This window comes from Mytilus galloprovincialis, chromosome 6, assembly GCF_965363235.1.
Source record: "Mytilus galloprovincialis chromosome 6, xbMytGall1.hap1.1, whole genome shotgun sequence".
NCBI lineage: Eukaryota > Metazoa > Mollusca > Bivalvia > Mytilida > Mytilidae > Mytilus > Mytilus galloprovincialis.
In genome coordinates, this window is record NC_134843.1 from 53,076,646 (window position 1) to 53,148,734 (window position 72,089).

Sequence of the window (72,089 nt, forward strand, 5' to 3'; positions counted from 1 at the left end):
AACCAAATTGTATCTTGAATTGCCAGAACAGGAAAAGGAAACGAAAGATGTATTCTTGCACCATTATACATTTTGAACATGAATTAATGTCAAAATGAGTGGATGTTTGTTTGTTTTGTTTTCACCACTGCCTGATAGGCAGACTTGCACTTTAAATGTATTATCCGTTTTGTTTATGGCTTTAATAAAACAAGATGTGAGGTATAAAAAAATGAAACAAAAGCCTAGAACCACAAAACAAACGATATCATACAATTTTTAACAATATAAAAGTCTTTTTTGTACAATTAGTTTGCTTACATCCACTTCATTTGAACTTAGAGGGATAGTTGTCTCATTAAATATCATATAAAAATGAAGATGAGGTATGACCACAAACATATGGTCTTTAGTAACATGAATTTGCACTTCGAATTTGCGGTTGAATCTCCAGAATTTATTTGGAATGTTGTTTAATAGTAAGTAATGTCTGTTATCAAACCTTTATCAATGCAGTGCCTGTACAAACAGGTCAAGCATGCAAATTCTCTATTTTTATTTGCAACCTTAAAATGCTTTCAAAATTATAAAAAACTGAAACATTTTCATCAACAAGATGGAGTATTAAATCTAGTCTAAAATATATCGTAAAAATGTGCAATGGCGTACCATTATAGGGAAAACGGTACTATTTATTCTGCCATAGGCGACAATATTAACATTTTCTAAATTTACCAGTTTTTATAATAAAAACCTGGACAAAACAGTTATGTGTGGTGTTACAACTTTATTATTGTATTCTAAAAATTAAAGCCAAATAGTATCATGACCAATTTCCAACGGAGCTAGTTTATGTTATCCATGCCCACCGTCATTTTGCACCAAATTTTTGAAATTTTGTAAGCCTTTTCGAATAATTCTCTAGAAAATATTTCAATAGGTTTTAAAATTTATTTTATAAATTTACACACTGCAGTTATTCATAGATAAATAAAAAAATATATTGTACCCTACATCCAATCACAGCGCTCCTAATTTGACTTCCTTCACCTGTCTTGGGTACACAAAAGGACAACCTAATGCTGGGAAAATTAAATACTACCGTTTTCCCTATAACAAACTTTTAAAATTAAAATCGTTTAATATCTTTTTGTGTTCCGTGATTGCATGATAGTGGCATTTAAAGTTCAAAAGGAAATAAAGATGAAAAAACACTTAACAAACGGAAAGTTGACAGCTTAGTATATCAAGTACTTTCGTACTGACTAATTTCTCATCGTCAGCTTATTTCCGGAAATCGATATTTTCTTTCGATAAAATCTACTTCCTTCTTTCACATGACAACATGAACTGTATTACAACTAGTAACAGTACGGATCGGTTAACAGATATTTGAATTTTAATATACTGAATAATGTAAAAAAAAAAGAAGACTGTATTTACTAATTTGATCAATGAAAAAAACAAAAACTAAAATGTTCGTACAAATGAACAAAGATCGGTTGAAAAAAACTTAATATAGTGACTTTTATTATAAAGTAATGATAAAAAAAATTTAATGTATTAAAATTTTCTTTAAGTTTCTTTAAGCATGATTATATACATTTTTAAATTGCGCCACAAATGCAAAGAAGTTTGTAACCGTTACGCCACTAAACCAACGCGTTTCTCCCACGATCTGAATGGCTGATAACAATAAAACAAGTGGAATGCGTTACATAAATGCCTTAATCGCTAATAAAATTCAAATGAGGACTTACTATGCACCACTTATTGCGGACCTGCTTTTGTGTTGTTATGAATTATAGTTTATGTCTAAAATCAGCAAAGACCCATCGAAACAACATTTGACACAATAAATTTAACAATACTTTTAGATATTTGGATGATATTTTGGCTCTAAATAATGACGACTTCAGTATGTATACTAAATATATCTTATTGCACTTGCTTTAAATAAAACTAATACTAACAATGACCACTGCCCTTTCCACGATTTTGATATCTATATATCATTAACGGGAAGCTTACTACAAAAAAATATGATAAAAGAGATGATTGTTCATTTCCTATCGTTGTCCATTTTTAGATGATGACGTTTCCTTGTCACCATCTTATGGTCAACATTTATATATATCAACTTTTTTTGCGATTTGCTCGTGTATTTAACAACGTACTAGATTTTAGCGAGAGAAATTCATGTATAATTACTGAAAAATTATTACAACAGGGTTTTCGATATCACGAACTAGTCAAAACATTTACTAAATTTTATCATCGGTATAAGGAAATACTTCGTAAATATAACTGAACATGCAGACATCTTATACGTTCAGGTATTTCACAACCACTCTTTTATGGTAATTTTCTTTACAAAGCACAAACATGTCAGTATTCATCTCAAAAGCAAAGCTAACAAAATCTTTCCACAGACTTATTAAAAAGGGATATAGTTACGATACTGTTGTAAGGTCATTTATAATTGCATTTTTTGGCTTTAATATTGATTCCCTTATAGGGTCTTTACATCGGAGTTAAACACATTTATTCTAAAACCAGTTGTTGACATGCCACGGGTTATGTTCTTCTCACATATTTCATGATGGTATAATACTTAACCCCTAAAAGAAGGGATTGTGCCTGATATTCATATGATGAAGACATAATCTTTCAATCGGTAAATTGAGGTCTTGAGCTGACATGTCGGTAACTGCTAGTAGTCTGTTGTTATTTAACTATTAGTGTCATTTTGGTTTTTTCTTTTGTTTCATATTCGACATCGGACTCGGACTTCTCTTGAACTTCGTTTTACTGTGCGTATTGTTGTGCGTTTGCTTTTTCTGCATTGACTAGAGGTATGGGAGAGGGTTGAGATCTAAAAAAAAAAATGTTAATCCTGCCGCAATTTTGCGCCTGTCCCATGTCAGGAGCATCTGACCTTTGTAAGTCTTGTATGATTTTTTATTTAAGTTTCTTGTGTGTAATTCGGAGTTAAGTATGAGGTCCATTAACACCGAACTAGTATAAACATTTGCTTAGGGGCCAGCTGAAAGACGCATCCGGGTACGGGAGTTTTTCGCTACATTCAAGACACATTGGTGGCCTTCGACTGTTGTCTGCTCTATGTTCGGGTTGTTGTGGCTTTGACACATTCCCCATTTCAATTCTCATTTTTTTTTACGATAATGCTAAGCTTCAAAGTATATTCTTTGAATTTCCTCTACACTAGACATAGATCAACCTGTTTAAGTTAAGTTTTCTATCTATCAGATACCAATGAAGTTCAACGGAGATGATTTATGTACAAAGGGCTTGCATTAGATGTCTGCAGCCGGTAAAAATAGAAAAGTTAAATCCAATGCCGTTTGTAGAGAGTGCCATGCTGTTTGCATGTTAAAAGCCATAGCAACAACTGCTTGAGGGGCCGGGACATGTAGGTTGCCAGTTACAAGGCCAAATATCTGTCCTTTACAAGTAAACCTTCATTTTCTAGTAACATTTGAAATTTCTCGCAACCGTATTCCAGGACGACCTCTACTACAGGAACTATAATGTCCTTGTCTTGTATATGTTCCTATTCAATTTATTGCTTATGTATTCTTGTTTAGAATATATACCTATTATATTTATTATTATTGTGCTCTCGTCTTGAATACATATCGATTATATATATATATGTATGGCTAATGTGTTTTCTTCCAGAAAATAAAGTAAATATTTGACCTGGACGTACTTTAAGCAATTAACAATGAATTAATCGATCAGAGTACTCTTCATGCTCACTTAAACAGTTATCATGCGTTCTACGGTTTGATAGAAATCCATTTTAGTCAACGAAGTTTTAGTGATTATTTGTTGACGACGACGACGACAATGACGATGGAATGTAGGACCGCTATCATGTCTGTCTTTTGTGACAAAAGTCGCAGGTTCACCAGAAAGTAAAATAACAAAAATATAAAACTCCGAAGAAAATTCGAAACCAAATTCCTTAATAACTCACTCGGTAACAATATATTAAAAAGCGTACGACATTTTTATACTCCGCGTTAGAGGGGATAATAGAGAATTTTATGTTTAAATTTAAACGAAACTTACGTACGTTAACGCAAGAAACTTTGGCTTACAATTATACGGACTTATAAGACATAATATCAATTCTGGTTGTCTCCCTTTGCCGGTTTCTGTACTTTCAGATTTCAGTCGGATAGTTATAATATTGTTTCAATTCTAAATTAACATTCATGTAACAGGCACGGACCATTCGATTTTCGAGGGGGGTTGCTGGGAATTTAAAATGAAGATATTTCTGCCCATTATATAATTATAAAACAAAATTTCAATGTCAGAGTCTCCTCTCCCCCCCCCCCACCCCCCACCCAAAAAAAAGGTGAATGAGCGATGACTTCATTAAAAATTAAATACAGAATAACCGTAAATTGTCTCGAAATATCAATGTTATTTGTACAAGGTTTAGAAACAGGTAGAAAGCGAGACTGTTTCTAAGCATTGATATTTCGAGACAATATATTGTTATTCTATATTTATACGTTAAACATAAGCATTTTCATTACAATCATACATATCTAGGAGAGGCCTAGATCAAATTTGAAATAAATAGGCAGGACCCTCAGGAAGAGTATTTACAAAATCGAAAGGCCGAACCATAAAATGGCCGCAAAACAAGATTATTGGAGTTAAGAAAAATGTTGGCAAGCTTGGACAAAATAGGCTCAAAAGTTTCTCCATGCACCCCCTCTCCTAAAAATAAATTGGTTGCATTCTTATAAAAAACAATGGACATTTATTAAGCTGAACGAAAGAAAAATGTGTACAAAAAATAGAGAAAAAAAAACACTTTTACAGAAAAATAATTTACCACAAACGTTTTTGGTATTTGAATGTCAATATTTTCCTTTCCTTTTTATCCGTCTTCAATCTTCTTGGAACTGAGAGAATTATCAACCTCACTATACCAGAATACAAATAGGTGTGCATGGTCGGCATTCTATCGAACTGACAGAAAGGAGTTCACCTATCTGACTATACCTCATTAGAGTAACAGAGTAACAGATCGAAAGGTTTACACTAGAAAGGTTGACAAGTTGACCTTAGAAAGGTCTTCAAGGTTGACAAGTGTTAAGGTTAGATGGTTGACAGGTCGATATGTTTTAAAAAGTCGATAAATGAAGAAAAAATGTGGCGCAAAATGGCGCATTTTTTGGCGCAAACGGATCTCCCCTATAAATGCATAGGTCGACAGGTTGACAAGTGTAAAGGTTAAAGGTAAACAGATTGACAGGTCGATATGTAGAAAAGTCGATAAATGCATAGGTTGGCGGGTTGACAAGTGTAAAGGTTAATTCTCGTGTAATGTTGAATTATGTGTTGAACTTGAAAAGAGAAGGGCTGAATTTATAAATGATATTGATGAAAAACAAAATATTCCTATGGTTGCAGAATAAGTCCATGCACGATTTGTTTTTATTTCGTTCTTACAAGATAAAATTGTCAATATTACAAACCTTTTTGGACAATTTTTTAAATTACAGTCGTTGAGGTAAATTAAGAAAGGACGTTCCTTTTCATTTATTCAAAATGACTCGTGCGTGGTGAGAGGTGAGTGAGATTTAACAGACTAAACTGATATACATTACAGCACGGACGTTTGTCTCGTGATTATATGACTCGAAACACAATAACTGTTAGATACATCGAGGAAACGAGTTATTCTGAACAATAATTATATATTATTTATACATTTTTTTTTTTTAAATTATGAATCAGAAAAGAAATTCAACTTAAAAAACAACTAAAAAATGCAAAGGTCAGGGTCATCAATTTTGGAATCCTGCGCATCAATTTCGGTAGTTTGCCTGCAGACCATGCAAGCTTACTATGTACAACGGACAAAAAGTTACAAATAGTTTACTCAGTGGCTGTACTAGGGGTGGGGTCTGTGATTGAATTCTACCTTTTTTCGAAAATTAAAAAAATACGTGCGGTAAAGGAGACACCAATTGTTTTTTTCTTTCTTTCTGGAACCCTCTTTTTGAAATTTCTGGATCCGCCCCAATTACTAATCTACCACTTTAGAACCACGGTTTTACTATATATCCAAGATTGTTGTAGTCTGGATAATCTACAATACCCTTCCCTTATCACGAATTTGACCTACTGAATTAGACTTTTTACCGGATTTCTAATAACATAAGCAACACGACGGGTGCCACATGTGGAGCAGGATCTACATGCCCTTCCGGAGCACTTGAGATCACCACCAGTGTTTGGTGGGGTCCGTGTTGCGTAATCTTTAGTTTTCTATGTTGTGTCTTCTGTATTATTTTTTTTCTTTTTATTTAAGACCATGGCGTCGTCAGTTTATTTTCAATCTATGAAGTGACAGTCTCTGGTATCTTTCTTCCTTATTTTATCAAGAAGCAGATAAAGTCTGATAGCTACCCAAATTGGAACGACAAAAATTTTAAACGAATCAAATATGCTGCTTCATTCAGCTTTGATTGTCGCTTAGGCCTCTAATTTGGCTCAAATATTTAAGGCAATGCAATAGGGGAAAATATTAAGATTACTATTTCCGAAAACCCTACTCGGCATGGTTCACCTGCTATGGTAATGTATTGTTTTGATTGACAGCTAAGCCAACACCAAATTGTCTGTGACAGTCAATTTATTAAGTGTATACACTGATTGTCGTCAAAGGGTCCAATAATCTTAGCATCAAGTCACGCTTGGTTGAGATATTATAAGACCGTATCTCGCCTTTCATAACATACATGTCGCTTAGTATTTTTTATTTCGAAACGACGACCTTTTCTTTTCCCGCGACAGCTTTCTTTTTTCAGAGTAATTACCTTTCATCAGGGATGATTCGAATGTTAATAGTGACACAATGCTACCTTCAATCGCACTGTCGGTCGGTATGTCCGTCCGTTTGTAACACCACTGTTGACACTCATGAATCTGCATCCTTCAAGGGATTCTAAACATGGCTTTATCACACCGCGATAAGGTTTTTTTTTTCACTTGCCCATAATGAATTTTCCAGGTAAAAGTTTTTTTGATAGATTTTGGCACACACGACACAGATCATTCATTGAAAAGTGAATAAAAGCTGAGTTATCAATAAGACAAAAAAAAAGATGTTTGGTATTCCTACAAATATTAACAAAAGCCCTTACTCATGTTAATGGCAATCAAATAAAATAACACCCAAAACGATCAAATAATCCAGGTATTTTAATATGCCTAAATTTTATAAAGACACTACAACCAACATGTATATATTTACCTAAATTACTGAACTTGTACAAGGTCCTTAATCTTTGATCAACTTTATCCTTTTAAGAATAAATATGTTAAAAAAACTAATTTTCTCGTATACTCTCTGGCACGCCATATTCAGAAATCAGTTGAAAAGAAACTCTTTTTTTTTTTACGAAAATAGGAATCATTGTTACACATTTAACTGTATATCATTCAAAATATACATGTGTCCCCTGCGAGCAAAGTTTGCTTTTTCGTTACGTATGTACAGATATAAGACAAGTGTAAACTCTCGCTCGTGGAATACGCTATTTTAAATAGATTTGAAATTAATGGAAAAAGGGAGACAAATACAATTTTACAACGACCAAGTTGAGGTGTATTACGTACGTCAAAATTATTTTATTTTAGTTTAATTTACAAGTTAAATGGTCAACGGGAGATAACAATGAACATTTTTTGAAATGTAAAGGTAACTATGTTAGGTATTACGTACGTCAAAAACCTAAAATTCTCTAATAAAACACAATATACGCCGTAGTTAATTGACATCTTTATTGTCAAAGGAAAATCGATAAAAAAAAATAAACATAGAGGTTTGCGTGAATAAATTACGCAACGATCGTTCAGTCCACGAGTATAACGTATTTTCTTATGATTAAGGGCTGTTACGATATTTATTTCTTGCATAAGTAGATATATCTCGTATTACACTGCACGGATTATTATACGAACGAGTGATACAAAAACTGCGCTAATTTGATTGGGTGATCGAGCTTCATGAGACTACATTTAACATTTAAATTGGCTATGAAAAGGTTAAGACGCTGTACATTTTGTGAATGGCAACTAACATATTCCTGACATAGACCAGGTAATTTCCTCGTGTAAAAAATGGTGTCTTATGCATGCAGCTAGCTTAATCTTTCACTTGTAAAACAGTCCATTTTTTTTGCATTAATTTCCATTTTATTGTCAACATTGTGTAAACAATACAAACAAATGTCAAAATGCGGGAACAACAGTCTATACTGTCATTGTCACAATGTGTTATAATCATAATCACTATAAAAGAAACAAATATGTCAACAACAAAAAACCAAAATGGCATATAAAAAAGCACATCAGGACAAATGAAAGATCAGAATAACTCTCTCTCTCTCTCTCAAAAACACACACACATTTTTGTGAATGTACAAGTGATACACTTCATACTGTAAAACATACATGTATATTTAAAATGTTGAAAACAAAACTTGAGTTAGAGGTCACAAAGGTCATTCATCTGAACTTTCTGGTAATGGATCAGCTTTCTTTGTGAAGTCTATATCAACATAGTTTGTCCTGTTTTCTGCTCCAATGATACGACGTCGATCTTTTGGCTTCCTTGTGAAGGATACTTCTATGTATGTCAAACCATCCTGATTTTTGCTCTTGAAAATAAAATTTAAAATTACCTATATGATCAACGTATACTTTAGGTCCTTGATAATGTTGTTTGTTGGTACTTAAAAATTGTTAAATATTCTACTTCATTTGTCTTATTCATGAGTGCATACTTCAAATTACACTTCCTTCTTTTTTAGTTAAAACTGTATCTCATTTTAATAGGTAAAGAAAATAATATACTATGAAACATGTCATTAAGGCAGCTAGAGTTTCTACATTTTCAACAATAAATGTATTAAAACTTTAGTAAAAGATTTCAGGGTCAATGTACTTGCAAAGTTCTATATAAAAACTTGGGGACACGGATCTTATTTTTCCGTTAAAACACATTGAAATAAACAAAATCACAATTGTATATTATAGGTTTTATAGGTGAAATTTTGTTTTCTTCTTGAGAAAACATTAAACGAAACGTTGATTTGTTCAAACGCTTCCGAAATATTAAATGAATATAAGGGGTCATAGATCTTTTCATTTGAAAAACAACGCAATTTGTCCTTTTAAATTCAATATAAATATTTGCCCTAGATTTTAAAGGATTCGTTTCTGAAAATCTAAAATACACTTAACTTCTCAATACGTTTTGAAAGTTTGAAACATATATTAAGTTAAACATACCCGTCCAGATGGTTTTGTTTTCAATGGTTGATGTATCAGCAAATCTGCATTGCCTTGATTGAAATGAACGTTGTCATTCTCTGTGTAATGTATCTCTAAAAGGATAATAAAAATTTTTACTGTTAATTATATTTGCATGATAAGTAGAAAGTATGTGTAACATGACACTGAGAACTCAATCTATGAACAAGAACAGGTTAATGAAAAAGTATTTATGGTTGGGTTTCATTTTAATAAATTAAAATGTTGATCAAGCTTGCTTAAAACTGATATAAGCATTCGGTAGCATTCACCTGCGTACCCTTCGGGGCACCCAAGTGTTCTATGGGTTTCGTGTTTCTAAGTATTTAACTTTTTATTTGTGTTTTTTATATTGTAGTTTTTCGTTTTGTCTTGTTTGTTTTGCCATGGTGCTGCAGTTCATTTGTATGTTTCGGAGTTCAGTTTGGTGTCCATTTCGCCGAAAGATTATACAATATTGTCTAGGGGCCAACTTAAACCCGCATCTGGACGAAGATCTATTGATAGTAATGGACTGTTTTCAGATCTCTTGTCGGGTTTTGTCCCTTTTACACATTCACCGCTTCCATTCTCTATTCTATAAATATTTAAAAAATTAGAAAGGATAATTGACCTCTCTTTCGACTGTGAACGGTCACAAATCTGCACATCAAAATGTAAACAGCTTACTTTTATTTGATTTGTCCACAACTGCATATTCATCATTTGCTTTTTCAATTTCATCTTCTGAAATATTTAAAATAGTAAATTGAAGTAATATGCCTACCCCTTCCCCCCAAAAAAAATATTATCAAAAATCAAAAAGGAGAACGTCGACATACAACATTTTATATGAAATTTGGGATCATTCACAGTTGTAATAGATTCGGGACGATTTTGGACTGGTATATATGACTTTCCATTTTGAATTTCCTTTGGAGTTCAATATCTTTGTTATTTTACTTTCCATGCCTATAACGTCATCGAAAAAAATGTTTAATTGTAAAATTTAAGAAAAAAATGTGCCACATTATATAAACGTAAGACTTTAAACTTTAAAAGACTACTACTGGAGCCTGGTGCTAACGGAACCCAACATCGTTGTCAAAATAATATAATTTTATGCAACTGTCATAGCTATAAAACCAGGTTTAATCCAGCATTTTCTATATTCGAAATTGGGGTTTCGGAAGTTATGTTGTTGTACTTTTTTGAATTCACAATAAGTAGTCAATGTTCTCATGCTGGTATTTCATAATCTAAGAACGTCTTTGAAGCACTGTTATGTATTACCCGATAATAATATGATAAAATACAAATCATTAAAATAAGCAAAAAAAGTAATCGTACACATTACATTATACGCTTTCCAGCAAGGAATAAAGGAAAAATTATGTTAAAAAAAAAACCTCTTCATGATGCGCGTTTCATCTACATATGACTCACCTGTAGCGCTCGGATGAAAAGAGTTTCAAAATCAAATAAATAACAAAGTAACAAAAAAAATGAATATTTATGATAGTGACATACCTTTGTAATGTACCTTTTTAGATTTGGATTTGGGTTTAACAACAGATGCATATTCAGCATTCGCAGGTTCAGTAGAATCCTCGTTTTCGTTTTCTACAGGAGGAAGAATGATAAAAAAAAATATATGTTCCTCATTTTAAATATCATAAAGTTATGCAATCTATGCAGGTAAAATCGACTATTTCAGAGATGAAGACGAAAGGCTATCTCTAGAAATAAGTGTTACACACCAAATTGTAAAACATATTTAGTTGCTGTGGTTTATTTATCATTTACTCTAATCTGCTTTATATTCATTATGTACTAAAAAAAATCTGTAGAATTTCATATTAACGTGTCCAGTTCAAGTTTTTAGCTATACAATGTCATCTTATCTAAAAAAAAAAAGATTCGTCTGTATCTTATGTAAAATATCACAACAAATGCTCGGATGCATGTACCTTTAGATCTAAATTAGACCAAATGGTCTGGTCTTTTTATGAATTAAAGAAAATCTTTAGAATAACCTTTATTCGTTAAATAAAGACAACAATGACCATTTTCTTGACTTGGTACAGGACAATTTAAGAAAACAATGGGGGGTTGAACTTGGTTTTAAATCATTACATGTTATTATATGTATTTAGTTTTAAAACGACGAAAGTATTTAATAGTTTCTGTAGTAGAACACAATTTTACTTGTTCAATTTCTAGTATTCAACATTAACCTTGATTTTTAATTTGATTTAGATAAATACATCCCTTTTCTGTGTCTTAGTAATGACTTCGTGTAGAAAGACATAAGTTTACAACTCCACCATACTTTATTGTCTTGAAGTAACGTTCGTAAGCAGGTAATTCTGTAATTTCATATCAAATTACCAAATTTGTAAGGACCCCGCAATACTCAGATGTGTTTTTTTGTGTTTGTTATGTGTGCTTTTTTTTTATTTTCAGAAACAATGCAAATAAATCACTACGATCCAACAGCACAACTAGAGTCGATCTATAGCAATAAAATATATAAGCAGGACACTTAGTACAACTGTAATATAATAGTGTAGTTTGAAATTTTCATTATATAGAAGTTACAATTATTTAACTTTGGTACTTACCCGGGTTTCTCCGTTTTAATTTCTGTTGTATCTTATCAACTGCTGCATACAACACATTGCTTTCAGCTGTTGATTCTGCAACTAGATTTTAAGAAATTTGTGGTCATAATTTTTAAAATAAATTGATATACATACCAGAGGCATAGCAAATGAAAGGAACTGGACAGTTTTGTTGTTACGTGACAGGTTAGACGAGAGTACTATCAGGTATTTTAAAGTTTACCTTAGATTATATTACCTAATCTGTTTAGACCTGTGTTATGTTGTCCGCGTTAAAATATATATTATACGTTGAAATACATATTTGGATTTTGGTGTATTCAGTACACTTGCTGTTTTTGCAATGTAGAGTTACAGGATTATTTTAATATTTAACCTGGCCTGGTAATCAATGAAAACAAAAGTATGCAGAATACAGGCAGCATATTAATATTTCTCACTACAAGAGAGTAACTAATGATAAAACAAGAATGTGTACATACATAGTATACGGATGCCCCACTCGCACTATCATTTCGTATGTTCAATGGACCGTGAAATTGGGGTCAAAACTCAGACAGATCATATCATAGGGAACATATGTACTAAGTTTCAAGTTGATTAGACTTCAACTTCATCAAAAACTACCTTGACCAAAAACTGTAACCTGAAGCGGGACAGACGGACGAACAGACGAACGGACAAACAGATGAACGGACACACATACCAGAAAACATAATGCCCCTCTACTATCGTAGGTGGGGCATAATGTGTCCATAGTACACGGATGCCCCACTCGCACTATCATTTTCTCTGTTCAATGGACCGTGAGCTTGGGGTCAAAACTCAGAAAGATCATATCATAGGGAACATATGTACTAAGATTCAAGTTGATTAGACTTCAACTTCATCAAAAAACTACCTTGATCAAAAACTTTAATCTGAAGCCGGACAGACGGACGAATAGACGAACAGACGAATGGACGAACGGACGCACAGACCAGAAAAAAACATAATGCCCCTCTACTATCGTAGGTGGGGCATAAAAAAATGAAAATAAAGTAGCCCCGTGAACTTATTAAAATAAAATTCACATAAAAAACTCCCTTTCAAAGGGCATGTTGTTGCAAAGTAAATCTACAATGTTATTGAGATAAAAACAAAATAGGAAATGAACAATAGCATTATATTGTTATGATTGTTAGAAAGATTAAATAAATTGTAATAAGCGGTTTAGGAAGTTTTGAAACCCCCAATACACAACAATGGCATTAGTAACAGAAACCCTATTAACCATTCTAGACTAATCAATATAGAAAATAAGAGTTACATAATTTCACTATTGCATAAAGAATCCGCGAAAGTTTGATTACAATATATATACTGGTTAACGAGGATAAGGATGTTAACCCCTATAACATGAAAGGCAAAGTATATTTTTGTTGATAGAAAACACCAGCTATCATTCGGATCAAAAAGTAAACTAGAAGGTGCCCTATTGTATAATAACATGAAAAAATCCGTGAATGTTTGATTACAACCCTTTTACTAGTTTATTAGAAGCTGCAGATACGGATGTCCCCCTCTATAATATGAAAGGACAAATGATGTATGTTCAAGGAAAATCCAAGAAATCATTCTGATCCAAATGAGAAATACAAGACGAACAGTACATTACTTAATGAAGATTATATGAAATTTTCTTTGGAATAGGCGACTTGGTTACATGTACGATAAAATTGGTCCGGATGGAAACCCCGCACTATATATCCTCACTTAGTATAGGGATAATATAATGAATATTCCGCCTGAAAAATGTTCATGGCACCCACAGAAAAAATAAATAGTCGTCACATAATTTTTGCCTATTTAAAACAAGATGGAAAGCAAATCTTTGCAAGCATTTCTTTTGTTTCTTGGAGAGTTATATTTTATATATTGTTCAACACTTATATAACTGGTATCCTACGCAGACTAATTCAGGCTCAATTATTTAGTTTTTCAATTTAATGTTTTGATGTGATCGACATTGCCTTTACACGCACCTCACATTGGTTAACATGATGAACGATGTTGTAATTGGCCTTTTAAATATAGGTTAGCTCAAAATAGAAGCAAGTATTTCAATTTCAATTTTTATTTTTCAATTGTATATTTTCTATTACTTATGAATTAATTATAGTATATTTTAGTGACATACCACTTGTGCTAAATTTATTCCTTCTGTTGCAAATCACATATAGAGAAGTGACTACTATAAGTATAACTGCAATACCACACCCAATTCCGATAAATATCGGAGTCATGGAGGCTGACTTTGATGGCGATTGAACAGTAGGTTCAACTGAAATATAGACGGAAAAGGGAATAAATCATGATTATTCTAAACTCAATGTCATAAAAAAATATTTACTAAAGTGCATGCTTTGTTGATTAGCATCATAACACGATAAAACGGGTATCTGCTGTGAAATGATTTCCGAAAAACATTTAACCCATAAAGTTATGATATACACACAAGAAAATATGTACAACAATGTATAATTGCCAACGAAACATTGACCCACCAAAGTCCAAATGCAATAGATTAGTGCAACTGAACATCACCGTAGACTCAACCAACAGCTAAACACTGTGTAGCCAGCAATAAATTTTTCAAACAATTCAAACAACAAAACAACAAATAAAAATACAATTGGACAGACAAAGTACACAGACAAAATGAACAAATAAAGGTTCTTCCAGACGTATGTACACATTTAACAGATTTAAATTACATTTAAAAAAAATCATTTACTAGACATATTGGCCTACATAAAAAGTGTATTATCCAAATATTCTTAAAGTTATATGAGGTAGTGGCATCTAAATCTGAGTTTGTAGCATATTTATTTATTTGATGGCCAAATAGCACGACTTGTAATACGTAAATGATATGTTGAAGCAGCAATTGCTATGTGTAGGTTGTTTTTTTTAATTTCACATATTTTATAACAGATTATTAACAAAACTTTATTCCAATGTTATGTCTCATGATAACAGTATAAGCTGAGACTAGTTAATTATATTATATAAAATAAGGTAAAGCGGTATGTTCACCAACGATACAGATAGGTAATACTGACATAACAACAAAAAACGTGAATGAAAACTTGCAGTCACTTATAATTACTGGACTTCAAGGATGAACAGAACTCATACTGAATAGTAAGATTATAATGATTAAACTACTATGAAACCTGCAAACAATTGTACAGATAGACCAAAGGCCTCATTTATAATTATCAAACTACTATAACTTGCAAACAATCGAACATATTGACCGAAAGCCTCATGTATGTTAACAAACGAGAAACAAATATATCAGGCAACAGGTGCAATCAACCACATAGAATGAATTACAGGCTCCTGATGTGGGACCGACACATACTGAATGTTTCAAGATTGAATATTTGTGTGCGCAACCGCTTAACCTGAAATATATTTGTCAAAATAAATCAAGTATTAAACTTACTGTAAAATTCTGATTGAAAGGGATTTGCCCATCAGCTCAGACAAAAGACTCTATAAAATATATTAATGATACAATCATGTCTCCTTTTTACCGAATTAGACTTGTTATCGGGTTTATCATTAAGTACATGTACCCGGATATTCGATTTTTTTGTGTTGTACCGAGTATTGAATATAAATAAAATATCATACATTGTCAAAACTACCAGGCTTTTAATTTGAAACACCAGACATGCGTTTTGTCTGCATAAGACTCATTAGTTCGAAAGCAAGAACAAGTACAAAGTTAAAGAGCATTGAGGACCATTGAGCAAACTGATTCTTGACAAATCATATAAAAAGGAAAAACACCACACAAAGAAACATGAAACCTAAGAAAATAAAAAGTATAAATCTGGTTGATGAGCTTTACCTTCCGTTTTAAATTCAAGTGATGCATTCCTTTGTCCTTGTAAGTTCGTTGACACAACAATTACTTGATATGACGTTTCTGGTTTCAGCTGATCTAATGTGAAGTATACCGTACTACCAGTTTTAATGTAATTATTTTCTACATTCTTCGTATTCCATGTAACATCATCTGTTGCTTTAAAATGAACAGAAAAGGTTTGATCGTGTCCGCCATTAAATCCAGCAATCCAGGATATATTTACTGATCGAAATGTTGTTGTTTCGACAGAGACATTTTGCGGTGCTTCTGGCTTATCTGAAATGAAATATTAATCAAGTTTTATCCTTAGTAAACATAAAACAACTATTATACATTGAAACAAGATTGTAACCTAAATAAATATACATGCCTTGGGTTAATTCTACTCATTACAAGTAGTTCCATAATCAAGATCTAGACTTATGATAGATTTATATGAATACTGAATAATCTCATTTTTGTACCACCAACTTATGTAATTCTGGCTTTTATAATGAATTTTCTGAAAAAATTACGACTGTAATATATATCATTTATCATTTATGTAATCTCGAATAAAAAATGATGGTCGTCATTAATGGAGAAAGTATTTTTCACTTTTACGGAGTACTTGATTGCATTAATTTGAAGTATATGCTTTTGTTTACGATCATTTTGCTAGTTTGTTTGTGATGTATTCGCGACATTCTGACCGCATATTAAGTTGAGTTTCTACATGTAAAAAATAGTAAAGGAACATGTTGTTCAACTTATACATCTACTCTGTTTAAGGATCTGGTTTGTTTGAAGCTTTGCATAAACAGACTGTTACATATAAAAGGAAGAACATAAAATAGTGTAATACCTTAAAGGGGATGCAAAATATACCACAGATACATTCAAACTCGAAAATAAACTAACAATGCCATGACAAAAAGCGAAAAGGCAAACAACATTACACATCAGGCTACTTAACCAGATTCAGACGAAACAACATGAACTCGACCAAAAACAACCGGAAATATTCTGTTGATCTCATACAATTTATAGATCTCAAACTTTTTGTAACCACTGACAAGTATTTCACAATAAGAAACGTTAATTTCAAAACCTTAAAAAAAAACTAAAAATAAAAGTTCAGTTAAAACTTCATTAATGTCATACAACTAAATTGCAACATTATAAGAAATTTTCACATGTATTTTCAGACGTCTCTGGACAAATTTATCTAAGATATAACATCACTAAAATAACCTTAATAGCCTTAACCTAAAATTGCTTACACAGAAATCTATTTTTTTTTCTAAATATTTTTTTTCAAACGTGAATGATGGCATTGGTTACATTTTTTCTATAATTACACCTTTTATAACTTAATGAATCGACATCGCTAGCAGCAATACACCAATCAATCGACAGCGCATAAGAGTTCGATGAGAACGAACAATCATTATCATGTTTTTAATGTTAACTGAACATTTATTTGTAAAGAAGTAGTAGTAGTATAAGCCACAACAGTAGAAGTAGAAGCAGATGTTTGTTTGTTTGTGATATCTTGATTGATACATTAAAAGAAGTAGATGCATTTCCAGTCAAACGACTTGTTCTATCTTCTTTCAAGTATTTTGCAGTTCATGCTTATCCCTCAGCTGTTGATTGTTACCTTCATTTTATTAACTAAACGCATTTTTATGTTTTGGGCATCCGTAAACAACTGCTGCATGATATGCAATGAATAGTAATCGTAAGTAAGATTCAGAGTTCTCTGCATTTGGATGCGTGTTTACTATGCTCTGATTTTTGTGACATGTTTGTACCTTATTCAATAATTATTGAGTTAATGCATAAATATTCCATTACCTTGCGGTTTCAGAGTAATATTTTCCACAATACATCCTAATTGGTTACATATTTCTATTCCATACACACCAAAGTCCTCTTCCGATCTGATACGTATTTTGGATTGAATTTTATGTCTGTAATCATATCTATCTTTTTCGATCTTCCACGGGAAGCCAGTTACACGTTTCCACCCTACATTTGGTGCCGGGAAAGAGATAACATGCAATACTATATTTTCTACTGAACCAATTTTTGCACCGAGTGTTCTTGATTCTGATGAGACGTTTCTAGGTTTACCTGAAACACAAATGTAGACACAATTACTTAGCATGATAAACCGATTCATTTTACAAAGTCCTGAAATCTCTTGAAAGGCGTAACTATATAACATACTTTATTCATTCAATTTATTATTATGCCAAGTGTAACACTGGAGTATTATTTTAATTTACTACACCATATAAACATATTGACAACTCTAATATAAGCTATTTTAATAAAACTTTTCTTCATTTATGATAGAGCAATTGATTTGATTAAAAAGGAGACACTTTTAAAAAAAAAGGTGCTTTTAGAAGAAATGCATGAAATGCAACCGAGTGTTTCATCATTGAAACATTTTTTAACAAATATAACGTTTTTGTCTGACAATATTAGGTTACAAGATATGTAATACTATATCTTCAACAATAGTCTGTGTTTAACAAGATAAATATATATTTATAAGGGAGGTAGATTATAAAAGAGTAGGGCAAGTAACCCAAACCCTGTAAAGATGTTTTTAACTTCAATTATTTAAGTGTATAATGCATGTAGCATGTGTAATGTGAATGTATGATATTATCAAAATATGATAAAAATTGTTTATATCTGCATCCTTTTTTATAAAGATATCAGACTTGAAAAAAAAAGAAATTTGAAAAGTATGAATATTTTGTTGATAGATTCAACATCAACATGGATCATGATTTGTTCGTTATTATATGTTACCTTAAATTGCGCATACACTTTCTTGGGTGAGTTGATGTGGTTTCCCATATTGTTCAATAACGTTGACAATTCTCTTTAACCTTTGTTTATTAAAAAAATGAAATGTATTGTCCCATCGATTTTTCAACTGAATTTGAAACACAGTTGTTTACGTACAACTTTTATCTCCCGAATTCCCATTTTTACTTACACACTGTTTAAACGGTTCCTATGTCCTGGTAGCCTTTTTTTTATTCCGTTTACTTTTATGTTACTTGTAAATGAAAATATTTAATATACACTAAATTCAGAATGTATAATCGTTCATTTATTATTGCGATTCCACTTCCTTACATGTTTGTAAAACCCTGTCGCATATTTTGCACTTATAAACACATTGCAAACATTTCCGAACTTACAGTAACATCATGTCTTTCTTTTACAAGACATGTGTTATAATCAAAGTGGTACATTGGGAATAATGTTGTTCAAATTTACATGTTGCATTTGGTTAGATACTCCTATAACTTTACTTACAATGTATCTTCAAATTTACCATAATGGTATCTGCATATGGTATCCCATTACTAGCCAATATTGAGAAGTTTCCAGAATCTTCACAATGGAGAGAAGGAAGATAAGATGTGTAATCAATATACCCATTGCCTTTATTACTTCGTTGAATTTTCAAGAAGGAAGATTTAAACGTTATTTGCGATTCAGGATTACTTTTCACACGCAGTGTCATTTTCACATGTTCTTCTTCATTGAAACTAAAAGCTGCAGGAGTACGTACTTCATTTCTCTGTTTGTCAGAACTAAACCAGATATCAGTTATTTTCGGAGAATCTGAAATATATTATACAATGCTTCAAAATAATAATTATTTTTCACCTTGGTACAGGCATTACTCATAAACTTCTTTGTGCATTGTACGGTATAAATAATCTGACTGTACCTACACTGAAGCAGAAATTCCCTGAGACAAATTTGACCATATGATTTGGATTCGATTCTGTTTAAAAATTTTGACTCGATTCTGTTTACAAATTCTTTTAACATTTTGATTTGGAATTGCTGACCTCGTACCAGTTGAATGTAATTCATAATACAGGTACCGCTCATGTTTTGTGTAGAAGCACTGTTACATTTTATCACACGATAATATATAGTTGATCAATTATTCAACTTTGTATTTATTATTTTTGAAGACGCAATTGTGTTAATCCTATTGACTAAGAACGATTGTCGAATGATGATCACAAAAGAGTGGCGAAAGATACCAGAGGAAAATTCAAACTTATTAATCAAAACAAACTGACAACTCCATGCCTAAAAAAGCCCCCCCCCCCCCCCCAAAAAAATAATAAAATAAACAAAAACAAAAACAAAAACAAAAAAAACACAAAAAGAACAAAAACAGACATATAATACTACACAACATAGAAAACTAAAAACTAAGCAACTCGAACCCCATAAAAAAAACTGGAGTTGATCTCAGGTGCTCTTGAAGGGTAGGCAGACCCTGCTCCACATGTGGCGTCCATCGTGTAGTTCATGTTATTAGTACCCGGTAAATAGTCCAATTCGGAAGGTCAAGTTCGCGAAATGGGATCGGTATTTTGGTTACAACATAAGAAACATATCCGATATCTTCTTTGAAACGGATATTTCGTAACGGTCAACAAACTCGTGATGGTGTCTGTAAATTTTACGAAGGGACGATTTCAACTTCGCCATTTAGAATTCTTTATTTCAAAGCTTCGTTTTGAGCAGCAACCCTCTATCAAGTAAATCCTGATAGGAAATACAAGCTCAGGAATATCCTATCAATTAGGATATATACTAGTCAACAAAAGAAATAATACACGACTTTTTTTTCAAATTCAAGAAGAGGTTTTCCGTTAAGAAATCGTTAAAATGTATACATAATCATCAGATTTACCATAGACAGTATGTGTAAAGTGTAAAATACAAAAAAAACGGTAACAGTCTTAGAACTAATCCGAAAGGTTCCAAATTTTCAGTGTTGTTTTCATATCTAAAGATTTGCGACGAAAACAATTTTTATTTTTTTTTGCATTTCTTGAGAATTCAAAAAACACTTTTTTTTATCAAACATTTAGAAACACGATATTGTTACCCATTAGTTACAATATGAACATAACTTGATTATAATTATGAATATTTTATAACAAATTTGAACACTCATTAAGTACTTAGAAAATTGTGTGTTGATTTTTTATCCAACTTTCCGCAAAAATAATTTGCACCCTATGATCGTTTGCACGGAATTGAGTTACTTTCTGACAGGTTTTGATATTCATTATCATATGTGTATAGATTGCAAATATACGCTTTTTAAAAAAGTGTATCTCTTTTTGTTTTATTTTTAATACTTTTTTATCAATCTTATTCAAAAGTCACGTCTCGTTTCTTTTGTTGACTATAGTTTATATACTTCATATGTAGGCGCAGCTGTAATGTTTCTACATAGAAAGGAAAGTTCACAATTGTGAAGCTGAAATCACCTATGTTGTCATAAAGTTTTCTTTTCAACCGATCCTCATTGTCAATTATCCCTTCAATAATTCACGTTAAGCATCATAGAAATAATTAAAAGACATAGATGACTCATTTCCGTCTTCACGTTACACATTTCAAATTATAAGGCATGTTTATGTTTGAAATAATGTAAAGGCAATTACCTGGCTAAATTGGTCAATAATAAGGTTACAAACAGGGATACGATTAAATATACAGTTATTGTGTTCATAGTATCGACTTAAAATTCATCTTTCTAACTGAAAACGGTGGATTATTCGATGTTATCTAAATTCACAATTACGTTATAAATAATGCATAGTTTAAGGTTTTTCTTGTCAAAGAACATACCGAGGGGTGTCATGATTGATCAAATGAAAGACCGACCGTAGGGAGGTCTTCTTTTGGTAGTCCTGACACCTCGAGGTATGTTCTACGACAAGAAAAACCTATGCATTATCTGACTTTATTTACCTATACGGAGTTATTTTCTTTTTGTTAATTTATTGTACTTGTATATTATTTTCAGCTGGAAAATGAATATTTTTGCAGTTAATTACCAAATGTAATCGTATAAACTTGTAATAACTTGTTTTCTCCATATTAATGTTTAAAAAAATATTTTTATTGTTTTAACTCTTTTAGGTGTCTTATAACCTACATAATGACCCTTAATACTTACACTGTACATTCACTAATGTATCTTTTGTCTTGTGTACATGGCCTATAGAATGATCTACCCGGCAACGGTATTTTCCGGTTTGACTTCTGTTTATGGCATGAACCCTTACACCCCGGCCTTGGTCTAAAATGTATTCCTTAGGAACGGGGTTGAAGGTGCCTGTCCACTTTTGTTTCCAATTGTAATTACATCCAGGATTGCAGGTTGCATAACAATATAAAGGACCTAATGTAGTTCCTTCTGTAACATTTAGATTTGTGATTGCAGGTTCCACTACAACATTTTCAGGACCATCTACAAAATTACAGAAAATATTTGAAAATCAAATATATCAATTTCTAGTAACGAATGATCAAATTTCAGTTGGTGCAAAAATATTAAAAATAATTAAGGAGTTAAACGTAAGACATAAGAACAAATAAAATGGCGAACATATAAAAGAAAAAACAGGGATGCACAATATTCATTTCAAACATCAAAACTTTTTTTTCTAGTGTATACATGTTTAAACGTTTTGGATGTTCCCTAATTATCTGCTGCCTCGTTTTTGAAAAGAGAACTACAGAGAGAGCGACGCAAACTTAGTCATAACCGAAATTAGTCTCTGGTGTTCTGATTTTGACTAACATGTTACGCTATTCTTACTGATGATTAAATAATATGGCTCTTTAACGGGTTTAAAGACGTTCTTTGTTCTGTTTCTGAATAACAAGCTTTATATATATAATATAAAAATAAGAAGGTTAGTCTTGAATGTCAATGAGACACCTAGTCCGCAGAGACCACATAGCGTACAAACAACAATTTAAGGTCACGAAAAGGACCTGAACAATGAAGAAAACTTATACCGCAAAGTGAGATAAAAAAGGATCCCTTTCAGAAAACTATTATAAAAAAGAGTCGAAGGATATTAAAGGGATATTCAAACTCATGAGTCGAAAATAAAATGACAACGCCATGGTTAAAATGAAACTAAACAATCAAACTATGACAAAAGTTTATTGTTACCAGTTGTACATTTTTCAGAATATTATGAAATATGCCACTCTAATATAAACGATATCGGGCACTGACTAAAGACAATTGAAAATACTTAGGGAAGCCCACCGAAGCTGTTTTTGAAACTTGTATTTTATCAAACTTACAGTATGGGTCTAATCGTACATCACCCATGCTCGATCTTTTTCTACGATCATCTGTTGCCTGGCATGATATGATCGTCCCTTTATCCATCTTCGTAATTTTGTTCATTGTTAATCTATTGTTGTTGGAGTCTCTCCTTTTATTTCCAATATAAAATTGATATGATAAGTGTGAAGGAAAATATCTAGGCCAACGTTGAACCTCAGACTTACATGTAACGGTAATGTTGTCACCGACAAATGGATGCAAAGGCTGAATGGTTAATGTTGGTTTAACAGGTTTTGCTGGAATGTTAATGGAAGAAAAAAAGTTTTGTAATGTATATATTCATATATAAAATATTGTATAGTAATTGTATGTTTTAAAACATTCAAACTATTTTCAAAACTAGGTTTGCCATTCTATTACATTGACTTTACTTTCCCTGTGATGTATTTCTACTGGATATGCCCTTGGTAATTTTCATATTCATTTGTTATATAAATGCCAGTTGAATAACACATGTAAATTAAAAATCATATTGTAATAAGTGTCATAGTATATAGGTTAGAAATTAGCAATATATATTTTTGTAATTTTCTTTTTTTCAGAATTGGTTTCCTCGAATTTGATAGAGGATAAATGCAACGGCACTGGTCTATTTGCAGGTCTTTCCACTTTTCTGGGGAACGACCAATTGACTTGGTTCTGATTATTATGTTTTTCTTCTTCCGTGGCCAGTGTTTGGTTGTTTCGTAAGATGTCGCTTATATTATTTTATGATATCGAACAGTTATTGCGACTTCGAAACTGAACATGTTTAACAGAACCATGTTTTTCTGGTGTGCGCATATCCTTTGCAATCATAAACGAATCCGAGAAAATTATTTAACCAAATTTGCTCGTTATATCCTCAGGATCTTAAGAATAGTTTTGACCGAAGCGTTTCCGGAGCCTCCATATGAGAGGTATTTCCATTTCTGTATTTGAAATAGGTGAAAGGGAATTGTAACTGGTAAACCATAAGTGATAGATAATTAGTCTTGATTTAAAGTCTTTGGTCCAATCAAAAAAAATTAGGTCAAGGTCTAAGGTCAAGATCATGACTTCTTTTCAAAACTCTTGTAAGATATCAACAACATTTTTTGCTAAATTGTAACTTGCGATATGTCGTAAAACATAAATTTTGATTGAAAGGGTACGTTGACATTAAATAGCAGTTTTTTCACCTCTTATGATTAAAGTTATGCGAGTGGTGATATAACTCATTAACCATATATGATAAAGACCTAGGGTCTTTTGATATAAGGTCCTATGTTGATAACCTTAATATTTAGGTCAATCATGATCATGTGCAATTGGGACGTTCGAGATTTTGACCTTTTCTTTAACTTCATATGTATACAGGATACACGATGGCATTATGTTTCCAGCCAAATGTATGTTGAATTATATATTTTTTGGAATCAGTGTTAGGTTAACTATCAGATAATACTGAAAGTGGCATTTTTCAAACCGGAAGTAACAAATTATCTCTTTTTATTTCAAACAAACGTGTATCGAAACCATATAAAAAAATTATCAGCTTACAATAAGCTATCATTTGACCCTGGAAGTGACGTTCCAAACCCAATTTCAATATTTTGGGTTTTGGCATACATATAACATATCCCTATGAAAATAGTTAATTTTGTTGAGTGAACTAATTCCTGTCTACTTCAGCCAAAATATATATTGGTTTAAAGTGCAGGAAAATACATATATGCATTAAAACCATATATTAATCAAATCGCTTTCACTGTGGTAAACAAAATATGAAACCTGTTCAAATCATGTTAACTATATGCATGAAGACTTAACACGAAACTTAAACGAAATAATCCCACCTATAATATTTGTTTCATATATTTTATTTATGGTTTTCATTATTATATATGTGTTTGACCTAAATTTGTGTGTTGTCATGTTAGTGTTATGACCACTTCAAAATTAAAAAAAAAATATCATATACATTGCATTCAACACTCCTTATGTATTGTATATTGTGTATACGTGTCTCTTCTATACTTGTAACAAAGATAAGTTGTATCAACAGAAATATCTTTACTCACCATATCTCTGAAATAATTCCTTTTTGGAAAAAAAGTTATAAATACTACTTTTATGAATTAATTACGAGTAGTACGAGAAAAAAGATCATTCGACTGGAATGTTATAACAATAGAACGGAATGAAGTGATGTAAAATTGAAAATGATTTGTATATACAAGTTGGTTTTATGAGAAAAACATACAGTTGTATGAATACTGTGTTCAAATGAGTACATATGGTGTGAAGTATCAATATAATGATGCTTGGTAATTATATAGAAAGATGGTCATTTATTTAATATGGGATTATTTGGTTTTTCCTCATTTTCAATTTTACGACAAATAAGAATGCAAATGTTGCTCCCCTGTATAACTCAGGGTTGACGTACCATATTATAATAAGTAAAATATGTTCAAACCCAACAAAAAAACGATATACTGTTCAAAGATCGATAATAAATGCTGAAGTTTTAAGAAAGTACTACATTAATATATATGCATAAAAAAAGGTTTCCCCCTAAATCATTAGAAAGTTCGATTTTAATCATTTAGGAAAAACTTCAATTGTGCACTTAAACACAGTTAAGATTATAACTTCAGAAATAAGTTTGATGAGTACATAATAATGCAAAATTTCTGGTTATAATGCTATTTTTCTCGGGTTTTCTTCTAATTCCTTTGTCCTATAGTTTATATCATTAATCATTTCGATGCAAGGGTTTCAAGTAACAATATCATATTTGTACTTACAAGATATATTTCTTTTTTTGTAGAGAAAAATAAGCGTTGATACAATTATAATACAATTTTGCTATTCCGGCGAACACAACTAACTGTATTTCTGTTTTTGCGATGCAACTTTTGCTTCTTGAATAGGAAACGAAAGTTTTTAAAAATGTTATCACGTCATCAATTGAATTTGCAAATATTTTTTCTTGTTCTGTTACATATTTAGAAAGGTTGGTAAACAGACAACCAAAAAACAAACGGACAGAATATGTGATTTTATTACCCCGAGGGTTTGAAATAAAATTAAACAAAATTAACCTAGTAAACGTGTACCATGATTGTACAATACCCTATTAACAAAATAAAAACACCCAATTGCTTCTCCCCATGCAAGGTTTACCTTAAAGGTAGAAACATTAGGCTATAAATCTCAGATTCTTCTGGTAAAATGGCTTGAAGTATTTGCGTATTTATAGAATAAAATTGTTTATACACCTGGCTTTCAAATATTTTTTTATGACTGTCATGTGACACTCGAAAAGCAAATCATGGAATTAATAATTTCATTAGCGGTTATCATTCATACAAAAATTAATAATGTTTTCATTAAGATGACTGATTTGTTTTAAGAACATAACATTCATTTGATCATGATAGCAATTAGTGGCCTTACAATTTAAACCGAAATACACATTTTGATGAAAGGAATTTAATGTTTATATCATACCTGTTACAATTAACAAACAGCACCCGTACACATGCTTAGTTGCTTCATCCTCCGATCTGTATAGCCCGGCATCAGTCTTTTTAACACGAATAACTGTAATGTTTATGGCTTTCACATCCCGTGTCATTTTGTCAAATATGTATTTTCCATTTTCATAATTGGAAGAAAGAGAGCCGCCTGTTACTACATATATAACTTTCGACTTTACGGGCGCAATGGCACTGAAAAAATCTGTGAAACTTGTCGTCCATGTTAAAGAAACATTTTGATTGATGCCAGCAGTAAAAGTATTGTCTGAAAATATAATTTCAACGACAATAAGTTACATGAACATTTTAAGCGGAACTTTATAAGCTGAACGGTGAATACATGGAACCTATCTTAGACTATTAAAAATTTTAAAATGTTACAATTAATTATAAAAACTAGACCCCTGATGAAATTCTTTTTTATTCTTTTTTATAATCATCGTCAACCAAGAACAATACATTGTTGTACGATTTACTGTAGTGTCTGTATTGACGAGATCCATTTTGAAATACATTAAACTATTTTTTTATAATTCGTCGAAGCTGATTTTTAATTGACTTCATTGTAAATAATTGTGTTTTTTTATAAATTGCTATTGATATCTCAGCAGGACTTTTTCTCCCAATAAAAATTAAAAAAAAGAATAAAAAAAAGTTCTACAATGTTCCACCATACATCATTTACCATGCAACTTCCAACAATCTGAGTTTTACTGTCTATGGAATATGAATTCCATGTACATCTGTGTCCTTCAACACGTCTTTTATTCTTATAAAATACACACGATAATACAAACATCTGTCTTTATGGTGTCTTCTCGATTGTCCCACTTTTTAAAATTACAGGTAAAAAGTAATGAAATTTTGTGGGACAATCGGGAATATGTGTGTAGGACAATTCGGAAGTTTAAATATTAGACAATCATGAAGTGCTTTGATAATAATTAATTTGTTTTATGGTGTGTAGCAGTTACATAATGTAATTACTGGTTACTAATCAATGTAGCTTATCAGATATGAAAAAACATTAACAAATAATAACATGAAAAAAAAAGATACACTTATTTAATATCAAATTTTCAAGAAATAGATTTTACAATAAAATTAATAATAACAAATGTATAAATGACTGACAATGAATTATGCATAATAAAAAAAAATAAGTACAGCGGAGTAAGGCAGCAACCATTTGATTTTCTGGGGGGTGGGGGGGTGGGGGGCTATGGTTTTTTTTGGAAAAAAAGTTTGTTTCCAGTTTTTTGAGAAAAAAATTAATTGTTTTTGATTCTGAGAAAAAAAAATTGTTTGCTTCACCCTCAGCTGCCACTATATGTAATGCTGAAATTGAAAGAAAAAAATTGTTTTCGACTTGTCGCGAAAAAAATAGATTGTTTTTCGCCGCAGGCGAAAAAAAAAGTTTGCACAGAAAAAAAAACCATAGCCCCCCCCCCCCCCCCCCCCCAGAAAATCAAATGGTTGCTGCCAAACAGTTTTGGCATAATTTCAAAAACAACAGATGAGATAAAAAAATCTCGAATAATAGTACGTTTTATCAAATGTTTACAGTTTTAAAAGTCAATATCTCATGTGTCCACCATTGGCATTAATTACTGCTTGAAGCCTACATCGCATAGACAAGACAATTTAGGAAGAAATTTTAGCCGGAGGCATGTTGTTCCACTCCTGTTGTAATACTTGGGACAATTCTTGCAGTGTAACAGGTTGGCGTTGCCTTGAGCGAACTCTGCGGTTCAGTTCATCCCATATGTGCTCAATGGGATTCATGTCAGCAGATTTCGATGGCCATGACAACACATCGATGTTTTGTTGCTGCAAGTAGGCATTTGAATCACGAGCAGTGTGGGGACGGGCATTGTCATGCTGATATGTTATTCCAGGTCCATATCTGTTAATGAAATTAACCATTTCCGTTGACAGAATTTCATCTCTATAGTATAGCGTTGGATATTTAGTGTTCCGTTGACTATCACAAGATTAGTCCGGTTCCGCCTAGATATGCCACCCAAAACCATGACACTACCACCACCAAATCTGTCATGCTGTTGGACACAACAATCTGCGAATCGTTTACCTGAGTGTCTATAAACTCCTGCGCGACCATCTGAATGCTAGAGAGTGAATCTGGACTCATCAGAAAACAAAATATTGCTCCATTCATTATTGAGTCTCCATCGTAAACGAGCTTGACACCATCTTAACCGCTCATGTCTGTGTCGTTGTGTCAGTGTCGGTCCCCTATAAGCACGTCTAGTACAAAGATTAAAAGACCGGAGTCTTCTACGGACTGTTTATGCACTGATACGTCTACCCCGAACAACACCAGTCATGCAAAACCAAAACATGCGATAATACAAAATTCTATTTCAGAGTAAGGCACGAACAATTCCGTAGATTGACGACCGTTACTCCAAAATATCCCTCGGATTACATGTAGCCATCTGTTTAAATATCGCTATCAAAATGAACTCCATCTCTTTATAAACCCGAAATCATAAAATCTCTAGCTAGTGTACAATTCCCTCTATTTATTCTGGCCGGCTTGAATCATGCCAATTGTACGCTCCTGTAATGCGGGCGTAAGACGGGTCATTATGAAATGTATTCTTGAAATTTTGTGAACTTACTACTGTATACAGACTGAGTAACAGGTGTTGAACAACATCAAATTAAGTCGTATTTTACTAACAGATTTTATAGCACGTGCAAATTTTCCAAAAATTTTAAAAATTTAAAAACTGTGAAGAACTCACCTGTTGTACAGGTAAACAATCAATATGTATGGGACGCAGTTTTACCTAATTAAGTACCTGTCTTTGTAAGAATCATGCAGGTTCCTGTTGATGGGTGATTCATGACCCCTCTTCAAATTTATATTTTGTTTATGAAGAAGATATGGTTTGAAAATGAGCTTCATGTATTATTTTTTTTTAATTTGAACCTTGGTTGCCATGGAAACCGTCCTCACAAAATTTTGCCTGAATATGTAAAAAAGTAGCCTTTGAAAATTGAAATATAAGGCCTTTTAAAGAAACATAGAAATATAGTTAATCAATACAAACAATAAATATACTTACAATATTGACAAACAAAACCCTAAACTATACAAAACCGTTAAAATTTTGAATTTATGAAATAGTTTGTTTCCATAGCAACCATTCAAAAATGTGTTAAAATTCGAAAATGAAAAATTTCAAAAACTCACAAATTTTAAATCTGTTTATCTCCCAAGTCCAACAATACCATGACATGTCATTGACAAATTTTGAAAGACAACATTTAATATATTCATAAAATAAAAAGAAAGTCCTGTGTTTTTTTTTTCTTTAAAAACATAATTTTAATCAAAAATGGTCAATTTACAAAGACAGGTACTTAACGCATGTATCAAGTTTCATTTTTATATCTTTACTTTTTTTTTTTAAATATTAATAAAATAAAAGTGTATCCTTTCTTTTGTCGCTCAGTATATTAACATTTTGGATTTTGCAAATAGTAGGTACAATGGATACAAACAAATAGTAGGTATAATAGGTACACGAAATCCGTTGGATGTTTGATGTGTTCTGATTGATAATTTAGTTCTTAGACTAGATGCATGGTTTGTTTTTATTAGTTGTAATTGGCTGGAAAATAGCTGCTAGGAACTGCACATATCCAGAAATCAACGCCACTTTGCTTATTTGCATATTATACTAGTGAAATCGGATACGGGTCACGGAAATTATATTGAAATGATAGGGAATTTTGAAAAAAAACTGTCTATTTTAACTTTAATTTAAGTGATAGACAGGTTGCCGGGGCAGAAAATAAATATTCACAGCAATATACACCATTTAAACGAAACATAATGACTGTTGTTGTAAAAATCAAGGTTCCTGAGCTATTTTAAGATTTGAAGCGAGAGGCTTTTAACATTGCAGTATAAAATACTGGCTAAAATGGCTGAAACGTCAAAGGGGTAGGTTCTGTAAGACCCCTTTTTGGCCCCAAAATATAGCAGTTTTACAAAATTGTGAAAATGTAATCTTTTAGCTATTTACTATAAGTAGAACGATTCTGCTACATAAATATGTGCTGTTTTTGACAATACAATGCACATATATCGGGTACTAGCATCATTAAGTCATGCTAAATTACTGAAATCTTCACAATTTTAGCATTTTAGTTAAATTTTGGACGGTTTCCGTCTTAAATGAAAGTGTCCGCATTCGTGTTCATTCATGATATTGAAATGCAAGTTGTATTTGATGATTATACATAACATATATAAAGGTTGAGGATGAACACGGATACGGCCACTTTCATTTTTGACAAAAAACATCTGAAAAATTACGTTTTTTGGCATATTTGATGGATTTTTCATATTTTAGCTTGAATCGGGGCGTTTTAATGCCTAAATCAGTTAAACCTGTCACATAAACTAATTGAATCAATTGAAATAGACACTTAAGTGTTTAAAAAGTGTGCAAAATCTTTCGTTAGATGAACCTGGAATTTGAGGCCAAAATCGGCCCTTACTCCTTTGCAAATTTCGTGTTGAAAATTGGCTAACAAGTTCATTAGAAAAACAGGTTGCCGGGGTTAAATTTGAAACTTGGATGTCCAAAGAATAAGCCAGTCCAAACCTTGTATGTGTAGTCGTTGAACTCTAGGTTCCCACGTAAAGTGAAAATGCCCCTATTTCAAGAAGAATAAACTCACGAAAAAGCGAAAAAATCACTAAATTCGCGTTCATAGTTTTGATTTTGACCGCCTGACAACTTTACGGAAATATCAAAGTGATTATAAACAAGAACTCTGTGACGGGCAACTTTTAATATAATATCCGTGTTTTAAAGATTAAAATGATATCAGCCAGTCCAGTTCAAACTATTATCACGTGATACAATTCTAATTTACATATTATGAATATAAATTAAAAAAGCACTACTAATTTCTGGCTATGAAGAACTCTTAGATCTTTGTTGTGGGAATGTATAATTGCCATCCACGTCCACTCTGTTTTTGTTAGATGTATTTTTTGTTTGTATCCATCTGATCAGATAAGCCTTATTCAACTGATTTTTATAGTTTATTCTCATGTTGTACTGTTACAACCCTTTCTCAGGTTATTGCGAGGGTTAGAGCCTTAACAAAAGATTAACCCCACCACATTATGTATGTGCCTGTCCCAATTCAGTGGTTCTCGTTTGTTGCTGTGTATCATAATTATTTTTCGTTCATTGTTTTGTACATATATTAGGTCGATAGTTTTTCTCATTTGAATTGTTTCACGTTTTACATATCGGAGCACGTAAAAGCTGTATATGCAGTAATGGCTTTGCTCATTGTTGAAAGCCGTATGGTGACCTATAGATGTACATTTCTGTGTCATTTAGTCTCTTGTAGAGAGTTGTCCCATTGGCAATTATATCACAGCTTCTTATTTTTATTATAAGTGTAGCCAATAAGAGCCTCAACAGTTAGTCTACTAAATCACACTGACTTTACTCTTCTGAAGACGATCTTTGCTTTCTTGTAGACGTTCGTTGTGTGTATTTTGTGATAATCAATAAAGACAGTTGTTGGTTGGGTTAAGGTGAATCTGACGTTAGGTGTTGGCAGTAAGGGAATCTTGTATTTATGTTATTTGACTCCCGTAGTAAAACTGCAAAGACTAGTGGCATTCTCCACCAACGAGTTTGTGTAGTATGTAAATGAGTGTATACCTTCTTTTCTATCTTATACAGATATGAGAAGATGTGGTATGGGTGCCAATTAGATAACTCTCCATCCAAGTCACAAGTAATAACAGTAAATAAGTACGGTCTTCAACACGGAATCGCGACTCACACTGACCAGCAGGCTATAAAAGACTCCAAAATTACTAGTGTAAAACCGTTCAAATGAGTACGTAAACATTGAATAACCAAAAAGTTTTACAATTAGTATCAACAGTTCAAATTGCTTATATCAAATATAAACAGTATTCCTCAACAGTGTTAAAAAATTGTTGTGAACTATTTGTCAGTGAATGAAATTTCAATGTTTGTTGGTGAGAAACTTATTTGTCAAAAGATACTTGATTTTTTTTAATTATATGTTTCATGTTATTGTAATGTGTCTTTATGTTGTTTCCATAACCATTATTGTTAATGTGTTATTGTTAATATCAAGATACAGAGAGTTGATAAAAACATATTTTCTAATGGAAATGCTACCCATATTTTTCAAAAATCTAGTCTATGGTGTTACAACTCTTTTCATGGCCGAAATGGTTTTATTTAAAGTTTATACGATTTCTTGGAAGATGTTTGCTTTATCTTTGATAACCATACACCCAAATACGAATAAAATCAGGACTTTATATACGTACCAATTGCTTCCGAATCTGGAGACAGAGATGAAGAAAATAAGAATAAAGTGTCCTAAATGCATATACATGTACATGTATATACAGTCCGCTAAAAGTTAAGCACCACCTATTTTTATTGCATCGAAATTTTCTCACATAAAAAAATAATTGATCTTCGAAAAAGAGAAAAAAAATGATATAGCAATTTTGAGAACATATACCATTAAAAAGCATAAACTTAAGTTTAGTCACTTATGCAGGTTCTATGCATTTGAATTTTGCGTTCATTGAAATAGTGGAAATTACACAAATCAGGAAACGGAATTTAAGTTTCACTCTGATTTTATTTTTTTACAACAATTAACCATCCAATATCATTAAAAGTCTCTACATATAATCTTTGGTAAATTCGGGGGATTTCATGTCAAAATTTGAGTCAATAGGATATGAAACCAACTCTCTTCCCGTGCTGTTCCATAACACGGCGTCTCAGTCTTCTGAACTTTAATTGAGCAAATTTATTCCATTAATCAACAATTGCCCCTCTTAAATCGTCAAGATTTTGCAAAGGTGAATCTCTGCGATTGAGATTTCTGCTTATGACATGCTCGATAGGTTTCATGTCTGGAGACATAGAAGGCCAAAACATAGTGACAATGGCTTCTTGCTCTTCGTATTCGGGTTACGATCCTTGTCCTGTGTGGTCTAGCGTTGTTGTCCATGTACAAGGGTCTTGACGCAAGTGGGGGATAATCAAAATGAGGGATTACAATGTTTCTAAGCACTAAATCCCTGTATGTCTGCCTGTTCATGTTACCCTGCAAAATATGCATATCCAGCTAACAACAGTATGAGAAGAAACCCCATACTGTAACACCACCAGCAACGAATGCAGTCGTTGGGCAAATGTTGTTTTGGTGATAGGCAACTTTATTTCCCCGCTACATTTGTATTCGACCGTCTATTAGTCGTACCAGAGACCGAATCTCATCTGATCAGGAATCCCCATCGTCAATTGGCGATTTAATGTTCGTAAATGCAGTTTTACTGTCCACGCGTAGGGGAGACAGTAAAACGGAAATTTGCGACCGTCAAATCAAAATTTACTGTGGCTACTCTTCAACCACAGTTATGTTATTCCGATTATAATGCATTACACAAAGAAATAATACGTTAGAGCTTGGAATAAATGGATAATGTGTCCATGGAACACTGATGATGCCCCCTCTTACATAAACATGAAACATTATTAAGCATTACGTATAAATTTTATAACATTTGGTAAAAGCAAACTAAAGTTGGAGAACAGAAACGAAAATTTAGAAAACGACCTCATAAAAATACTCCGAGCGTCGTCACTACTTTATTATGATCTCTTATATAAGGAGAAAGACTAAAAACTAACAATTTCACGGATTTTATAGTGAGTCCGTGTGAAGAGACACATAATACCATCCTTGTTTTTATATCAATGATTCAAAATTGACTGATATGCATAGAAGTTTGTTTGATTAGATGTTGTAAAATGTCCAGTGGCAAATACTTCAGGCATGTCCAGGACGACACAATAAAATAGTTGTGTCTTAATGCATCCATAAAAAATTACTATTAGAACACTCCGTCAGTTGTAAAAGTGATTGATAAAAATAAAATACATAAATTTTTTTTAGTGTATGATTTAGACAATTCATAACACCAAACATAAATATTTTTTTCGCAATAGTTAAAAAATATTGCCAGTTATATTAAGAAGGTGCTAATCTTTTGGCGGACTGTATATATATTTATATATTGCCTTTTATTATTGTGTACCTATAATTGAATGAACATGCTTTATATGAAATTATGATAGTGATAAGTACTGTTCATGTATACCAAGAATGAATACGTTTAATTTGGAGAGTTTGAAATTAGTGCCAGAAAAAAATATTGTGTATTTGTATACGGAAGCTACAAAGGGACACCTTAAAAATAATCCGTGACCTTAGTTTCTTTATCCGTGATCTAGGATTAGTAATCCGTCATCTGGGATTTGTAATCCATGATCTTGGCTTCCAATCTTTATCTTGTTTCCGAATCGGTGGTTTCGGAATCTCGCTCTGTGATACCGGATTAATAATCGGTTATTTTTGTTTCAAACACGTGCTCATGTGTCATGTTAGTTGATAGTTGAACATTATCATGGTTATTTGAAAAATGCTACTTATTAATGAGTGATAAAAGTGTTCGCCTACCTCCTTTTGACGCTTTTTCGTATGATAGAAATCCTCTGATTGTATCCAAGAAGTTCCAATGAGTAATTTTCCGATTTATTCATCCTTTATTTTACTACTGGATACATATAGTTTCAAAGGACGTATAGAACATCTTATAAAATCATTCTTACTAATTCATACCTTTTGTAAGAAAAATATTGTCAATGTTAAAAATATAAAATATCTAGACAGAACCGTTTCTGACAAATTTTCAATGCCGTATATCTCAAAAAGGGACATAAAATTTGTATGTTTCCTTCAATTTATAACAGACTTCCAAAAAGCTACTTTTTAATCAGACCAGCGAATATCCCTAATATTCTGTTATCATAATTTCGCAAAAATACTAGTGATGTCCGAATAGCGGGATACATACCCTTCGTACATTAATTTTAGATGCTGCTTTGAAATTCAGTATTTGGACAATCAAATGTAGAGATATTTGGGTTTTGAGGAATAGAGAATAAAGGACAAAATTTAATGAAAAGAGAAAAAATAGGCATACAGAATGAAAGGGTGCTTAAATAAAAAAAAATAATGAACACAATTAATGACTATTGGAGAAAAAAATGAAATCTGGAATTGAAGGACAAAGTTTAACTGTCATAATCATGGCTTAAAGTCAAAATCAAAGTATGGATTGGAACCGATAAACATATTGATAGTATTGTGTACATTTTGTATGTGCAACATCCGCAACTACAAAACATTTGTCTCCATTATTATGTAATACTTTTAACATGATATCATGTTTTTGTTATTGTATATTTCGACAAAAGTTTCCAAATTAAAACTTCAATTCTATGAAATGGTGTTGACTCTTTCGGTACATACAGGTCAAAGTCATAGCAACATCATGATTTCATAGAAACACTCCTAATGGAGTTTGTAACGTTGGGCGTTTTGGGGATTCGTTTTGCTTTGAATTGAGCAACTATCCAGTAAAGGTAGTGTTAGGGATGCAGTTTTATTTATTAGGCGTATTCATTTGGGAATACGACATTTTCGGATTCAAGATGGCTTTTCTTTGTTGAAATGAAGAATACTAAACGTCATTACGAAACAATGAGATATCATGCATACATGTACGTGGACTAAAGAGTGGTGCATTTTTACTTTTATTTTCAATTATCAATACAGAACCATTACACATGGAATATGACCCACCCTCAAACAGCTATGTTTTCCATTTAAGATCTTTTGAATGTCATTACTACAAAAATTAAATAGAAAAACAAAGAGAGGGTTTGTTTTCAGTATCTCAATATATTTACGTTTCAAATTTAAAGAAAGTACTTTTACGTACGTTACTTTATTAGGCTGCTTTATTTATTGACAGCGTGTAACACGGAAGTTACGGACAGCCGCTTTCCCCCAGCGGTGTAAGGCTTTCTTTATCATTGAATTGAAATTAAAATAAAGACCCCAAGGATATGAATTTGTTGACATGACTTGCACATCGAAAAACTAATTATACTTTTTGGATATTTTGACTACCTTAATTGTTGAACGCGTACTGTACGACACTCAAAAGTTTTTCTTGAAAGTGTATTGATTTGAAAATCGTTCATTCATTTTTTTAGTCAATATGGTTCCATACCAATCAAGTACTGAACATTCTATAAAAAAAGACACAAAAAAGCATCTTCTGTAATAACCATAGACTCCAATGAATTCATGTTTGCAGAAGTTAGGGCTGTATTGAAATTATAAAGAAATAGTAATCTGTTGTTATTTGTACTAAATGCCTACGGCTCGCTTCCATCACTTTCACGCAAGTTTTGCACGTGTTCCAACCAATTTTCGTTATTTGTAGCAATAATGAATAGAAAACAAATGTATGAGGTTCCATTTTTAATAAACTCACATGAACAGTCTCGTGTAAGAAGATGGGACACAGGATTATTTCTGACTAAGAAGTCGACAATAAATGAACATTATGGTTTTTTTTTAAATCCTAGTTCGCTTTTCTTTTGTTTTGAAAAATAAGTATGATCCGTTAGGTATAAGGGGAGCATTGCCACTTCTTTTCATAATATTTAGTTGTTCCGATTCAAATGTCCTGGCCAAGATAAAGGAAGGTGGTAACAAAACATATTATCTTGTACATGTACATTGTTTCACATATCATACACCCTTATACAAGGGTATTGATCGGGGGTGGAGGGAGGAGGGGTCTTCGTTTCTGTTTTCCTTAGACCTATATACTTTTTTGCTTATTTTTCTAATCTTTAGAAACAATGGATATTCTGTAAATACTTGATAATTCTATTGTGGACATTGTACTCTCCGGTAATCAGTGTATGTTTACACTATTCTTTAACTTTTATGAGTTATTCTATATATTTTAGGAACCCAGTTTCTGTTCTTTATTTTTTGGACAATTTTTCTCTATTTTAATTATTACATATTCTTCAACCCCATATACACCATTCTATACATATAATACATCAGAACTTTAGATGAATTGGAATTTCTAATCTGGTGGCACAGCTGTATAATTCTATATTGATTGTCTTAAGGTGGTATGACATAATTGGAGTATACATAAAAAAAAAAATGATAGAATTTGTTCATACTTTGCCAAATGTAGTACATATTTTGATTTGTTTAAAAATATAATAAAAATGATAGGTCACCGAGTTTTTTCTCAGGTTGGAAGTTATGACAAAAAGGACACATTGTGTATGGATTATACAGGAAAAGTCATTATTATGTGATTAGTAGCTTAACTCAATGGTATAATTGTTAAATAAAAGATAGCTTTGAGAATATTAAAATAAAGAGAGGGTTACAGCTGAGTGCCCTTTTTCCGGATAAAATATGAAATAGCAAACTTCATGTAGATTCTTTTAGAAAGTGCACTATTTTAAAGTGCTACTCCCCTTTAAAATTGCAATTTTAAAACATTAAAAGAAAATTGAAAAATAGACTACGCTTTTATAAATTTTTATATCTGGAAGTTAAAATCTTATGATTTTTTTCTTTCGAATGAAAATTAACAGTAGTTATCTGCATTCCTCATAAACCTTTGCTAATTTGATTGAACATCTTATTTACAATACAAGATGGAGAAAGAAAACATACTACCTAAAACACGTATATTGTGCTTCAATGCGATTTCGTATTACATAATTTTTCATGGAATATGTGGTGATAGAAACTATTCATGTTTACCCTGTTAGGATACATTCATTTTAAAAAGTTTCAAGTTCAGTGTCACAAAATTATTATGAATGTGTATTTGAAAATGCCAGTGCCTTCAAATTTAATCATTGCTATTAGTACGAAGTGGAATCATGTTTTTTTTTTTTTTTTAATTTTCACTTTCATCCGGAAACCAAATTATTCATGATCTCGGTTTCCAAACCATGATCTTGTTTTCAAGATCCTTGATCTCAGATTTCACATCCGTAATCTTGGATTATAATAATCCGTAATCTCGGTTTCCAAAAAGTGATTAAAGAAGTTCGCTGACCTTAATTGACGTTTTTGACTTTTGTCTGATATTCTGAATCCTCTGATTTTATCCATCTTATGCCAATAAATAATTTCATGCTTAATATCCCTATTTTTGTCATAATTTGATTACGTATAGCACAAAAGACTTTTAGATCTTATAAAATCGATTTAGCTTTTTCATGACTTTTGTAGGAAAAAATCGTTAATTTCAAAGGTATGAAAAATCTAGAAAGAATCGTTCCCAACAATATTTTCAGGAACTTTAAACTACTCAAAATCAGAGATATATATTATCTCCATTTTTGTCTATCAATTAATGACGGACTTCAGTTTTTTAAATAGCTCGTTATTTTGTAACAGAGCAGCGAACATCCTAAACTAATAGATAATCCATGTTGGTTTTTTTTTCAAACAAGAGGGTGTTTCTCTGCTCCAATCTCACCGGTGGGCGCGCGCGCGCTATCTAGATCCAGTATCTATGCATATCTTGACAAGCCTTGGACTTCATAAAGTAGAAATTTATTTCTGTGTTGGTATTATTCGGTTACAGCAGTAAATTATATATCAAAATATTATCAAAGTAATTCGTGTATTAATATATTATTGCGAAGAGTAAATGTAATATTAAAGCCCTATTTCAGTTCCTATAGCTATTTTAAAGATAATAAAATAGGTTAACCTATTTGTTTTACTTAAGTCTGTTGTTCAAAATATATTTAGTAAAAAGATAGCTAAATGTTTTAATTATTTTCACTGGTATATAACAGCATATGGTGCTAACTATCAATATAAATCAACCAATAGTACGATAAGGTTGTAGCCTTGGGTCCTGGCTAATCTTGTCAGTAACGCACAGCTAGATATCGGACCGGGATACCAGGCTAGATAAGTTTGTTCATTTAAAGTGTCGACGCAGTGACGTAACTCTTAAATTACTATTAGAACCTGTTTGTCAGAAATTTCGAAACATGAAAATTGCACATTTGATTATTATAGCAAAATGACACCCACCAAAAATGCTTAGAAATGGTAGTCACATGACATATCAATTGTCGTCTGAAGAAATGAGTTTAAACATACATCCAGATAATAGGTTTATCGGGTCGTATTAGTGTATTTCGCATGATAGTAACAAGTGTTTTCAACCTTTGTTTCATCATCAAGCTGGAAGATGACTTGATCATGACATCGCTGATATGCCAGGGTCAAAGTTTTTAATGTTTGGACAACGTATGTGACGTCACAAAGCAGCGATATACAATTTTATTAAGAGCTGAGCAGAGGATACAGACAGTGGAACGACCGATCAGAAAAAATATCCATAAAAAAAGACCCAAGGATAAAATGCCTGCATAAAAAAGCTATACAATCTGTCACAAAAGCGGGACTCCTACCCTTTGTACATGCATTTAAATTGCTGCTGTGAAATTCAGTATTCGGACATGCAATGACAATTTGAGATTTTTTACTTTCAGTCATACCAATGTTAAAGGTCAAATAACTATTGGAGTGAAAGGTCAAAGCTAAAATATTGTAATTTTAATTACATAACACCTTCTCAAGATGCATATGAACAGTTTATCATAATAGAAAATAAAGGATATGAGTATCAATTCATGAAACAAATAAGTACACGAACAACGAAAAGCAAAGAAAGCAAAGAAACAACGCCTACAATGTTCTTAATCTTAAAGTCACTCAGAGGCTTAGTTTAGTTAACTTCCTATTTCTCGCCTTGTTGCGCCAACAGCATGTTGACATTTCACATTTGTGACGTTACAAATACGGTTACTCTCTGAAACGTTGGGACAACACGGCTATACTTTTTGAAACGATCTCAAAAACCTTGGTGCCTAACGAAAAAATGTTTAACACTATATTGTTTAAAAAGAAAAACAGAATACCTTTACCGCCAAGTTTCATTTTATATGATCTAACTATGTTTATTATGATCTAACAGCTGGTTAAAACCCCAATTTTAAAGAAAATTCAGCGTTTTTTTCCGTTGGGACAAGATGGCTATACTTTTTGAAGTCATTGCAATAGAAACAATATGCATGTTTTCCGGCAAAAAATATCATGAACCAGGAGAAAAGAAAAAAAAATCAAAATATAATAAATATTTTTCCTCTCAGCTTTTTTCAATTTCACGGTATAAATACGCAAACCCGAAATATTTAAATTTAAATTTCGGTTCCTTTTTTCTTTAACTTCAAGTCTAATGTAATGACTTCAATCAGAAATCACTGTATTTTATCAAACTGAGGGTCTACGTATTTATTTTTATGCTAATCTATATAGCTATAGCAAATTGGAATTCGTACCAACATCATGCGCAACTTGAATACAATTGTTTCCATTATTATGCAATTTAAACAAGATATGTTTTTGTTTTTATTTCGACAAAACTTAAAATTTAAATTATATGAAATGTTGTTGACTCCGTTGGCACAGACAGGTCATCGTCATAGCAACATCATGATTTCATAGAAACAACCCAATAGAGTGCAAAAGGTTAACATTGGACGTTTTTGGGGATTCGTTTTTGCTTTGAATAAAAAAAACTTTCGATGCATTTCCATCAAAAACTTTGGTTTTCGTGAACATCATTCGTGCGTTTGGGGCATAGTCATTTCCGTTCCCCTGTTGAGCGAGTGGTTGGAAAACTATGATGCTTTATTGCAAGTATTATTCGGCAAATTGAATGTTCATAATTGACAATCAACACCGCTAACATTAGGGAATTGTGAATAAGTACCAATAGAACAAACATTTCTAGTTTATACTGCACGATGACGATCAAACGTCACGCACGCTGTTCCTACAACCCCTATGATTTAAAACAGAATCTTCGAAATTTCCTCCGCAAAACAAAATAAAATGTTAACAAACACTAACCACTATAAAAACTAATTCAGTATAATTATGTTTTCCTTTATGTTCTTATAGCTCTTGGTCATATGTTTAGTAATATTTAGTATATTTGAGGATTGAAACAACAAAGCTATGTGAAAAAAAACGGATGTCCAACGTTACATTTTTAAACAACTGTTTTATCTCTTATGTATAGTGATCCTATTTCTTATTCTCTGATCTTCCAGAAACTTGACAGAAGCAACGAAGTGTGTCAGTTCTCGGTTAAATTAAAGCCGTTCTTTTGTCGAATTTCGTTTGACTCGGTGGCTGCATATTAAGCTGGAATAAGAAAAAAGAAAAATGTCCAATGACGTTTTTCGTTGACGTAACGGCTGAAAGGTAGTTTTATAAGTAGACATAGCTAAAAATGTCTAAAACATGTGCGATAACTATATTATAACATCTACCGAAAGAACAAACATTTGCCTCATTGTTCGTGAGTTCAAAAATTGTAGATTCTATAAAACCATCTCTACATAGTCGTTTTTCAAGCGATAGCCATTTTGTCCAAGTTGATATTTCATTTGTCCAAGTTGATTTTTCATTTGTCCAAGCAATTAATCCGGTTTTTTTTACCTGATATTTCAATAAGTAATTTATAATTAACCAAAACAAAAGTTAGATACACGAAAAGTACATAAAGTCTAGATTCCTTTTTTATTAACTGCATGTTTGGGTCTTACAGGAATAAAATGCTACGAAACATTACAAAACGGTAGCCATTTTGTCCAAACGTCGAAAAACGTCGAAAAATCCAAACAAACGCTTTTTTTTTCGACGTTACATGTGCAAAATTTGTTCCATCGTATATTCCTGATACTTAAAATGAATCGCGTTGTGAAATTTAAAAATAAATTGCTGGTTGTCGAAAAAAACCCACGCTGCATGTTGTGCATGAAACGGAGGTAACTGAAAGACTTATCGCAAACAGTTTCATTGAATTAATGCAACCCCGTATTATACGGACGATTAAGGAGAAGATTAGTTTAGTACATTTTAAAAGCAAGCAACTTCAAATGACTGGGAAAATAATTTTCAAGATCGGGTTATAGTAATTTTATTTAATGGTTGTATTTCGACAAGTAATGTGTCAAGCAAATTTTTAATACAATTCAATTCAAATTAATCAAGGGTAAATATGTTTTTATTTACTTGCAGAGTGTCGGATATATTTGTATTAGGGTTGAATCAAGACATGAAAAATTTACAATGACAGATGATATGCACCATGCAATTTTAGCAACCTGCGATTAAAGTTTTGTTATAATTCATTTATTGAATACCGTATACTGCTGTCCCATTTTTCCTTCCTTCAAGATCATTACTTACGACATTACAACATTTTAAGGTGAATTAAGGGTAAACATTATTTAATCGATTTCCACAACTTGAGGTAAATAAATTCATGGTAAATAGACATCACAAAATTAATAGAGACAGATTTAGAATCAACCAACTACATAAAAAAAAAAGCAAATGAAACCTAAAAATTGAGTAAATGTACGTCAAAAGTTTCAGAAAACTCTCTTTGACGTCGTGGTGGTGTAACGTCGTGTTGTAGGAACATCGTGCGCAACGTTTCAATAAGTCGCTTGATGAACGTCATGCAGGGATACTGGCGATCCCCTCTATCTGGTAAATGACGTGATAAATTAAAGGCGCGCATAATTGATGAGTTTTTTTTCCGGTGAAGGACAGACTCGAGAGTGGTCTATTGGGCAGCTATCCAGTAAAGATAGTGTTATGTATGCAGTTTTATTTATTTTGCGTAATGATTTGGGAACACGAAATTTTGAATTCAAGATGGCTTTTCCTGGTCGAAATGATGAATACTACACGTCATTACGAAACAAAGATATTAGACTAAAGAGTGGTTCATTTTTACTTATTTTTTTTCAATTATCAATACAGAACCATTATACACGGAATATGACTCACCCTCAAAAAGTTATTTTTTCCATTAAGATCTATTGAATTTCATTAGTACAAAACATAAATGTACGTAAACAAATAATCTATATTTCTATAAAATATGGAATAACGACAGAAACCGAAGCCAGGAAGAACATAAACCTTATTTAAAATAATTGAAACCAGTACTCCTGATAATATAGACTATGTGCGACATTGACTTTGCAATACACCTTATGTCATCTTTTAATTTCCATGAGTGAATGAACCTGTATTATTTGGAAAAATATCAATCAGTTCACAATAGTTATTCATTCAACAATTCAAATAATTGTTAGACACATTTTAGATAATATAACTACCCCCTTCCCCTAAAAAAAGACAAGAAAAAGAAAATAATATATCATTCAACTATTTCATAGAAAACAGCAATAATTATGTTATTTCTAAAGTAAAAGAACTCACTTGTCATCCAAAACTTTTGTGTGGTGATTTCTGATGACGGACTTAAAAATTGTAGTTTCACACTATATTCTGAACACATCTTCAAGTTAGCGAGCTCAAAGTTTGTTTCTGGTAATAGTATATCTTTATATTTATATGATCTACTCAAATAAATATTGGCTCCTGTGGAATCTTTAATAATAATCCGAATATATCTTGCCCCTTGAATATTGGTAGGTATTGTCCACGATATTTTAGCTGTTCTGCCAATAACATGTATTCTTACATCTTTTGGTGGATCTGGCTTACCTGAAATACAATTAAAATATTAGAAGTAGGACTTTAACTCAAGCGTCCATACTGATAAGACATTTTATAAACGTATACTAAATATTCTGTTGACAAAATAAATGCAAAATCTTCCTTCAATTACGTATACTTCATTTTTTCGCGCATATAACAATTAAAAGACTCCACTCAGATAGGGCCTGTTTATCGAAGCTGTTCTGTGATTTGTTTTCCACGTGCAAAATATGAACAGAGTGGTGTCGTACATTTGGTTATTATATACACCCATTGTTTTGGTGTTTGCGTTCATTTTTTTATTGACAAGATTTGAAATTTCTTCATAGGTGACAACCGTAGTAAAACATTCATTGGGATCCTGTATTTCCCTGAAATTTAGTCCAACGTCTTTTAATAATGCACTTAAACGCTACTCGGTTTCGATGCATTCAAAATCTTAATTCGTAAGATCTGTGCTATATATCTAACTTGAAAATCAAGGAATTTTGAAAGTTCGAATAATTGTGTAAAAGAGGGACGAAAGATACCAGAGGGAGAATCAAACTCATAGATTGGATAAAAAATTGACAACGCCATGGCTAAAAAGAAAGAAAAAAAAACAGACACATAATAATACAGAAGACACAACACAGAAAACTAAAGACTAAGCAACACGAACCCCATCAAATTCGCATTTACTTCCTGGAAATATCATTCAAGTATCATATGAATCCAGTCGTTGAGGTGAAAAAATTTTAATTTATATTTTGTGGGATCGTAAATCTTGACTCGTAATGTTTAAATGAGTTTCGTTGGTCATACCACTAAAGTCTTAAAAATTTAAGGAATGTGACTAAGAACTTGATTGATGCAGAATGCTAATACGGGAGCCTGTAGGTATTATGCTAATGAGACAGCATCCAAGCGACAAAATATACCAAAAGATATTTAATTAAACATCTGAAAAGTAGTTTGGTATAAAGTGTTTCTTCTTTGGTCCAATTGCAATTCTTTCGTAAACCGAATATTTAGATATGTGGAATTCCAATAGAGAAAATGCTGCATGATTTTTTAATTCCATATCTATGCTGTAAAAGAGGGACGAAAGATACCAGAGGGACAGTCAAACTCATAAATCGAAAATAAACTGACAACGCCATGGCTAAAAATGACAAAGGACAAACAGACAAACAATAGTACACATGCCACAACATAGAAAACTAAAAAATAAACAACACGAACCCCACCAAAAACTATGGGTGATCTCAGGTGCTTCGGAAGGGTAAGCCGATCCTGCTACACATGTGGCACCCGTCGTGTTGCTTATGAGATGACAAATCCGGTAAATAGTCTAATTCGGTAGGTCACATCCATGAAAGGGAAGGGGATTGTAGTTACAACGTAAAGAACATATCCGATATCATATATGAAACGGTTATTCCATAACGGTCAACTGTAAACTTCTACGTCATTTGGTGTCTGGTGACGAGTTGTCTCATTTGCAATAATACCAAATCTTCTTACTTTCTATCAACTATTTGTAGGTCCCTCAATATACATGTATATCTTGTCGGATTTAACAATAAACGTTATCGTTGACCGTAAACCCATCTTCAGGTATACACGATGAATAAACTAGTGAATTCTTTGAAAGCAGTTCCGTTTTTCGTTCTTCTCAGAGTATTAATGAAAAATACTGTCATATCTGAATACGTTACAAGTAGCCCACAGCTTTCATATATATATATATACATATGTCAACACTTTTCCATCATTCAGAGTACCAGTTGCTATCCCTTGTAATGCATCTTAAGAATCTCTGTAAAATTCAACTTAGTAATTATACTTTTAATTTACTCACCAGTCGCCAGCATGACAGAAATACAAACAACGGTAAAAAATAAGAAAAAGTTAATTAACTCCATTTAGGGTTCTTATTAATAATAAACAACGACAGACTTTCGCGGAATAGATGTAACTTTGTTGTAGCCGGAAATCGTCTCTTTTGACGACCGGAAAAAGTAATGGTAAGGATTACTTCCTTATTTTTAGCATTTAAGGAGGAGGTATTTAGAAATTATTTAAAAGTTTAAATTATCCCTGTAAAATATTTATTTGACCTAAAATCCTAACTTACTTTCAGAATTTTCCTAAGATTTACTTCTAAATCAAACTAACATTATCATGGCTTCCGTGAATTATTTCTTAAGTATTTATTTATTTCTTATAATTTATTGATTGATTAGTTGGTATTTAACGTCACTTTCAACAAGAGAGAACCACCGACCTTGCTTATGAAAACTGACAATCTTAATAAAAATCAGGAGGTGTGGTATCATTGTCAATATGACAACTGTCCACTAAATTTCAAATAAAGTGAATGTAATTATATGCGACAAAACAATTTACGGAAAACAAATACTAGTATGACAGACATGAGCCAACGACAACCACTAAACTACAGGCTCCTAAACTAGAGACAGGAACATAAAGAATGTAGCGGGGTCAAACATGTTTGTGGGGGCTCAATCATAATACTTACCTTGGACAGTGGTGTAACAGCACAACATAAGAAAAAACTATATGTATAAACATTAGTTGAAAAGGTTTAACTTATCAGATCTATACAAAGAACACACAGACAAACACATGCGTGCGATTTGCTAATCGAAATAACTGTGAAAAATAACATAGATTATTGAAAAATTTAATTCTATCTGAACGATTGATATAAACAGTTTATTCATTGAAATTATTTTTCGTTTGTTTCAGATAATTCATTTTAATTAAAACTGCGATTTACTATATTAAATCTAGAGTTGTTTCTCTTTTCACTAAACAAGAATTACTATTCTAAACGAAGTAAATTATCGATACACGTTTAAAAGAAACAATCTAGACAATGAACGGTTTACATTTAAAAAAAAAAAAAAAGGAACATGCTTTTGATGTGGGGAAAGAAAGAAAAACATAAGATAACAAAAAAAAAGAGCTCTGAGGAAAATTCAAAACGAAAAGTTCAATAAAATGGTAAAATCAAAGGCTTAGAAAGATAACAACTGTCATATTCTAAATTTGGTACAGCTTTTTTCATTTGTAGAAAATGGTGGATTAAACCTGGTTTTATAGCTAGCTAAACCTCTCACTTGTATGACAGTCGCATAATATTCCATTATATTGACAAAAATGTATGAAAAAAAACGGACATAATATGAAATGTCAAAAATAGTAGAACAGCAGTCAACATTGTGTTATAATCTTAATCACTATAAAACAAACAAATATATATAAACAAGGAAAAGACAAAAAAAAACCAATATTTTCAATTATATATATAGTAATTAAACATGCAAATTTGATTGCTCCGATATTCTTCTTATTAAAAGTATGTCTTGTTTCGTTGGGTGATTGCTTTTCAACATAGAAATCGTATGACAAATTTCGCCTTTTTATTATTATCTATTTCTTTATTCTGAAAAATTTGCGCAATTATTACATTCGAAAATAATATTTCTCTTTTAAAAGATATGCAAATAAACATTGTAATTCCTTTTCGAGATAGACGAGTAAAATATATATTAATTTAAAAGTTGATTTTGAAGAGTTGCTGTATTTGCAGAAAAGTTTTATCTGTTTAACAACCATTTTCAGAATGTATGCTAATTTGAAAGGAGGAGGTCCAGTGAGACCCGTTTTCGGCCCAATATATAGCAGTTTTACAAAATTGTTAAAATGTAAACTTTTAGATATTTTTTGGAAAGTAGAATACTTCTGCTACATAAATATAGGTGTGTTTTTTTACAATACAATGCATATGTATTCAATTTGGTACATTTTTGTTTTGTATTAGCATCATTAAGTCGTGCTAAATTATTGAAATCTTCACAATTTTAGCATTTTAGTAAAGTTTTAGACGGTTTCCGTCTTAAATGGAAGCGGCCGCATTTGTTTTCATTCTTAATGTTTAAATGTAAGTTGTATTTGATGAGAATACATAACATATAAAGGTTGAGAGTGAACACGGATGCGGCCACTTTCATTCTTGACAAAAACCATCTGAAAAGTGACATATAATGTCATATTTGATAGATTTTTCATATTTAATCTTTAAGCTGAAATAGTATTAGTTAAGGATCAAAATAAGCTAAAAATATTGATAGGTCATGGAGCTCCTTTTCGAGATATTTGATTTATGAAATATGGCGGGTAAAGGCTGATTCGGACTTTTACCTAAAATTTGCATTCATTTTTTGGTATTATTTGGTCTCAAATGAAAAGAAAGTAAATCAAGAATCTGCTTAAATTTTGTCAAATGACCTTTTATGAGCTATTAAGTCTTATTTTAAAAGATAAATAGGTGTTATGGGGCAAAATATTTTACCTTGTATCGCATGGAAAAACACCAAGGAGTCCGAACATTTTGCACGCATTCCAAAACCTCACCTAATAGTGGAGCGTCGGAGAGGACAATTTTAGAAATTTAAGTTACCTAAATACCTCATGGGATTTTAACAGCTCTTTGGAAACCTGAAATCGTGTAGATTTTGAAAATATGTGTCGTAAATATAAAATCTGGTACAAATATACCGAAAATTAAGGTCAAAGGTCATCACTTAAAAAATTTCTATATTCATCAAGAGAAACAATACCATGATATTTTTCAAAATTAATAATCTATTCAATAAATTATATGAGTAGTATTATGTGGAAATGCGTTAGTTCATACAAAATCTTTTTTCATATTTGCACATGACGTCAGAACAACGGTTAATTTAACTTTTTTGAAGGTAGGATGTGGTATACAAATTATGAAGCCTAATAAAAAAAACAGTAACAGAATAACCTTGATATTTGACATCGACAAATAGCATTTTTGAATATTTTAGGATAATAGTTTTCCATAGAGTATCCGAAATGCATATTTGATGAATCAAACAAAATGTGCAGTCATGTTAAATTTACTTTCAGTTTTCAAGGATTCGACATGACACTTAGTTTTCTTAAAATGATTTCCAACTATATAATCTCAATACAAGATACCTTTTCATATAATATAGTTATTGGAGTGATATATTACTCAATAAGTGCAAGCGTGTTGTAAAACAAATTGAAAAATTGCGACATGACCGTTTTGGTATCTATGATGAGTTTATTTTCATATCAGTTGAAACGCTGAAAAAATTATAGCAAATTAAAATAAAGTTACCAAATATTCAACAAGAACTATTTTCATGTTATTTCATCCGTGTCATCAGCTATGTCGACTGATTCTGCCTGGACATTGTTACAACTACCTAAAATTTGACAAAAACATAAATCAGTGCAAGGTCTTTGCAAACACATGTTGTCTGGCATGCTTGGTTCCCCTTACACGAACAAACTAGATCTTGCAGAAAGTCGGAAGCCGTCTGTACCTGAAAGAAAACTGACTTTAACTTGTCATTTTGCGCAGTTTTCCAACCAAAAGAATATGGGGAGCCAATAATTTGGGTTGACTAAATTTCAAATTGGAACAAGTTGTTCGGTACAATATCTAGACAATTCATGTGGCAAGACAGATCCCTCTCTGCATATCATTATATGAATAACCCACAACATATCTGGAGTCTGACCGATTGGATATGTGCAAGTGTTTAATAGTTCAAGTGTATTTTAACGTCGCGATGGTTCGCCCCGTATTTTTGTTTTTTTAACGGGTAAGCACTGCATCCGCGAGGATATTCACATAGACTTAAGATTTGTCCTGTTTCCGTTTAAACCGTTGTCTGATACTAAATCCGAGTGTTCCATGTAGAACTGAATTTTGGAATATATATAGCACGCGCCATCGAGTGAAATGTGTTTTTACCGTCAATCGTTTCGGTATTAATGTCAATACTGTCCACACCTTCTGGGATTAAGGAAACACAGTTAGCTATACCGAACGGGACACAACAAACACCTTGTATTTTTGTTATTAAAGCATTCGCTACACTAGTCAAAAACCTCCGAACCTCGTCATACTTGACGCAGAAACCATGTGCATTTGGATTTTCAATCAAAGACTTCGATCCGAACTCTTGATACAACTGTACTACAAGACCAAGACTAAATGAAGTAACTATGTTTTTACAATTTGACACCAGGCACTCTGCGAGAGCAGCACATTTTCTTCGAATGTCATGCAATATATCCATTGATACTGAAGAAAATGTTTCAAAAGACTTTTTATCAAGAAGCCAAGTAACAAAAAAGTAATCAAACAGGGTGGCAACATTGCTTCTGACATTTCCAACGATACTTCGTCATTTGCAGGATAATGATAAGATATATATATTGAGGCTGCTTCATAAAGTATATGCATATCGGTTTGTTTGTTAGTTTTTGTGGAGCTACATGTACTAATTAAGTCGGCTTTTATCTCAAGCATTTAAATTCTGCTTCGATGTTATTCGCTGCTTCAACAGCGTATCCAATGGAAATATCGCAGGCAAAATTAATACAATGCTAGATTTACCTTGTCCTTGTTGAGCAAAAAACATAATGGCATCCCTATAGTGCTTTTCAAGTTAAGCCTTAAGTTTAGAGGAATTACAGTATGTCTTACTTACTTTATCAGGTAAAAAAGACTGGTACATTGTCAAAAGTGGTGACAATATAAGAGACTTGTTGTCACGAAATAGGTCTCTGTCCATAATTTCAAATACTCTTTCAAATACCAAATCATACCCAGATTTATCAGTGGATTTTGGTCTATATGCCAAGTATGTGGTCAGACATGTGCGTGATACACTACATTATTGAGCAAATTATCTTGTTCTATTCGATTAATCATTTCAGCGGCGCATGCTCTAACAACAGCATCTTTGAGATTGACTTACCTTTAAGCAGATGAAATTGTATAATTTTTTCATCCTTTTTTGAGACAATAATACACTTTGATGTATTGTGCTCAATATTTTCAGGCACCAAAGAATTAGATAAATCGGAGTTTATATCTGGTGTTTCCTTTTCAGCTGAAAAACATGATACTGATTTTAAATTCTGCTTACTTGTGTAACATGACATATGATACCTAAATACGGGTAATGCTGTTTCATTGCAGAATTCATTCAAATAACTGAACAAATCATCACGTCTCTTTGCTGCAGCATTTATCAGAATTTTTCTTCCAGATTCTGTTGATGTTATTTTAATTTCTTCAACAACAAAATTGTAAATAATGCATTTTTCAACACCAACATCTACTCTCCTTTTTTGGGCATCTGGTGGGATAAGTTTTAACGAGACTGTTAAATTTTCCATTTGATTGAATAAAAAACAAATCAAACACACCTGAAAACCAAACGAACCCTACAATGACATTAACTTTCCCAGTTAAATTCAACAAAAATGAATAAACAACAATACCAAACAACATAAACTAATCATCAGGCTTCGGAAATTATAAAATCAACAAGAAATATGCTTGAAAATGACTACAAATAACCTTCGCTCAATCGCTGAATGTGGGACTATAACTAGAAACCACAGCAATGTCGGTTAATCTGTGACAAATATACGGACTTGAAATCTGGATAAAAAGCAGATATTTAGCCAAATATCTATTTTATAATATTAGGAATTAACTTCAAAAAGTAAATCGGATCGATTGAAGTATTATAAGGCGGCTTTACTGCTGTGCCTTTAAAATACACATAAACTGCACGTGCAAATAATGCTAAGTGAAAAACGATGGGTTTTTTTCAGTGTTATTTTCAGCCATTTTCAAATGCATTGTGCTTTGTATATATGACTATTTAGAAATGCCCTTCTATTGTATGAAGTTCAGGAATAACTGTATTTACCAATTTCGTTCACAAATTATTTTTTAAAACGGGTTTGTTATGAAATTTGTCTTCCGAATAATTAGCAGTAGGGTATTTGATTCAAATTTGGTAACGTCAGTTAAGGCTATTTTTAACGTCATTTGTACCACATTTTATAATTTACGACAAACATTTCTATAAAGCTGAATAATCGATAGACAATTTACGACCATAAAATTCCATGAGGTATTTAGGTAATTTAAAATCGTTAACTAAGCGACTTTTTCAACATTCGCCGCTCCACTATAAGTACATCCTTAAGAGTTTTAAAAGTGTCAAAAATATTTCGTCAAATGAACTTGAAATTAGAGACCAAAATCAGCCCTTACCCGACCTACTCCTTTGTGTAGTTTGTTTATCTATATGTAAAAATTTGTAAAGTATATGTTTTTGATCTCCATGTATGAATAAGATGAGATAAATTTATAAGGGACCCTGAGATTTTGACTTATATCATTATACTTTTAACTTCCCCCATGATGCTTTTGTCTTTCATCGTGATGCTTTTAATCTCTAGCATATGATGTTTTTGACTTCAGTTGCGATGCTTTGAAATTCCATCGCGATGCTTTGAAATTCCATCGCGATGCTTTAACTTTCATCATGATGCTTTTAACTTCCAAGTATCAACAAGAATCATGATTGTGTTGACAAGTATTATGTTGCTTTCGGCAAGTATCATGATGATACTTGTTAAAACTATCATGACGGAAGTATCGTTATTTTGACATGCGCGGCAACTCATATGTACATGATATACAATGACACAGCAACTCGTCAACCTCATGCTAATATTGTCTAACATAGAATTCCAGTCAAACAGGTTGTCGGACTGTCTTTACGTCAATCTTTCTCTGTGACTGAAAAGGAAAGCATAAGAACGACAATTATTTGTTTTCAGTGTAGTCATTTTGGGTTATTAATTCATACACCTCATCCCTTTTTTATTATCATTTAATTAATTAATTGAACCGGATAGATTTTACCATCTGTATGTACATTTGTATACAGTAGAAAACTTTTTCATGTCTTTGGGTTACTGTTCCATTGTAGTAAATATATAGAAATAAGAAGATGTGGTATAAGTGTCAATGAGACAACTCTCCATCCAAGTCACAATTTGTAAAAGTAAATCATTATAGGTCAAAGTACGGTCTTCGCCCTTCATATGCATGATATACAATTATACAGCAACTAGTCAACCTCATTCTAATAATGCCTAGCATAGAATTCCATTCAAACAGGATGTTGAACTGTCTTCACGTCAATCGTTCTCTTTAACTGTAAAAAAAGACCATAAGAACGACAATTAGTTGCTTTCAGTGTAGTCATTGTGTGTCATAAATTCATACACCCTATGCTTTTTTATTTATATGTAAGATAAAAAAGCATTTAAATAAATTGAACTATTCAGAGCCCGATTGGATGTCATACAAGTGCGAGGTTTAGCTGACTATAAAATCAGGTTTAATCCACCATTTTCTACACAAGAACATGTCTGTACTAAATAAGGAATATGACAGTTGTTATCTTTTTGAGCCCTTGATTTTGCCATTTGATTATGGACTTTTCCTCGGAGTTCGGTATTTTTGTTGTTTTACTTTTTTCTTACTTTCCCCACAACAACAGTGTGTTCCGTCTTTAAATGTAAACCGTTTATGGTCTAAATTGGTTTCTTTTAAACGTTAATCGATATTTTACTTTGTTAAGGATATTATTTTGTCTTAGTGAAAAGAGAAACAACTCTAGTTTTTATTTAGTAAAAAGCAGTTTGAATTAAGATAAATCGACAAAATAATTTCAATTAACAGTTCAAACATTCAGATAGATTTGGATTTGTCAATAAGCTATCATGTTGTATTTCAGTTATTTTGAGCAACTCGCACTCATTTGTCTTTCTGTCTGTCTGTCTTTTTCTTTGTATCGATCTGATGAGTTAAGCCTTTTTCAACAAATGTTTTTATATATATATAATTTCTTCTTATGGTGTGCTGTTAAACCACTGTTCCAGGTTAGAATGATGATTGAGCGCTCACAATGCGTTTAACCTCGCTACATTCTTTATGTACGTGTACCTGTTCCCAATTTAGGAGCCTGTAGTTCAGTGCTTGTCATTGGTTCATGTCTGTCATATTTGTTTTTCGTAAGTTGTTTTGTTTTAAATTAGGCTTTTAGTTTTCTCAATTGAATTGTTTCATATTTTTCATGTCAGGGACTGTCATAGCCGATCATACGGTACGCGTTTTTCTCATTTTGAAGAAAATTTGTTATAATTACATTCGCTTTATTTGAACTTTAGTTGATATTCGTCCCATTGACAATCATACCCCATCTCTTAATTTTTATATAGGATTGTTTTCCTAACAAAGGTCGTTCGTTCTTTCTGGGTATTCCGGCTTCCTCCAACATTAAAAATTAACCGACACGAAATAGCACAATTATGCTTAAAGTGTCGTTAACACAACTAATCAATCAATTAATTATAAGAAAGACAGAAATATTTAAGAAATAATTCATGGAAGTCATGCAAATGGCAGTTGAATTTAGAAGTAAACCGAATTTTTTCAAGTTTTTGACTGTTATGGCAAATTCAGTCAAAGCGGACGCAGTATGCATAACATAAAGAAAGGATCGTAATGACAGAAAGGAAATCCAGAAATTAACATGAACAGGTTTAATCTACAAGATCTGCATAAGGAATCACATTTACGTTAGGGAGAAAGATGATATTTGATTTCCATTCATATGATATGTTTGAGATTTTGATTTTGTCATTTGGTAAGGGACTTTTTGATTTGAATTTTCATTGGAGTTCGGTTTTTTTTTTTACTTTGCTTTTTTTTCAATTTCCGAATTGTTTACTTACTTACCCATAATGAAGAATAATAAAATACAGTTGTTATACTACCTTCAGAACACATAGCTATATCTCCTGGTCTTGAACATGCATGACATATTTGCCACTGAACGTTAAGCTATTATCGACCTATCCACCTTAGCCATACTCAGTCTGATTGGTTTAATCGCCTTATACAGTATAGTAGTATTACACGTATAGATATTTAAGAAATTGTACATTAAAATCAATTCATAAAAATATCAACATACAAAGAAAATCAGTTAGGAAATAAGCAAGAACAAAACAAAAATTCCATTATCGATTGTTGTTCTTCAAAGTAGATTTCAAACTGCAACGTCAAAATTATTCTGTATGATGTTAAAAGTCAAATTCTCAAGAATTTCAATAAAGCAAAATAAGATAAACGTTCGGTCACTATCATAGGTACACACGAACATTTCAAACAATATAATAAAACATCATATTAATCTTTATCAATAAGTCTTCTAACACAAAACGACTGATTGCAAAATATTTGATGAAAGACAATGCATAAAATTTTCTGTTTAATTGACTATTACTGGTAATAAGCCCGAAGTAACATCCTCGAAAATATGAAGTCAACTCATAAAACGAACATCACTTAAAAACATAGAAATTAATTGCTCATTCTTTTTTTTGGTAAGAGAAAAAAATCTAGAAAAAATATATTTATGTCTGTTCTGTTCTTTTTTATTCTTTTTTTTTTTTTTTTTTTTGGTTTTAAACAAGGCTTGAATTTGTCTATAAATTTCTTGGTGGTTTGAGAATTGTGCAAACTCACGAATATATATATATATATATTTTTATATTTTTAACATATACAATCATGTACTATTCAATAAAAAAATATTAAGTTGAACAACTATCATAATTATTCAATTTCTTATTTCGATGGTTTTTTAAATTGTTATGCGGTTGATTTGTCCATTGAAAACGGAGCTTCATTGAGATTACACCTTATTACTTTATGAAGTGTTTCAATCTAATTCCCTACATGAACATCGTTTAGCTTTACATTAACATATATCTCTATAAAGCTTTTCAATTTCGTTTTATTACTTAAATTTAATATGTAAGTTATTTTCTTTGTAATCATATCCGTAAAATGAATTTGTAATCAGATTTATTCAATTATTAAGGCTTTTTTGAGATTTGTAATGTTAACCCCATAAAAGATATATTTATTTAATAGAGAGTAAACGACAATGTCTGATATGATGGTTTTTTCCATTTATGTTGATTTTCGCAGTTGGAGTCGTCTCTTCTTCAATTTCACTAGCAAAAACTTCATAATTTTAAGTCTTGTAAACAAGCGTCACACTGGTACAATCTTATTCTTTTGAACGTTTATTTGTTGTGATCTTATTCAAATGAACGTTTATTTCAACTCTGCAGCGGGATATGTCGTCAAACAAATAGTATGGTCTGTGATCACCAGTATAAGAAAACATTCATCATGTTCCAATGTAGAAGTAAGCTGGGTTGGAAACTTTGATATATATGATATTATTTAAATTATAAATGTTAAAAATATAACGTTTTCTAAAACACGTCCATCTTTTCGTTGGAAATCAGTAAACACCGTTTATTACCTACTGTGGTTCAGTATTCGCATGTCATAAAGGCAAATAGTCGCTCAATCTTTTTGTCAAGTTATCAAGTTCCTCTATTAACAATGCGACTTTACAGAGAAAGAAAATACTTTTCGCCTTAAAACCGTAGTATATAAATGATTGGAATATAAGTATGTGTTCATTGTGCTGCAAACATCAATGAACAATTACAATTTCGCACCTGGCTAAAACACGATAATAGAATACTTTCCCTAACGAAACAGGGGCCGTATGCATAAAACATCTTAACTTAAGTATTCCTTAAACTTAGATTTCACTAAGAATTTCTTTAGTTAAGTAAAATTCTTAAGAGGTATGCATAAACTTACTTAAGTCTTCACTTAACTAAGGAATACTTAAATCGGAACCTTTCTCTAATTACCGTATGATATATGCTAGCTTATCACATGTACTCATCCATGTTAAAGTTTATTATGATTATTTAAATTTTATTGATCAATGCATGCTTTTATTCTAAAGAACTGGGGTTAAATTGATACAGGTATGTAAAACAATTCAATAGAACGTAACATAGTATAATGATGAACAATTGGCGCATATATAAGACAACAGTTTTTAAGGTTGATGTTTTGACGGATGAACATTAGAAGAAAAATATTTCGGTAATCCGACTTTCCTCTACTTAATTTTTAATCATCTTTTAATGGGCGTAATATTTTCTGGTTACAACAATATGTTTAAAACTCTAACAAAACATGATCAAGGTTTCAGTGGCGTAGCACAAGACTAAGGGTCTAAAAATTTTCAATGAAATGTTTACTAATAGTTCAGCTTATTGTGCACTTTCCAGACCCCTTGCTTACATTTGCTTATGGTTTGAAAAACATCTATTGTGATGTGAAATTTACATTTTTATCACTTCCTATTTACAACCAAAAAAAAGGGGGGGAGGTAGAAATTTTTTCCTGGAATCCATATACAAACTAGGGCATTTTTAAAAAGTCCTACAATCTTTTAAATTACTAAAACAAATTATTACAGTAAAAATAAACTAGAGGGTCTAAAGAGCCTGTGTCGCTCACCTTGGTATATGTGAATATTAAACAAAAGAAGCAGATAGATTCATGACAAAATTGTGTTTTGGTGATGGTGATGTGTTTGTACATCTTACTTTACTGAACATTCTTGCTGCTTACAATTATCTCTATCTGTAATGAACATGGCCCAGTAGTTTCAGTGGAAAATATTAGTAAAAATTAACAAATTTTTTGAAACTTGTTAAAAATTTACTATAAAGGACAATAACTCCTTAGGGGGTCAATTGACCATTTCAGTCATGTTGACCTATTTGTAAATCTTACTTTTCTGAACATTATTGCTGTTTACAGGTTATTTCTATCTATGATAGTATTCAAGATAATAACCATTAAACAGCAATAATGTTCAGAAAAGTAAACAGCAATAATATAATATTCAAGATAATAAACCAAAACAGCAGCAACCCAACAACGGGTTGTCCGATTCATCTGACAATTTCACGGCAGATAGATCTTGACTTGATGAACAATTTAACCCCATGTCAGATTTGCTCTAAATGCTTTGGTTTTTGAGTTATAAGCCCAAAACCGCATTTTACCCCTATGTTCTATTTTTAGCCATGGCGGCCATCTTGGTTGGTTGACCGGGTCACCGAACACATTTTTTAAACTAAATACCCCAATGATGATTGTGGCCAAGTTTGGTAAAATTTGGCCTGGTAGTTTCAGAGGAGAAGATTTTTGTAAAAGTTAACGACGACGGACGCAGGACGACGAAGACGACGGACGACGGACGCCGGAAGCCAAGTGATGGGAAAAGCTCACTTGACCCTTTGGGCCAGGTGAGCTAAAAAGAAGATGTGGTATGATTGCCAATGAGACAACTATCCACAAAAGACCAAAATGACACAGACATTATCAACTATAGGTCACCGTACGGCCTTCAACAATGAGCAAAGCCCACACCGCATAGTCAGCTATAAAAGGCCCCGATAAGACAATGTAAAACAATTCAAACGAGAAAACTAACGGCCTTATTTATGTAAAAAAAATTAAAAAAAAAAAAAAAAAAAAAATTACAGTAAGTATATTCTTAACATCTAAACGTACTTAGCAATATTTTCGAAACCGCAATATATCTCATTGAATATATAAGGAAATATAAGAAAAAATAATTTGATACGAGTAAGGTGTCATTAATACCTGATATGATCTTATATAAACTTCGAATTCCATGGGGTATAGCAGTGGGGACTTATGACTGCCGTAACAGTGATTCCATTAACAATCCCCCCCCCCTTTTATGAAAGAAATCCACCTCTGGGTAGATCTTAAAACTTTTCGATTTTGTCTCTGTAAGTGAAAAAAAATAGGGTATGCCCTACATCTTTAAAATAAAACTCAATTGAAAATTCAAATGACCCCCAACCCCCGCCCCCCCCCCAAAAAAAAAACAACAAAAAAAAAACAAACCCACACACATGATAGAAAATGTGGTTGTGCATGCTCTCTCTTCATTCCTTAATTCTGTTTTAACTTACGGTTTCAAATGATACCCGTGCGGTGTAAAAATTTCAAAAACGTGCACGTACAGAGTAAACAAAAGAAAAATAGAACCATGAATTACATGAGTATAAAAACTGAGTATACTTTTCGGTATACACACGAGATATGGGAATAGTATATAAGTACGCACTGTTATCACTTGATTTGTTGATTTTACGTGATTTGAAGAAAATTACGATGATCGTTAACATTTAGCAATAAATAAACGAATAATTAATAATTTATTACTGATATTGATATTAATCAATTTAATTGTAGGTAAGGCCATACCAATTTAATTTCTTGTTCTACGGATTTTTGGACTCCAAAATTTGGGGCGAGCGAGCGATTTGAAAATTTTAATAAAAAAATATTTAATTTGCAAATTTTTGAGGCGAAGCTTTAAAAGTAAAGGCGAGCGATTATAATTTTTTTTTTGTAAACATAAAATAGTAGGTTTTGACAATATTAAAGCTTGATTTATCACTTGTACTTTGACATTTCTTTAATTTCTGAAGTAATTTTTCCCTGTTCACCAAGAAATAATTTAATCTGGTCTATGTATGTGTGACTGACAATGAGACAATTCTCCATCCAAGTCATAATCAGTTTGGGGACATCCCCTTAATGTTATAAATATCCCTTTTACATGTTTTATGAGGGATCAATATAAGTTATAATATATATTTGTTTGTACAAAAGGGCTCATATTTTCTCAAAAAACTACATATCTATCTGGTATTAAATGGTCAAAACATGTCCAAGAATTTTGTAATATTCCTGGACTTTAACCATGTTAACACATAAAATTTACTTTAACAGTTTAATATTATTCAAAATAAGTGGACCCCTCTTTTAGAAAAAGTTGTTTAAAATATGATGGAACTCTCCTCTTTTTGAGTACAAAATTCTAAGTTTTCAAAGGTTTTGTATAGGAGAACTTTACAAATCCTTGGTATTTCTATTTTCTTTTCTACATCAGTAAAATGACCCCTTGTCTGAGGGAGGGTTGTTCTCAACCTGATAATAACAAACACAGGTCAAAGTACGGCCTTTTACACAGGGCTTTGATACAGACCAAACAGCAGGCTATAAAGGACCCCAAAATTATTAACGTACACAATTCGAACAGGAAAACCAACGATCTAATTTATATATCCAAACGGGAAAATACCAATGAACAACATCAACAAACGATAACTGCTGAACGACAGGCCCCTCAATCAATCAGGACAGGTGCATAAACATGCAGCGGCTATGGATAGTTTTGTTTCGCCAGCATACAATATAATTGCAGTTGAAGGCAAATCTTTCAGAAGTTCTTTGTACTTTATTCTAACAACAAACATTTTTTGATAGGGAATATAAGTAAGGGGGAAAGTAACCAATTTTTTGTTCTTTTCAGGTATTTCCTCTGAACAAACATTACAAACTTATATCGGAGCACTCCCGCTTTGGATAAATAGGTTTCATGATGCTGAAACAAATATTCTCACAGATATTTACAAAGTGTGGTGGGGTGCTTTTATGTTTAAAATCGTTATATACAGGTTAGAAGACTGTGATTTTAAAAACAAATGTTGATATCTTTTTATAATATTTACAAAAAACGGTGCGGGAAATGGACATGATTACATTTCCGGATGCGGGAAGCGGGAATATAAAAAAAATAAAAAAAATTCTGTTTAGACAAAAATAGGTGCGGGCGGGTCCGTCGAACAAGGAATCAGATTGGTGTGGCCTAACCTATTAATGTTTTGCAAAAAATGCATACTTTCGATTGATTTTAAACTATTTTTGAAAATTTAAGGAAGCTCTATAGGTACCTTAGACTTAAGTGTTATCTTAGGCGATTCCTTAGTATAAGGAGTTTTATTCATACCACTTAAGTTTTGTGGGCGTGACTTAAAACAACTAAGATTTTACTTAGGAAATACTTAGTTTAAGATTTTTTATGCATACCACTTAGATAAAAAGGGCGGAGTTTCCTTAACTTAAGAGTTAACTAAGGAAAATCTTAACTTAAGTAGCTTTATGCATACGGGCCCAGAACAATATTTCTTAAAATGATATAAGTCCAATCATAAAATGTAGAAAAAGAACTTGTTAATTTATCTGTTCTCAAACATATATATCTTTTGTTTTTGACTACTAACCACTTCTGTCTCATTGACATTTTTTCAATATCTACGATCCCAAGGGTGACTGGGGTATAGAAATATGGTCACTTGGTCTTCTCCCGACCGGCAGTACAACGCTTGCCGAAGTGGGGCGTCCGTTTGGCTGTGTGGGATGTATCAAGTTCGCAGTCACGTCCGGTCAGAAGGGGGACTTTAAATCCGATGCCTCGTGTAAAGAGAGTGCCACGCTCTTTGCACGTTAAGAACCCTTGCAACAACTCTTTTGAGGGGTCCGTACAAGGCAAAATTTCTGTCCCTATCCAAAATACCCTCATTTTCTAGTGGTAGTCCAAATTTTCCCGACCATCATCCCGGATGGCCTCTATCGTATCAACCTACCTATTGTATTTATTGTGAACTTGTTCTCGTCCTGAATATGCATAACATATTTGCCACTGGACGTTAAGCAACCAACAATCAATCAATCAATATCTACGTGTTAAAAAACAATTTTACAAACTGTTATTAACATTTCATTTCAAAGTCGTTCTTTAACTCGCAATTAAAACCAAAAGTCGGACACAACACATCTCGTTCATGTTGGAATCACAAAGATATTTGTAATGAATAAGCCTACAAAATATTTATAAATACAACTGTATGTATTGTACAATGAAACAGGGCCTATAAATTACATACCCCCTCATACAAGGATTGACTGGGATGTAGAAATATGATCTTCCTTTGGCCTTCTTCCGACCCGCAGTGAAACGCCAAAGTTGATAAATTCGAAACACGTTCGATCAGAAAGGGAACGCTTTAAATCCGATGCCTTATGAAGAACCAAGCTGGTTAAAGACAATCTGTAACAATTCCTGTTGCCTTTTATCTTTTTTTTTCACCCGGTCTCCCTCTCTTTTTAGTTCTCTAAATTATGGTGTCTGTTGCCTTCATTTGTATTTTAATTGAATATTGGTAAACTACTGTTGTCATAATTATAACACATATTAAACTATACCTGTGCAGTTTTTACATGAAATCAGTTAAATATTGTTTGGACTAAAGATGAACATACTTGTCGTCGTTGTAAAAAGATCATAAGATGTAAATAATGCAGAAGTCAATTGATAAATTTGTTCTTTTACTATAGGTACTAGTATACAACGATCTATTCAGGGTCGGAATGTTCTTGTACATGTAATACATAATTAACACAAATCAGTTTCTACACAAAGCCATAATTTTGATATCAAATGGAACTTGAGGACAGGGAATGACTATAAACCCCCTTCTGAATGATAAATCTTATAACGACACATTGCATGCAATTGGAAGTCATTGTGTGCCTCTTTTTCAGATCATAATAACTGTATTTCAATGTCTGGAACCAGTGCCCTCCTGTGTTCAATGAAAGCCATGGTAATTTCTTCGGCACGGGTAAAATGTATTGTTTTGGCATGGAATGACTGTCCCCTAAGTTAAACGTATAGTACTGTGGATTCATTTATTTTCATGGGCACCAATTCTTGTGGATTGAGGAAAACTTTTATTTTCGTGAATATTTGATTTCGTTGTTTTGGCAAAGTCAGCATACATTCCTTTAGAAAATTTGTTATTTGTTGAACATTTAAATTCGTAGTTCTCCTGTACCCACGAAATCCACGAAAATTAGTTTCTGGACAACGAATATAAATGAATCCACAGTATCTCTCTTTATCCGTAAATTTATATGTCTGTCTCATTTGAAACTTGACGGTAAACAAAAAGTCATAACGAGTCATGACTTTCGACATTGTGTTGTGTGCACTGCATTCAGCGTTCTACAGATTAGATTTTAGTACAATTGGTGTCTTCAAATGTTACTGTTAATCGATATCGTAGAATTTTTGATAGCAATTATAAGAGATCATGTAAGGTAGGACCTTCTACGGTTGAATTTGTGGAATGGGTTTTGCTTGTTGTTAAAGGCCATGCGATTTCCTATAGTTGCTATCTTCAATTTCATTTGGTCCCTAGTGAATAAATGTCTCATATGCAATCATACCACATATCCTTATTTCTTTGTTGGACATAATAGTCCTCTTGAATTGAGGAAAATTGAAATTAATTCTTTTTTTAATCGTTGACCTCATGGTCAGAAATCAAGTCATTAGCATATTTATTATGGTGTCAGCTGCTACAGTCAAATTAGATTTATAAGTAAAATCTCGGAGAAGGACTTACGTTCGATTTCCTAAGTCTAATTCGGTGGTACATAGAAAAATATATTAAACAAACGTGTTACCTCGGATTAAAGCAACTCAGGGTTCCTTGGATATCTGATATTCTTAGATGAGATGCCATTCTATTATTTGATATCAGTGTGAAAAGTTCCTGAATCCGTTAATAAAATGACATTTTAAGGAAAATTTCTCGAAAAAAACATACAATGTCTTATAAAATTGAAAATATAACACGATCTTTATATTCTATTGCCCCTTCGAACACATTAGATCATACCCGGTATTTGGTTGGGTGCGTGTTGCTCGGTCCTTGTTTAATATGTTTTGTTTTGTATATTGTTGTTTGTCTATTTATCGTGTTTCGTTTTTCACCATTGCGTTTTCAGTTTTATTAAGAATTGGAGTTTGAATGCCTCAATGATAAATTTCGATATCATGAAGTACAAATAACTAGTTGTTCACTTCTTTTTATTCTATTGTTGTGGTCGTTTAACATTGTAACATAAAGTGACGAGTCTGGTAAATGACCTAGTACGATAGTTGGAGTATTACTGATTTCTGGTCTGTGAATCTGTTCGTCCGTTTCAGTCAAGTTTCATGTTAACGTTTGTTGTCAATTCAGTTTGCCATACCATTGTGGTAACATTTTTACTTGAAACTTTTCTTACATGTTTATTTGAATGCTATTGTTTTAAAATATACTATGCCAAATAAAGGATGGAACTAGATAGTTCAGTTCACTTAAGACCAAACTGGGATAGTGCTCGCGTGGCATGGTGTCCGCTGGACGTATATTTATTTTTGTCTATCAATTTTGTATATACTCAACCTTAATTTTGACATCATTGGAAACATAAATCAAAAGTTATAAACATATACGTCTAAGTTGTATTTTTTGTAGTTCAAACTATTAAATAATAAATATAGATAATTTGTACAAATTAAAAAAATCATAGACGCTAAAATCGAGACATTCTGTAAAAATTTGAGTATACTGTATTTATTACTTTGATTGAGGACGCGCTTTAATGATGTTTGTAAAAACATAAGTTATGCTTTAATCAGCTTATATGGTAAAGAGAAATTCTATGTCGAAAGTCATTTTTTCTATTCCACTGATGATAGCCAAGACATCTGCCCTGGTGATAGATCATTCTAACATACGTTGTCTTTCTATGTTTAAGTTAAAATTCCCTTGTCATATCAAATTGAAACTTTAAAACGATCTCTATATACTTGTAACCATGCGGTAATATTTCATTACCGTCTGCTGAGAGTCGTTCGGAACACACTGAGAGCAGAAGATAGTTTGGCGCCGCTATCAGTCGTCTGCATGTTAAGCTGAACAAAACACGCGTTTGTCCCCTTTAAAATGTCTAAAATACATATGACTACAGCTAAACAATCGATTAAATAGATTTAGTTAATGCTATTTGACGACGAATACGAAACCTAAGCACCACCCTCCGTGTATACGCTGATCAACACCTCTTGTAAATTAGCATATTTATTACTTTACGAATCATTAATTACAAAAATGAACATAAATTGAGGATGGCGTGCTAATATTAAATGACATACGCTCATAGATTTGCTTTATAAATGTATTGCTGGGGAATAATGAAAACGCGTATAAATTAATTTCGCATCATTTCATATTAAGTAAAGAAAGATCAAAGGTCATAGCTACTTGCATAACCAATACAACTCCATTAACCTTAAGCGTAAACATTGCGGCCTCAGTTAATAGATCTCGAATAGTTACAGACAGGTTCATATTTTGGACACTAATTAAATTATGATATATCATTTGACCAGCAAAATACATATTAATAAAGCATTATATCATTCATAATTATTAAGTTGTGTTCATTAGTTGTGGTCCTAGCTCGAATTACAAATGTCTTTTTCGTTAAAATGTAGCGTATATACCAGATACTAGTACATTTAATTTCCGCAATTTTACATGCATAACCATTACCATTTCCTTCGTAGATGAATCTTATATTAATGGGGGAATAGTTAACCACTGGTCCGGAATTTGAAGGTAATCTCGTCGAAGAGGTTCACTAACCCAATCTTGATATCAGGCCCGTAGCCAGGAATTTCCAAGGGGGATGGGGTGTATTTGGACTCACAAACTCGACTTTAACAGTCACAATTCGAACAGAACATTGACTTTAACAGTGCTTAGTCCGAACCCCCCTGGCTACGGGTATGGATATGGTTGACTATCATGGAATATTGGTAAAACAGGAGACCATGGATATGTTCCTAATGTCACAGAAACATCCCGAACACCTCATTTTTCGGTTTAATGATTGTGGACTATTGTGTGTCATTTTATCATCTCAAGAAAATGTATTTCAGTTTTTCATCAAGAATCTATTCGGAACCGTCATAAGTGTTACCAAAATTAAAATCATTAAACGACCAAATGTTTCTGGAATCAAAACTTCATAATCATACCAACCCTATAGATAAAACCATGATAACTATAAGGGCACAAATAACACCCAAAACAAACCTGTTGTTCAGTGGTTGTCGTTTTGTGTGGTTCATACGTGTTTCTCGTTTTTTTATATTTATAGATTAGATCGTTAGTTTTGATGTTTGAATGGTTTTACATTAGCCATTTTGGGGTCTTTCATATCTTGCTGTTCGGTATGAGTCGAGGCTCCTTGTTGAAGACCGTCTTTTGACCTTAAATGGTTCACTTTTAAGAAATTGTGACTTAGATGGATTGTTGTCTCATTGGCACGTATACTATATCTTCTTATTTATATCGAAATCATGATGTAAATCTTGTAACATTTAGTTATTTTAAATTAAGCAAACATATATGGAGCTGCCACAAACATATTACAATTGCAATATTTGCTGTGTAGTCAAAGTGTCTAATGCATGCTGATTTTGTAAGCATCCATGTAAGTTTGATAATTGGTTTTAAAGATTAACATAAATGAAATATTCAAAAACGTCATATAATCGCAAACATTTACAGCTAAACAATAGCTTCAAATTAATCTGTTTAATTTGGAAATGAAAAAAACCCCCTTCACATGAATATAGATCGAGTATTACACTACAACTTGAGTACAAGATTGTAGATGTAAATTTGATATTTAATAAATAACAATTGTGAGGAAGACATGCACATTGAAACTAATTAAAGATACAAAATTATATTGAATAGAACATTTTCATATTACCGAATTTGACTTCTCTTTGGTTCGACATCCTGGTACTTGATTAAGCAAGAGCAACGTATTTTTACCAATTTTAATCGGTATGATTTTTTCTCTATATGACTAAATTATCAGAAAGCAGTAAACTTTTCCCCCAAATTGTTACGTTTATATATTTGATTTTACTTATTTTGGTCTTTCGTAATTGACCGAGTACCAGGATATACTATAGTCTTCTCGGAATAGCTCGAAGAAATAAAGAAATACAATTATAAGATTCATATACATATGTCTGTACAGATAATAATTTGCGCATATTCAGCTATAAAAGGCCCAAGAATTTGAAATGTAAAACAATTTAAGCGAAAAAACTAACGGCCTAATTAATGTACAAAAAGTCTGCAAACATATAAGTAACACAACAACTGAACTACAGGCTCCTGACTTGTGACAGGCACATACATACAGAATATGGCGGGTATAAACATGTTAATATCCAACCCTCCCCTAACCTGGACAGGGGTGTAACAGTACAACATAAGAATGAACTATTCAGATCAGTTGATATGGGTTAGCTCATCAGATGGATTTAAATAGAAGTACATCTAACAAAACACAGAGTGGACGTGGCTGGGTACTTGTACATCCCAACAACAAAAGACACTAAGTACAGTTACTGACAGCAAGTTTTCAAAGTCAATAGCACTAATATAAATCATCATGTATTAATTATCAATCAGTACGCATCCAACTTCCAATGGATTTAGTTTATGACGTCGTTGACCTTTACAAGGATTTCAGATTTTATGCAAAAGACTAATATATATCAATGAAAACTAATAAATTATCCTATTTCATCTGTTTCAGCATGCAACAGTGATGTCCTGTTCTCATATGTGTATATTTATTGCGAGACCATGTTTTTCTATAAGAAACTCATGCCAAATCCTTTTATTAAAAACAAGAACTAAAATAGAAGAATCTTTTAATGTGCTTAAATTCTGTAAAAAGTTTGTTTAAAATTAAGTCTTGATATCATAAAATTACCAATACAACGAGAGAACGCGTAGAAAGTTTTTTGTTTTTATTTCAAGGCAAAAAAATTTAAAAAAAGAATCAATGAACATACCAACTAACAGCACATTAAATAACCATGGAAAAAACTTCGCCTATCTTCTATGAACACCCACATCTTTATAGATAAATTGCTTGCTACCGTGGTGAAGTTAAAGAACAGATAAAATTGAGAATGAAAATGGGGAATGTGTCAAAGAGACAAAAACCCGAGAGACCATTTTAGAACCAAAATACGGCCCAACGAGGTCGGTGTGAGAGATTGTTGTGATTTTTTTTTTTATCAAATAGGTATTAACTACAATGTATTATTCGAATAAATATACATAAGTTAGTAAACTTAAGATTCTCGAATAAAGACAGTAACCATTAGAAGGCAGAGATACGCAATATAAACAACATAAATTCAAATTGTAAAATTGTGTTATTTTCCAACTTAAAGCAATAGTAGTTTCCCGATGTTCAAAGATCTTCAAATCTCATAATCGATTAAGAAGACAAAATGAAAGTTACAAACTTAAATAGGGAATCGCATGAACTTCAAAAATGAGCCTATTTGCGCATATAGGGTGAGCGTCTCCTGTCAAGTGTGCACCAAAGGCAGTGAATGACCAATCTCAAATAGAAATCATGAAGAAAATTTGGGATGACCGCCACTGAGACAACTCTCCTTTCAAGTAACAATTCGTAAAAGTACACCATTATAGATCAAATTATGGCATTCAACACTTAAACTTTGTTAAAAATAACTTTTTGATATAATCTTAAAAAAATTATATATGATGTCAACAACTTGTTTGAGCAACAAAACAAATATAATGACATTTCATACTGACTTTCATTATATCTACAATTGTATACATATAAAAATAAGGAGATGTGGTTTGATTGCCAATACGACAACTATTCAAAAAGTTCAAATGAATAGGATGTAAGCAATTATAGGCAACCGTATGGCCTTCAACAATGAGAAAAACCAATACCTTGTGGTCGGCTATAAAAGACACTCACATGAAAAATATGAAACAATTCAAAAAGAAAAACTAACGGCGTAAATTCATAAAATTTATATTACGAAAAGCAAATATGAACCAACGACAACCACTGAACTACATGCTCCTTATTTGGAACATAAATATATCATACTTAAATTGTAATAATACAAGAAAACAGTTAATTTTTAAGAAGCGAATGGCATAAATACCCTGTTCTTACCAGGGACAGTGGTGTAAAAGCATAACATAAGAACAGACTTTTTTTTTTTTTTTTTTATAAAAATCAGTTTAAAAGATCGATGCGTGTTCACAGTTTTTCTCTTCGTGACATTCTCAAGGTTATTATATTTTTTGTTCTTCGATTTCTGCCTTTTAATTGTTTCCATCTAAGCCTCACACACAAAATTAACAAAACTATTCAAACCAGATTCTAAGTAAGACAAAACGGCGATAGAGCATACATTGTACCAATAGACAAATAAACGTCCAATTCCTGTTTCTTCTACCCTAACAAAAACCACTTCTTCCGATGTGCTTGTGCGATCAGTGGTATGTATTATATTGCAGCTAAGTACCTTTTAATTCTGTCAATAAACCCTAAATGTATAGTAATTTATATTTCAAAAAAGTATTTAAAGCTACATGATTATATGAAATATATTTGGAAACTACTTTAAAATGTCAATTGAGTTTTCTTGATTTTTAAAAGATGTAAAGTTAATTAAATGCTATACACTATAATCACCATATTCAATTTCATCTACTTTTGTTTAATTGTAAACGAACAGACGTATCAAAAATACAACTTCGTCAAATAGTCTCCGTAGTATTGTCCTGCGATGCATGCCTGCGGGTAGAAAAATCCTTTTTGAATTATTAAATATGATTTCTTTTCTTTTTACTTAAAATATCAGTTATTTTTTGTAAATCTTGCCTCTCATATTACTTGAAATGTTCATTTGTGATCTTTCATTCATAGCAAATATCAATTTATTTTCTAAATAGTATTAAAGGTTTCGACAAGCACTTCATTTTAACACAAAATACTGCTAACTTAAGTAGTTAAGTGGATTACGGGTTTCTTATTCATTAACAAACAGAAGACGCTAAAGAATTTGTTTTCAATTTACAAACTATCTAATTGAAGTTTTCTACCCGTATGATTCTAAACTAAAAAAATTACATGTCTTTCACAATCTGATAAACACAACAAAAACCGCCGGCGTCTTAGACTGGAGTCTAAGCACAACGTGTTTCAAGACCTCCTACTGGTCTAACACAAAGTGGGTGAAATAAACTTTCACTTCTGAATTAAAGTTTTTATATCTGCTAACATCTTTGCCTCAGTACACATCAATGCGCATATCATGGGATTCAATTCTTGATAGTGTTACGGGGGGAGTCAAAAGCCAAACGCAGTCATCAAAACTCATTGTCATTTACAATGAATTCAATCTGTTAGTATGCTTTCATAAAAGCTAATTTATTCTGCATCAACAATTTAGCTCGTATAATTAATTTGTATATTGTGTCGATTGAATACTTCATGAACAGGTAGTAACATTGTTAAATCAAACACACTCGAATGTACTCTAAAAAGTCCCATTCATTTTAGTGATTCGCCAGAAAGGTATGATAGGGCGAAATAAATGTTTGTCCCTTGAACATAATATAACACCAAATCCGGGGTAATTTCATATGCACCTGAATAAGAACACATGAGGCACCTTTTGTGTTGCTCATAGTGTTAAAGACAAACCAGTTAGGACTTCCATCGACTGACGTTCAAGAAAGACATTCAAAAAGCACTAAACCGTTGTCATTTGTGGTCAAATATGATATGCGCAACGACCTCAAAGAAAACTTTTGCCACATGTCTTTTACACAAAACTCGTTTTGATTGGCGTTACTGTTTGGAGTAAGATTCATATATCTGTAATGACTGCATCTTTCTCGGCTTAATAATGATAAACAAAATTTGTCAGTCATGCTTAGTCTTTAGTTTTCAATGTTGTGTCTTCTGTACTATTATTTGTCTGTTTGTCTTTGAATTTGTAGCCATGGCGTTGTCATTTTATTTTCAATCTATGAGTTTGACTGTCACTCTGGCATCTTTCGTTCCTCTTTTCTGTTTCCAGACTGAAAAGACTGCATCACCGACCTCATTTATAACTTGCACATTCAAGATTCTGGGAGGATTGAGTAGTTTTACTATATTGTAAAGTGATTCCATGGACACATAAAATGGTTAAATAATTCAAAATATTTAACAAATAGGTTCCATTGTTAAACTTTAATTTTAGTTCATTTTCTGTGTATGTTTGGAATTTAGTGTGACATTCATTTTCACTGAACTAGTACACATTTTTTAGGGGCCAGCTGAGGACCACAACCGGGTGCGGGATTTTCTTGCAAACCAATTGGTGGCCTTCGGTTGTTGTCTTATCTTTGGTCAGGTTGTTGTCTCTTTGACATATTCCCCATTCCCATTCTCAGTTCCATTTTAGAACTGTCTGTTTAAACAATTAATGTGCAGCCCCGGTAGTAAGTCACATATTCTTAAGGGAACAACCTCGACATTTTTCAATAAATCAAATGAGTATGCATCTTTTGGGTTATTCAATCCACGTGTCAATCATTAGAAATACATGTACAAAATAAGTTTGAACGCATGTAATTTGTTTGTAAACTGCTTATTATATATAATGATATAAACTAGCTGTATAAAGGTATTATTAAAGTATTTGCAGGATAATACGTGACTAGCAACGAAACTATATTTTGCTTCATTAAAGATAACTGGGGGCGTCCCTTCCTATTAAGTACGGGGAAAAGGACCACGTAAAATATGCGTCCATGGAAACAACTAGGCAAAATTAGAATTTAGATCTTTGCAAATAAAACAGACCAGAAGCATTGGAACTGTAAACGGATCATAAAGGTTTACGACACAAGACAAAAAACTGATACAACTATTTATATTAGATTGAAAGCCAGATAACAAATAAAAGTTTGAAATATACAATTTCAAATATATAGATGAAAAATTGCATAAGAACATAGTTTAGATCCGTTACTGTTACGCGGAACTAGGCGATACATTTTGTAACAAGAAGCTTTTCCATAGAAACACCCGAAAATTTGACAATGACCTCATTGTGACAAGGGACCTTTACAAAACTTCAATTTAAAAACACAATGTTGTGCTCTGTTTTCAAGGGCCATCTCGACACCATGATCAATGGCGTAACATCGATATTCAACATCTAATTACATGTAACTAAATAATAAAAACATGTTACACTTTGAGAATTAAAGAAAATTTATAAATTGATTTATGTAGCAAGAATACAATACAAAAATCTTAAGCTGTTTGATATACGATGTCG

The 72,089-nt window shown here is 32.2% G+C and overlaps 1 protein-coding gene across 1 annotated transcript; it reads right to left on the reverse strand.

Moving 5' to 3' along the window:
• Positions 1-7,297: 7,297 nt before the first annotated feature.
• LOC143079875 (uncharacterized) lies at positions 7,298-46,200 on the reverse strand. The gene is made up of 14 exons (XM_076255503.1): positions 46,079-46,200; positions 43,954-44,241; positions 26,561-26,854; positions 23,038-23,319; positions 21,893-22,186; positions 19,204-19,515; positions 17,716-17,994; positions 15,859-16,152; positions 14,134-14,277; positions 11,955-12,035; positions 10,861-10,953; positions 10,021-10,077; positions 9,331-9,425; positions 7,298-8,696 (listed from the first exon to the last, which is right to left on the reverse strand). Exons 1-14 carry the CDS (start codon positions 46,140-46,142, stop codon positions 8,541-8,543), a joined length of 2,733 nt encoding a protein of 910 aa, XP_076111618.1. The 5' UTR covers positions 46,143-46,200; the 3' UTR covers positions 7,298-8,540.
• Between the last annotated feature and the right edge of the window lie 25,889 nt (positions 46,201-72,089).

Bases quoted from the DNA above. Each gene is read 5' to 3' on its own strand.
- LOC143079875 (XM_076255503.1), bottom strand. From the start codon at position 46,142: ATGGAGTTAATTAACTTTTTCTTATTTTTTACCGTTGTTTGTATTTCT. The intron at 22,187-23,037 runs GTAAGTTTGATA...GTAATTTTGTAG, and splicing joins TGTACGATTAGACCCATACT to ATGGTCCTGAAAATGTTGTA. The intron at 8,697-9,330 runs GTATGTTTAACT...TTTATTTTCAAG, and splicing joins AAACAAAACCATCTGGACGG to AGCAAAAATCAGGATGGTTT.